This window comes from Sorex araneus, chromosome 5, assembly GCF_027595985.1.
Source record: "Sorex araneus isolate mSorAra2 chromosome 5, mSorAra2.pri, whole genome shotgun sequence".
In the NCBI taxonomy this organism is placed as follows: Eukaryota; Metazoa; Chordata; class Mammalia; order Eulipotyphla; family Soricidae; genus Sorex; species Sorex araneus.
In genome coordinates, this window is record NC_073306.1 from 44025262 (window position 1) to 44097350 (window position 72089).

The 72089-nt window shown below is 43.7% G+C and overlaps 1 protein-coding gene across 1 annotated transcript; it reads left to right on the forward strand.

Moving 5' to 3' along the window:
• Positions 1-4978: 4978 nt before the first annotated feature.
• Positions 4979-44034, forward strand: PTP4A2 (protein tyrosine phosphatase 4A2). Its single transcript, XM_055138983.1, has 6 exons — positions 4979-5397; positions 28654-29345; positions 31184-31276; positions 37291-37421; positions 40397-40471; positions 41612-44034. Exons 2-6 carry the CDS (start codon positions 29250-29252, stop codon positions 41718-41720), a joined length of 504 nt encoding a protein of 167 aa, XP_054994958.1. The 5' UTR covers positions 4979-5397; positions 28654-29249; the 3' UTR covers positions 41721-44034.
• The last annotated feature ends 28055 nt before the right edge of the window (positions 44035-72089 follow it).

Sequence of the window (72089 nt, forward strand, 5' to 3'; positions counted from 1 at the left end):
GTGTTAGGTAGACAATTTATAAAACACTCTCAGGATATTTATTCCCTTTGAGCCATTTATCCCATTTCATAGAGGACTGAAATTCATCCATGAAGTGAAAGTATTTATCCAAGGTCACAAAGCAGGTAGTAATTAGCAGAGCCTATACTTTGAAAGAAATGAAAGAACCAGTAAAAGCTTATTCCATTTATTCCATTATTCTGGGACTGGAGAGATAGTACAGTGGATAGGGCACTTGCCTTGCATACAGCCAACCCGGATTCAATCCCCAGCATCCCATATGGTCCTGGGTCCAATGCTCAGAATAATTCCTGAGCATTGCTGGGTGTAGCCCCCAAACAAAAAACAAAACAACAGAAAAAAAATTTATTCTATGCCCAGGACATCCTGAGATACTAATACTAATCTCATGATACTTTGTGTCCAGTTCTGTGCTATTTGTGTTATATACACTACTGCTGGGCTGGAGGGATAGCACAGTGGGTAGGGCATTTGCCTTGTATGCAGCTGGACCCGGGTTTCGGAGAGCCCAGCAAGCTACTGAGCATATCCTGCCACGCACGGCAGAGCCTGGCAAGCTACCTGTGGTGTATTCGATATGCCAAAAACAGTAACAACAAGTCTCACAATGGAGACACCCCTGGTGCCCGCTTGAGCAAATTGATGAACAATGGGACGACAGTGCTACAGTGCTACACTAATGCCAGTAGTCTTCCAAACTACCAATTGTGGTAAATACTGTTATCTTTTCTATTACAGATGGAGAGATTGGACTCAGAGGTAACTTCCCAAAGTTACACAGCAATTGAAAATGAAAAGGGTGTCAGATGAATGTCTAAGGCCTGAAAGGTGGGCACCTGGTTGTGTCCCCATCTCTCTCTAAAACCTCTTCTCTGAGGCCTTCCGTTTCTTTGTCACATTGGCGTTACTTCTCTCTCTCTCTCTTCATTTATTTTGTTTTTTTTTGTGTGTGTGTGTCACACCCAGCATTGCACAGGGGTTACTCCTGGTTCTGCACTCAGGCATTACTCCTGGCGGCGCTTAGGGGACAATATGGGATGCTGGGGACCGAACCCAGGTCAGCTGAGTGCAAGGCAAATGCCCTACCCACTATATATTACTGTCACCGTCATCCCGTTGCTCATTGACTTGTTCGAGCGGGCACCAGTAACGTTTCTCATTGAAAGACTTATTGTTACTGTTATTGGCATATCCAATACACATGGGTAGCTTGCCAGGCTCTGCTGCGTGGGCTCAATACTCTCGGTAGCTTGTCAGGCTCTCTGAGAGGGGCAGAGGAATCGAACTCAGGTCGGCCGCATGAAAGGCGAACGCCCAACCACTGTGCTATGGCTCCAGCCCACCCGCTATATATATGCACAGGGGTTACTCCTGGCTTTGCACTCAGGAATTACTCCTGGTGGTGCTCAGGGGACCATATGGGATGCTGGGGATTGAACCTGGGTCGGCCGCGAGCAAGGCAAATGCCCTACCCACTGTGCTATTGCTCCAGCCCCATTGATAATCACTGTCACTGTCATCCCGTTGCTCACTGATTTGCTCGAGCGGGCACCAGTAGCATCTCCAATGTGAGACTTATTGTTACTGTTTTGGGCATATTGAATACACCACAGGTAGCTTGCCAGGCTCTGCCATGCAGGTGAGATACTCTTGGTAGCTTGCCGGGCTTGCTATCTGAGAGAAACGAAGGAATCGAACCTGGGTCGGCTGCGTGCAAGGCAAACGCCCTACCCGCTGTGCTATCGCTCCTATTTATCAAAAATAATTTTTAAGTTAACTCACGAATAGAGTATGAATAATATGTCAAAACTGGGAATGTGAGAAAATCATAGCCTCAAAGTCATGTTCTGAAGATAAAAAGATAAAGACATTCATCATCATCATCATCCCATTGATCGTCGAATTTCTCAAGTGGTCTCAGTAACATCTCCGTTTGTCCTAGCCCTGAGCTTTTAGAAGTTTCTTTTTACTCGTCCTTCCCAACGGTGCTGCATTGGAGGCTTTTTCAGGGTCAAGGGAATGAGACCCATCATTGTTACTGGTTTTGTCATATAAATACGCCACAGCAAGTTTTCGAGGCTCTCCTATGGGGGCAGGAAATTCTCAATGACTTGCCAGGTTCTCCCAGAGGGATAACTAGACTATCAGATGTCATGTTCATGCTTCTGGGAGCTTGGTTTATAGTCTCTGATGTTGGCCATTGGTGGGATTACACAGCGCCAGGGGCAGACCCTGGGTGTGACTGCCTAGCTGCTGGAAAATGGGGAATCTGGGTGGAAGAGGCCCAGTCTCGATCCAAGCAGGCTTGGAGGTCTCAGCCTCGAGTCCCACACACCTGGGTTCCTCTGCTGGTTCCTTCATGCGTGAGGCTCATCTGAATGTGTGGAGAGGGGCCTTGAGCATGGCTGGGTTCCAGAGGTCTTCGGCCACAGGTGCTCTGCTCGGACGGGAAACTGAAACCCACCCCCTCTGGGGGGCCCCGGTGAAGACAGCTAGGTGTGAGGGCAAGAGATAAAGACATTGATTTTATTAGATAAAATTTAGATATATTTTAAAAATATAATGTATTGATCCATAAAAGTCAGGAAAATACATGATAAGTTATAAAATATCAGAAATATTATATCTAAATAAAAATAAGTGAATTGAGAAAAACTACTGAATTCAAAATTATTTTAAGAGTTTGTTGTTGGGGGCTGGGGCGATAGTACAAAGGGTAGGTATGAATTCGTGGCCAACCTGAGTTTGGTTCCTAACATTCCATGTGTATATACTAAAGGGCAACAGCGCTCTACCTCTCTCACCTTCCATGTTCGGTGGTCTCCACTTCCCCCACTCCAGGAAGGCCAATGGCAATGGGCAGGCGAAGGAAGGAATGAGGGCCAGGCTGGTTGGTATCAATTACAGTTTATTCCAATCTCCCCTACATTCTCCTCTGATTCTCCTTCTGCTTTTCTCTCTCTGGAGCCCCCCCACCCCCAGATAATATATATATATATATATTTTTTTTTTGCTTTTTGGGTCACACCCGGCGATGCACAGGGGTTGCTCCTGGCTCTGCACTCAGGAATTACCCCTGGCGGTGCTCAGGGGACCATATGGGATGCTGGGAATCGAACCCAGGTCAGCTGCATGCAAGGCAAACGCCCTACCCGCTGTGCTATCACTCCAGCCCCAGATAATATATTTTAAAATGCAGTGCCTGACTAGATGTTTAATAACTAGTAGCCATTATTGTTATCATTATATTGTTGTTATAGTTTTTACTGACATTTTAGGGTGAGCTAGATGGAAGAAGAGTCATTCATTTATTCAACAAGCTACAAGTGAAGAAATTGTCCCAACAAAGTTATTCCAGAAAGGGAAAAAACCATGACAAAAGGCATTTGGCAGATATGTGTGTGATGAATGCTATAACAGGGCACTGCATGGAATGTTCTGGGACTTTGATGGAAGAATCAATAAGCAGGAGACTCAGCAAGTTTTGCAAAGGAGGTTTTAAGTTTGAAGTTTGTGCTGCGAGGAAGTGGGAAATGCTGCAACCGCAGCTGTGCCTCTGCTCTCACCTAAGGGCCTTGATTCTGATCTGCAGCCCCTCTGGGTTCAAGGCCTCTTGACTTCCACATAGCTCTGTCAACCAGCCTGACCCTGGAATACTCACTCTTGAGCCACCTCCTTAACACCCTGAGTTCTGAGTTGTGGCTCCATGCAGCTGAGTCATAAGACCTTCCTTTTGACTGCTAAGCTCTAATGGGAGCCTTCTGGCCAGAAACAGTGCCCCAGGTTTACCTTGCGGAGAACACCTGGAGAAGATGATTGACTGTTGCAATCAGTACTGCATAAGTGTGATGAATACATGTGGAGGTGATGGTGGGAGGGAGCTATGGGCGGGTGAGACCTAGGGTGGACGGAGATGACATACCTTCCCCACCCCCAACTCCCATGGGGCAGCCTTCTCTCTTCCTTCCCACCAGCTTGCAGTGCCTCTTTCTGACTGCCATCTGGCAGCACACCAGACCATTCAGTCTCCCAGCAGATCAGTGACATTTTCCAATCCTAAGTACACGAGCTAACAAAGAAAGAATATCTGCCCGCTTTCCAAAGGCAAGGGAAAGTACTGCAATTTCAAGGATCATCCCCGTTGTCACAGGGGAGACAGGAAGTAGGGTATCTTGAAATTCAGGGTTTCCCCTTTATCAGGAATTCCTCATACATTATATCATTGATATGTGAAAAGAGCCCCCTGAGGAAGCTGATAACAATTTCCCTTTAATAGTTGAGAATACTCAGAAAGAGGAAATAACTTGCCCAAGATGCTTTGAGCCGGAAGTTTGAGGGTGTATGTATGTGTGTGTGTGTGAGAGAGAGAGGCACGAAGTTAGAGAGAGAGAGTTCGCGAGTTCGCGCCCCTGCACCCTTGTGCTTTCCGGGCGTGTGTGCGTGTGTGGGAGCGTTGGCGCGGAAAAGCCCTTCGCACGGACGCGCACGCCATTTACTTGGGGCCACGAGGCAGGGTGCCCAAGAACTGAATTGCCCCGTTCCCGCTTCGGAGCTGGAACCCGGAGCAAAGGCCTCTCTCGGTGGCCGCCCTGTCCCATCAGGAGCTGGCTCCAGGCTCCCGGCCTGGGATGCAGGAAAGAGCCCGGACTCCCGGCGGGTCACCCAGCGGCCGCTGGCCTCGCCCCAGTCCAGGTGCGGACCGGGCTGGCCGCGGCGTGGGCGAAGGACACCCCATCCGCGTCCACCCCCCCTCCCTGGTCACATGGTCGCGCCTTCCGCAGTTTGGGCGTGCGGAGCGGAACGAACCACGAGGAGCGGCGGGGGAGGCGCCGAGGGCAGTGGGTCAGCGCCCCACGGGGCAGGTGGGCGGGCCCAACCTCCCGCGGGCGGGCCGGCCAGCCAGTGAGCGGGCGCGGGGGGCGGGCCGGAGGGCGCGCGCGCCGCGCCCCGCAGCGCCCCCTGAGGGGCGGCGGCGGGAGCTGGTTCCGGCTGCGCGCGCAGCGGTGGTGGCGGCGGCGCGATCGGCCGGGCTGTAACCGTCGTGCGTCCGGTAGCGGCTGGAGCGGCAGCGGCGGCCGGACACGGCGCGAGGCGACGCCACAGGGCAGCGGCGGCAGCGGGGGCCGAGGCGGCAGCAGGAGACGCAGCGGCGGCCGCAGCAGCAGCAGCAAGACGGACTCGTGGACACGCGCCGTCGCCGCCGCCGCCGCCGCCGGGCCGGGCCGGGTGTCGCGCGCCGAGGCTGGGGGGGAGTCGTCGCCGCCGCCGCCGCCGCCACCGCTGCCGCCGCCGCCGCCGCCGAGGTGACTGAGGAGAGAGGCGCCTCCGCGCTCCCGCCGCCGCCGGACTTCAATGCCCAGTCCCCAGCTCGCCAGCGTGAGTGCGCCGCTCCCGGGGGGCTGCGGGGCCGGGGAGGCGGGCGGCGCCGCAGCCATTAGTGCAGGCCCGAGACACGTCCCCGGAAGGAGCCGAGGGCCCGGCCGGCAGCCGTGGGTGCGGGCGGCGGGGGCCGCGCGCCGGCCGCGGGGACCGGGAAGGGGCGTGCGTGCGGGAGGCGGGAAGCGCCGGAGGGGGAGTGTGGGGACCGGGTGCCGGGGCAGCGCGGGCGAGAGCGGGGCCCCGGGGAGCTCGGAGGCTCACCCCGCCGTGGGGGCGCCGCGCCTCTGAGTCCTTCCAGGAGCGGGACCCTGGGCTTGGCTTGCCCAGGGAAAGGAACAGGAGCCTGTTCCAGCGGCACTTCTGGGGTTTTTGTGTCCCCCCCCGCTACCGCCCTCCGTGTGTGGGCTTATCCCCCCCCTATTTTTTTTGCCTTCTGTAAATCTCCTAGGTCACCCCTCAACCCCTCCGTGACATGGGCTTAAATTATTTCCCGGTTGTCCATCTGTCCTCACCCTCGTCTGGGGCTCCGAGCTAAGTAAAACAAGCTTGTCTAGTAAGGATCGTTAAGTTCTTGCCTTTATGATTTCGAAGTATGAGTCTTTTAAAGTTAAAGTAATATATAAAGTTGTAGAAATGTAAACTATATATTGCAAAGTTCAAGTTTTTTATATATATATTTAGGTTGCAACTTTTTTTTGCGGGGGGGGGGGGCGTTGCACACCCAGCGGTGCTCAGGGGTTCCTTCAGGCTCGGCGCTCAGGAATGACTCGTGACAGTGCTCAGGGGACCTTATGGGATGCCGAGGATCAAACCCCGGTGGGCCGCGTGCAAGGCAAGGGCCCTACCCGATGTACTCTCTCCGGCCTTACTCCCGGTTGCGACTCTTTTTTTTTCATCTGGAGAAATATATATATTTTTTTGCGGGGGCACACAGGGGCACACCCGACCATGCTCTGGGTTTACTTTTAGCTCTGTATTCAGGGATCGATCACTCCTGGCGGGGCTCGGGACTATGGGGTGCTGAGGATCGAACCTGGGTCTGAATGTGTGCAGACATCAGTCCCTGGAGAGTAACTTTTTAGAAAATAATAGCGTAACTGTGATGAAGGAGAACCATAGACCGTTTTATTGTTTCCTATGATTTGTCAAGAAACAGAAAATGTACAGCAGTTCTAGCGTCACTGTAGGGATGCCACAGTGCTTCTGTGCTTGGAGTCGCCAGACTACAGCTACTACTGGATTAGATTATGGTAGTTATTTGTTGATGTGCTCTGTACTACAGAGTAGTTTCAGACAGGAAATGAATGAAGTTAATACCTCCTTCAGTGTGTGCAAAGAAATTAAGGCAAGAACCACCACTAACAAACACTTTTGAAGCACTACATACCACTTTTCTGTTGGTGAGGAAGATGAGAAACTGCCAGTATTCTGATTCTGATACTTGAAGGTTGTGTATAGTAGTGAATGTGCTAATTATTTCCGTGGATTTTCCCCAGATTGTTGAGTGTCAAAATAGGCAGTCTTGATAAAAGTACCTTGGTAATGATTTTACGCCCCAGTGATGGGAAGCCTTTTAGAAGTTGGGAATCCTTAAATATTATAAAGACTAGAATGAGTCTTTGATAGTAGAATTACAAGTAAAAGCATTGATTGATGATTAAAAGTGAGAACTTTTTTTTTTTAGAACATAATTTTCTTAGAGTGTACTTTTTTTGAATCACTCATTGCTCTCTGCTTTCAGAAATAGTAAATGACATTGTTTCTGTTCAGTGGGGAACAGGATTAATCAGTATTAAATGCCTGCAGCTCACCAGGTGCTTTTTATACTGGCATTTAATTCTCACAGCTTCCATAAAGGGGGTAGGTATCCTTATTTGCATCAAAGAGTTTAAGCAACTTGTCCCAGGCCACAGGATAATAAGAATTGGTGCTAGATTGAAAACCCTCTGTTTATTCCAAAGTCCTAGATTTTTTCCATTACACTGTTACTACCCCTGAAATAAGTTGTCTCATTTTGAGGTTTCTGTATAGTGATCTAGCAGCTCTTGCAGGTGAGAACTATTGAAGTCAGTGGGAGAGACTGAAGGACTGGAGGCTGGGGATCATAGGAGACGCTGATTTGAGGCTCTGGGGCCTCAGCTAGGCATTTACGTGGGTGGAGATTCTGCCTTGAAACTCTCTTGGGGCCCCAGGGTGTGTGCTTTGAGACAGTTTTTATGAGACACCTGGGATCGGTCTTGGAGAGGAAAGCCTGATTAAAGAAACCCAACTGCCTTTATGTTTATTTTTTGGGAAAGAGGAAGAGTATGTTTATTGGGGCCAAGAGCTAATCAGTTGTCTCTGTGGTAGTTCTTGTGTTTAACTGTGTGGGATATTTACCTCAGGAAATTATGAAGATCCAGTGAGAATATATATCAGGACGCCTTTAATTTTTTTTTTTTTAAATAATAAGTTGGACTGTATGTGTGATTGAAGAGTTAGTACAGCTGAGAAGGTGCCTGCTTTGCATGTAGCCTACCTGGGCTCAATATCCAGCACCACATATGGTCCTGACTCCACCTGGAATGATCCTTGAGGAGCAGCGTTAGGAGTGCTGGTGTGGGTCCAAAACCAAAAAAAACAGGTTGAGCTATAGACTCAAAAGTTATTAATACTAAGACTTTTACTAAGGCTGTAGCATAATTGTTATAGTTAGAAACTGGAAAAGGCTAGTATGTCAGGACATCTTTACAAATAAAATTGTTTAGGGGCTGGAGTGATAGCACAGCGAGTAGGGCATTTGCCCTGGGTTCGGTTCCCAGCATCCCATATGGTTCCCCGAGCACCGTAAGGGGTAATTCCTGAGTGCAGAGCCAGGAGTGACCCCTGTGCATCGCCGGGTGTGACCCAAAAAGCAAAAAAAAAAACCAAAACAAAAAACAAATAAAATTGTTTAGAACTACTGAACTAGATATATTCGGACTCAGAATAGCAAAAGTGCAAGCACTCCCTTCATGAATCAGTCAAGTAGTATTTAATTTGAACCAACCAACTCCACGGGCAGAAACTATTTACACCACCATTGAATTTTTTTGTAGCACTAGGGAAGACTGAACATTTGAGCCCTTTGCACATAACATAAAAAGTCTAGAAGTTCCGTATCTATATTTACTTGAACAGACATTTTGTGTGAAGAAGATGAATTACGTTTGGAGGTGGGTTGGGCCACACATGGTGATAGTCTCTACTCAGGGCTCACTCCTGGGGGACCTAATGTGCCAGGGGTTGAACCTTGGTCACCACATGGATAGGAAAGCACCTTAAGCCCATACTTTCTGACCCAGAATTAGATTTATTTTAGAATATTTACTTATTTTTGTCTTTAAAAGGTAGTATTTATGTATGAGTAATTAGAAAATATGGTTTTAAGACACAGAGTTGAATTTAGTAGAGATTTGTTTTATAGGAAATGCTTGTACTTTTTTTTTTATTGGAACAGTGAAGCCTCTAGAAAAAGCATTTTAAGTAATATACAAGGGCAGCACTTAAATATTGAGCTGTTGCACTTGAAAGAGGGAAACTCAAGTTAGAGTGAAACCACTGTTGATTTCTTCAGGTGCTGTGCCATCACTTCTTGACAAATTGGGGGAATCTTTGAATTTTTTGAGCAACAGGATTATCGGGATTCAGTTTTAACTTGGTGGATTGAGTTAGTTTATTAAGTAATTTCTTAGGATACTAGTGGAATTCAACATTATGCTTTATGTGTAAACAATTCCTTGAGAACACTGAATGGAACTCTTAATGTTGTAGATAAGGAAATTGATTTATAGTTTATCTTTTGATGCTCAAGTTTTGGAGTACAAGTTAGAGTATCAATAACTAGATGACAGTGGATGATTTCCCTCCCCCCTCTGCCCCCACCTTAAAGTTATTTTTTTTAGCTAAGCCTTTCCCTTCTTCTCCCACCTCACTTAAATCTATTTCACGCAGACTTATGTAGGATGGAGGGTTTAGGTGGGTGTTAAAGAGTTAGCTTTTGTTGCTTGCATTTTGGCTTTTTGGAGCAGGAGGGGGCATACCCTGCAGTGCACAGGCCATACTCCTGATTTTGCTCTCCAAGGATCCCTCCTGGTGGTTTTCAGGAGTCGTATGGGGTGTTGGGGTTCAAACCTGTGTTGGCTGCATACAAGGCTAGCACCCTACCTGCTGTACTGTCGATCAGGGGTTTACTCCTGGCTTTGCACTCAGGAATTACTCTTGGTAGTGCTTAGGGGACCAAATAGAATGCCCCAAATAGAATGCCGGGGGTCAAACCTGGGTTAGCCATGTGCAAGGCAAATGCCCTACCCACTGTACTCTTGCTCTGGTTCCAGTTCTTATTTATTTATTTTTATTTATTTACTTTTTATTTTTTTGCTTTTTGGGTCACACCCAGCGATGCTCAGGGGTTTCTCCTGGCCATGCACACAGGAATCACTCCTGGCGGTGCTCGGGGGACCATATGGGATGCTGAGAATCGAACCCGGGTCAGCCGTGTGCAAGGCAAACGCCCTACCTGCTGTACTATCACCTGCTGTACTATCGCTCCAGCCCCTACAGTTATTTTTAAAAGATAATTTATGTTACATACTTTTATACTTCCCCCTCCTTTTTGTGAAGTGTTACTTTTGTTTGTTTTTACTTGGGTTGTATCAAAACTAATGATTATTTTTGTTTGTTGGTTTTTGTTGTTGTTTTTGGCCACTCCTGGCTCTGTGCTTAGGGATCACTCCTGACAGGGCTCAGGGGACAGACCATATGGAGTGCTGGGGATAGGATCACAAGGGGCTCTGGGGGCCAGACAGACCCAGGTGAGCCCCGTGTAAGGCAAGCACCCTACAGCTGTACTATTATCAGCCCAGATAATTATTTAAGTATAACAAGTTGTTACAGTACAGATAATTAAGTTTATAGAACAAGATGTTACAGTAGATGGATGAACAATAGATGGCTGATAATCATAATTATTTGAGAAATAGTATTTGAGTCTATTAATTTGGATTATTAGAAAGCTTTTTATCCATCTTCAACTTCAGAACTGGTATCTGTGTAGAGGTATTTGGCTTTTTTCAGGTTGATTGACCGAGTCACATTCTGTAGCCCCTTTGACTCTGTGGTGACTCTGGCTGCTCTTCTGGAACCTGAAGCCTTCATGAGATTGCTTGGTGTAGATCTCAAGTGAACTTTCTTTGAAAATATTTTGCCTCTTGGAGTTGTAGTCTAGGTGAGGGCTGCCATTTGTAATCTCAGGCATATAGGTATATAAATAAAGCATTTGGTAGGCTGGTGTGAATGCATTGCATGCAGGAGGCCTTGATTTGATTACACCACTCTTCCCCTCTCCTGAGCCTTGAGTGAAAAACCAAACAGAAAAATACAGATAATAAACGCTAGAGAATCATATTTTAAAAAAAATTTATGCAACCCCACATGAGATTAAGATCCACAGTCCAAGAAACTAGACTGAGCCAGGAATGCATTACTTTTGCCCTCTGACAAAAGAAATTGTGTAGTACTGTATTGTCTGACCACTTTGCTCTGTTACCAAGTGGAGTTTACGCATGTCTCAGGTGCAAAAATGACCCATCTCCATATTTCATTTTTATTTTGGGTCACTCTGTGATGCCCACAGGTACTTATGGCGGTGCTCAGGGATATAGTGGATTATATTGTGGATTATAGTGAGTCTGGGGATTAAACCTGGGTTATCTATGCACAGGCAAGCACCCTCCCTATCTGCTGCACTATGACTTAGTACATAGTAAGCCATCTCCAAATGACCCATCTCCATATTTTAAGTTCACTTTTCCTGTTCTGTCTTATTTAAACAGTATAGATTTACAGGGCACAGAATGTTAACAAATTATACCAACAGGTTTTATGTGGCTTGAATACCATTTTTGTTTGCTTGCACTGATTTCTTTACCCAGAAGTTTTGTAACATTCACTTCAAGTGGCCTAACAATGAAATTTTGTCGTTTGAATATAAATTTACATTGCACAACATTAACTTTTTAAGCTGCTTAGAATTTTAAGATTAGCTTTTTATGTGACTCTGTCTTTGCTAGTTGAGCTTGTTTTGGAAAAATACTTTGACCATTAGGACAGTCTTTACCTTTAGAGAATTGGTGTATTTAATTTCTTTTATAGTATTTTTGGGTTGAAACTTCATTCTTCTCAGAAAATGTTAATTCTTTTGGCATAGAGTGTACACATGATATATTTGCTTTAGCAGATCAGATAAGTTACTTTATATTTTTATATCTGCAGTAGTCAAAATTGTTGGCTCTTAACTAATGTATTGTTTGACAAGAATTCAAATTCACTTGTCAGTTCTATTTTCTTCTAGTTGCCTTTCATTATAGTTGGGGTTTGAACATAACTTTTAATTTTTTTGTGGGTGTTGGGCACATCTGGTGGTGCTCAGATCTTATTTCTGGCTATGTGCTTAGGGATCACTCCTGGTGAGGTTTGGGGGCCGTGTGTTATGTTGGGGATTGAACCTGGCTTAGCTGCCTGCAAGGCAAATACCCTACCTACTGCACTGTCTTTTCAGCCCCAGAACATAACTTTAAGAAAAAGAAAATGAATAAATTCACTAGGTTATACTGCTAAATTATCTCTTAAATTGGAGTTATGTACATATATTGATATTTACTGGTTTAGTAGCAAAATAAATGAATATTTTTTTACTTTCGATGATGGGTGAAAAGCCTATCATGAGTGAATAGTGACGGTTTGGTGCAGAAGGATATGAGTCATCAACACGATTTGTCAGCAAATTAAGAACGATATGATGGAGAAACAATAGAGTCTGGTGACATTACTCTTCATTCCACACGTGGTTACAAACAAGTTTCCTTTTGGTGATTGGTTTAAATTACTCAAATAATTTAGATTTATTTGGGTGAAGAACACTTCAAATTTAAATTATAGATTGCACTAGGTTCTTTTCCTAATAAGATGAAATCACTGGAGGTCAACAAGTAGAATTTAGTTGAGCTCATCATTTATTTTCTAGGAAAAATAATTCAGCTCTCAAGATTTATTAAATTGAGGGTAAATTTTGATGAAACTTCTGGTAATTATGGAGCTGCTCAATAGATCAGAATAGATGCCCGCCAATATGATTATATATTTTTTCTTTTTCTTTTTGCTTTTTGGGTCACTCCCGGTGATGCACAGGGTTACTCCTGGCTCTTCACTCAGGAATTACCCCTGGCGGTGCTCGGGGACCATATGGAATGCTGGGAATCGAACCCATGTCGACCGCGTGCAGGGCAAACGCCCTACCCGCTGTGCTATTGCTCCAGCCCCTGATTATATATTTTTTTCTTCTGTGAACAGAGTTGCTTCTTGATTGCTATTTTTGCTAGCTTCAGTGAGTGCATGAGGAAAGAAGGCGTAGAAGACCAGGACCACTCCCTTCAGTGCTCTAGGCCATGCTGTGCCTGGATTGTCGGGGTTTAACCCACTCCCGGACTCTACTGCTTGATAACTTGTTCTGGCTCTATTCTTCTTCTAAATTTCTAAGAGTTTTTTAATGACTTTTTAATTGGTCTGTAATTCTTAGGATGATTAAGTTATCTAACAGATGTAGCTCCTTTCTTGGGTCAAACTACTTTCGCCCTAAATTGTTTCTACCAGACTTTGTCATAAGTCAGACTACTACCTTCCCTCAGAAATCTTGATCCTGTTTATACTCTTCTTTTCCTGTTGCATCTTCAAAGTTTGTAATGCTAATATGACATTTTGATGCACATCGAAAGATTTTCACCCATATTCTTCAAGGATCTTGACCTTGGGTAGAGGCTTTTGTTTTTGGGTAAAATCCTGCAGTGCAGTGGATTGGAGGCTACTCACTGCCTTATGCTCAGGGTCAAGTGCTAAGATTCAATCCATGGCCTCCTGCATGCATTAAGCATATACTCAGACTGATGAACTGTCTTTCTAGCCTCGTAGGTCGAATTTAAGTGCTGTATGCAGAGTTCCACAAATGCTAGTTCTAAGAATGTGTTGTTTTAAATTTTTAATGTTTTTTTTTTTTGGCCATACCTGGTAGTGTTCAGGGCTTATTCCTGGCTCTGCTCTCAGATCACTCTTAGCCTGCTTTGGAGAGCTAGCTGTATGGGTGCCAAGGATCAAACCAGGGGTTGCAACATGCAACACAAACTTATCTTTCTTACTGTACTATCTCTCTGGCCCCAGAATGTGCTGTTAAGTGTAATTCAAAAGTGGCACATTATCCTTTATGTTATAGTAAGCATTTGGAGGAAAGAGGACAAAAAAGATTGAATTTTTTGGGGGGAGTGGTGGGGGGGTGTGGGGTAGTGCACATTCCACAGTGCTTAGGGCTTTCTCTTAATTCTGTCTCAGGGATCATAGGCAGAGCTTGGGATCAAACCAGGATTGGGGGCTGGAGCGATAGCAGTGTGTAGGGCATTTGCCTTGCACGCGGCTGACCCAGGTTTGATTCCCAGCATCCTATATGGTTCCCTGAGCACCACCAGGGGGTAATTCCTGAGTGCAGAGCCAGGAGTAACCTCTGTGCATCGCTGGGTGTGACCCAAAAAGCAAAAAACCAAAAAAACAGGATTGGCTGTGTACTAGAAAAGTACCGTGCAACTTTTGTACTTTATACGTAGTTAGAGAAGGAAGGCTAAATCTACATCAAAGTATCTGGCAAAGAATAACTCCTTGGCATAGCATTATAGAGATCTTTCTTCATTTATATTCTGCATTTGTATGTAATATAATTGATTTCACTGTATGTTTTTGTTTGAGGGCCATACCTGGAAGGTACTAACTACTCAGTGTCTGGGGTCAAACCTGAACCTTCCACTTTATAGTTTTTAAATATTGTGAATGTTGTACTTTATGAAAATAGAAATCAACCTATATTGGGCTATTAGGTAGACAGTGTATTTTAAGAGGCCACTAGGAACTCCAGTAGAATGATTTTGGTTCTTGGCTATCTTTTATTATAAACTCTGTACACAAAAGGATGATTATGACTTATAATAAAATTTGTAAAAATGCAAGTTTAGGAGAGGAAGTGAATTGTAATTTACCCACTTGTAGGGGAAACTTGAACCAAAATGCCCGACCAGCAGAAAAATTTCTGAGGCTTAAGGGGAAAAAAAAAGAAATTATGCTGACAAGTAAATTTTGGAGTGTTTTTTATTCTGTACACATAGTTTCCTTCTCCCACCCTGCAACCCACTTCTTTTGTGGTGGATAATTGAAAAGGACCTTTACACTTTACATATGTGCAGTACATTTGACAAAATGGGGAAATGAAAGAGTTAAACTGACCCATAAATTGCTCAGCCTGAAACATGGTATATTTTAAATAATGCTAACAATAGCCTGGAAGTTTTTGCTTTGCATGCTGCTTCGATACTGTAGGTTATTTTGAAAGCTGATTCAAATAACCTTTTCCCAAGTATCTATTTTGCAACCTCAGGGAACTCACAGATGTCACAGTCAGTCTAACTGCCCTGATACAGCTCAGGAAACATTTAGAGTACTGTTGAAAGGTTGAATCCGGGTGTCTTTTTGTGTTTTTACAACTAAATCTGTTTTGTTGAAACCGAAATTTAGAGTCTCAAAAATGGGGACTTGGTGGCTTCTCTCCTCTCTGGAGAGGACCATGTTCGCTCTTGAACATATATCTCTCTTTCTCTCCCTTCACATCTCTAAGGGAGGTACTTAACCACAAACCTGCTGTGCACCTTTTCTAGAAGTCTCTTCTCTTTCGGAGCCATGGCTTCCCCATTCCTCTGCTTGATTCTCTTTTTCTCTAGTTTTTTTTACAGGCGTATACCTGGCAGGCACAAACCTAGTTGAGAGAGAAAGGGCGTTGAGGCCTAGACCCAGCTGCCCAGCTGGCCCAGGAGAGTGCAGGGGCAGGTGGGGGTGGGGGCACAGGCGGGAGTGAGGGTACAGGTGGGTGGGGGGGGCACAGTTTTCTTTTTTAATAGAAACTATTTTCCTCAAAAATTAAACAAAATAGGGGCCGGAGCGATAGCACAGCGGGTAGGGCGTTTGCCTTGCACGCGGCCGACCCGGGTTCGATCCCCGGCATCCCATATGGTCCCCCAAGGACCACCAGGAGTAATTCCTGAGTGCAAAGCCAGGAGTAACCCCTGAGCATTGCTGGGTGTGACCCAAAAAGCAAAAAAAAAAAAAAAAAAAAAATTAAACAAAATAAAAAACAGGGACCAGAGAACTAGTACAGGGATTAAGTTGCTTGTCTTACCTGGTTCCATTCCTGACAGCACATATCTGATTGTGCAAGCACCGATCCCTGAGTACAAAACCATGAGTAAGCCCTGCACATTGTGAGGCATGACCCTAAAATAGGAAACAAACCACATAGAATCCCTAAGACATTGAAAAAATTCAATGAATTAGTGGTTTATGAATTAAAATATCTATATACAGTGATTTTGGACTTTGTTTTATTTTGTTTTTGGGTTACATCTGGTGCAGTGTCCAGGAATTACTCCTGGTTCTGCATTCAGGAATTATTTCTGTTGGTGCTCTGGGGATCATTAGGGATACTGAGGATTGAACCTAAGTTGGTTGCGTGCAAGGCAAATGCCCGCATATCGCTCCAATCCCTGATTTTAGACTCAAGTTAAAATAATTAAAATTTTTCTTCAGAAAAATTATTCTTTTGAGTTTAAAGAATGAAAGAAAAGAAGACACACAGGGATTTAATTTTTGGAAATGCAGCTGAGTTTTGATATAATTGTTAATATATTGAAGAAGGTGATTGCAGTTATTTAGGAAAAGAACGTGCTTAATAATATATAGGTTTAGTTTCTTTAAGATGCATATATAGTCTTTAAATATAAAGCTTTTCGAGAGAATAGCTTTGATATATTTTTTTAAAAAATGAAAATGAGGTAACTAGACATAGAAGAATTGTTATATCAAATAGGATCACATATGGGAAGAGCGTATAGCATAAACAGGTGCAAAATTACCTAGTAGCAATGATATGTTGTCCTGGAGTGGAAATATGAACTGATAGAACCATTTTAATGTAAATATTTAACCAAATTTTTAACAGACTCAACTGAAAACATTAAGATTAATTCTGTGTGTTATGACTTGTGCTTTTATCCCAAATTGACTCTTACTGATTTATTTTCTGATCATTCTATTTGCTATTTTTAAAAGTTTTCTTGGAACAAATAATATGAAGCCAATTTGTTATGTGCCTAAGGTAGCAGGTTGGGGATGAGAGGGAAAATGGGGACATTGGTGGAGGGAAGGTTGCACTGGTGGTGTTGGAACAGTAAATGCCTGAAATGACTATATAATGAACAACTTTGTAAGTCATGGTGTTTTTAATTTTAAAAATATATAAAATAATTGTGTTAAGATTTTTTTGTATGTGCTGACATCTAGAACTCAGCATTTTAATTAATTTTGGTTTGTGGGCCACTTCTGACTGTGCTCAGGGCATATTCCTGATTCTGTGCTCAGTGATTAATTTTGGTGGGCTCTTGGGGTCATAGCTGTGTGCAAGGCAAGCTACCTTTTCCTCTGTACCATCTCTTTAGCCCTGGCTCAGGAATTTCAGTATTACTGGTATTAAAAATGTTATAAATTAAGATTGGTCATAATTTTTAAAAACTTTTTAGTTTTATTTAGGAAAGTAAAAAAAACATTTTTGGACGAGAAATTCAGCTGAAAAAAAAATTCGTTTTTTTTTTTTTTTGCCATACATGGGTCAAACTCCTAGCTCAGGGAATCATCCCTGGCTCTGCTCAGGGGACCATGTCAGGTGCCCAGGGGTCGTCAAATCCAGGTTGAATATGTGTATGGCAAGCAAGACCTACTCTGTGTACTATCTTACCAGCCCAAATTGCTAATTTTTGGAGAAACAGTAGAGTACAAATGGAAAAGCAAATATTTTTGAGTGGCATAAAGATGTAGTCTTAGAGTAACATATAGAGGTTAGTAATTATTAGAAAAGGCCAGCTACTTCTAATCACTATGGTACATACAAATTTGGAAACTACTCCCTTTTCATTTGAGTGGGCCCCCAGAACAACTCTAAATAACTCACTCTTCTCGGAAGCAGGTGTGATTACTGGTTAGTTGCTTTCCTTTTTAAGTGGCAGGCTCTGTGTTTCTGTTTGAAATGTTATTTTCCCACCATAAAGGTCATACATTCTTTTTATAGGTCTGATTGTTGAATTCAGTACTGGAACTTGATTCTCTAGTTCCCTCCTTAAATGAGGAAGTGGGAAAGTAGGAATAACCAAGGGAGTAAACTATGAAAATTTTTTATCAGTGAAAAAGCATCTTGCAGTCTGGCCAGAGAGATAGTATGTAGTTAAGGCATTTGCCTTGCATGCAGCCAACACTGGTTCTATTTCATCTCATCTGCTGAATCCCACTGGGAGTGATCTCTGAGCACAGTCAGGAGTAAGCCCTGAGCACTGCTGGGTGTGATCCTCCCCCACCCTTAAAAATATTGAAGTACTTGGCTTATTAAGAGTATTTTCTTTGGAGGGAGGGATCCTGGCTCTGCACTCAAGAATCATTCCTGACAGTGCAGGGAGACCACATAGGCTATCCGGGATTGAACCTGGGTCGGCTATGTGCAAGACAAACGCCTTACACTCTGTATTATCTCTTTGGCCTCCATTACAGTATTTTTAATCCTAATTATTTAATAAATACCCGATGTAGGATTACACCTTTCCTTAGCATGTCTCCAGGACTGTAGTCAGTTGGGAAGAACAGCTTACATTAAATTCTATTGTTGAAACTTCTTAGCGCCAGTCAGATGTATTCAATTTTAGTTTGATAAATGCAGCAATACAGGGATGGTCAAAGATAAAAGTAGCACAGAGAGAGATAGCACACAGACTAGAGCAGTTATTTCTGCAGACCTTTGATGAGCTTGGGAGGAGTCATGAAAGATGAGTAACATTCCAATTTTACTGTTAAAAATATGTTAGCCAGTTTAAATATTTAATTAACAAGATTCTCTTTAGTTTCCAAGTCTTAAGATAATCTTCCCCTGCTCCCTTCCTCCCTCCCGCCTCAGAATGCAGTAGATAGAGTACTTTTCTTTTTTGTTTTGTTTTGGGGCTTATATCCAGCGATGCTCAGGAGTTACTCCTGGCTCTATACTCAGGAATTACTCCCATGGGGTGCTCAGGATATGGTGCTGGAGGATTGAACCTGAGACAGTCACACTGTACTGCACTGTATTACCCTGCCTGCTGTACTATCTCTCTGGCTCTATAGTACTTTTTTGGGGGGCAGCAGGATTTTTGGGAGACACAGTGATGCTCAGGGCTCATTTCTAGCTCTGGAATGGCTAGGATGTTAGGGATCACTCCTGGCAGGCTTGGGCGACTAAATGGGATGCTAGGGATAGAACCTGAGGCCCCGGTGAAGACAGCCAGGCGAGGGGGCAGGAGAGTAGTTAACCTATGCTAGTCACCTATAGTAGTTCTTTATATATAAAAAATTCTGTTTGATTGAGATTTTATGGTCTGTTGTTTGTATTGTCTGGATACTAAGCTAGGCTTCTACAAGTTTCTCAGAGCATTGTTATCTCGAAGACCTCATATCTCAACCGAGGACAAATCCTTTTGGGTTCTGCTTCAGAGTGTATCCTGAAATGGATCCCTTCTTATCCTCTCTATGGCTCCTCTCCTGTATATATAATATTGTGTTTTCTCCTAATTATAGCAGGCTCCTGGGGGAGCTCCCTGTTTCCACTCATACTCTATAATCTGAATTCACATAGCAGCTAGATAGGAAATTTTTCAGTTTAATTTTTTAAATCTTTCCTCCATCCCTCTCTTGCTTTCCCACATCTGGTGGTGCTCAGAGTACTCCTGTCTTTGTACCCAGGGGTCACTCCTGGCAGTTTCTGGGGGCTAAGGACCGTAGGGGATTTCAGAGACGTAGTCTGGATTGGATGATGCAAGGCAAGCACCTAATCCGTTTACTATCTCTCTGACTCAGTTCTTTTTTGCTGCTTTTTATTTTTTTCTTACAGTGGTAGGCAGCGTTGGGGGAAACTTACAACCACCTGGCCACTCCTGGCTCAGAGCTCAGGGTCCACTTCTGGCAGAGCTGGAGAGCTAGTCCAGGCTTCTTGCATGCCAAACAAGAGCCAGTTGAGCTTTCTCTCCAGCGCCTGTTGTTTGTTTAATGAATGGGGATTACAACCTGGTTGCATTGCTTGCTCATACTTGGTTGTAGAATGATGGAGATCACATGCTTTGTTGTGGGACCTGGGGTCCCAAACAGCCCAGCTCTTAGTAATCACACTTGGGTCTTGTAGGTTGGTGCCAGGGATTGAACTTCAGGCTTTACCACCCCCAGAGTTTTAGGCTCTATTGTTGATCTATCCCTGGGTCATTAGATGTGATCTTTTGTTTTGGGGCCACACCTGGTGGTGCTCAGGTCTCACATCTGACTCTGTGCACAGGGCTCATTCCTGGTTGGACTCAAGGACTATATGAGATGCTAGGGATCAAACCTGGGTCTGATGTGTGCAAGGCAGGACCCTTCCTGCTGTACCACCATCTCTCTGGCTCCTTGGATGTGATCCTTTTATTTATCTATTTATTTTTTGACCACACCCAGCAGTACTCAGGACTTAACTCCTGGCTCTGCTCAGGGATCTCTCCTGGTTGTGCTTAGGGGTCCGTATGCAGGGATCCAACCAGGGTCAGCCACATGGAAGAGAAGCACCACCCTTTTACTATCTCTCTGGCCCTTCAAGCATAAGATGTCTCTTAAAATGTGATCTTTCTCTGAATATAAGCCAAATACTTAATACTGACCTATAAAAATCTTTCATTTTTCTGACCCTGTTCATTCCCTTATCCTTTCTGCCCCTGAAGCACTGGCCCCCTTGCTATTCCTAACACTCCAAGTGTGTGTGTGTGTGTGTGTGTGTGTGTGTGTGTGTGTGTGTATTTCATTATAAAGCTAATCCCTCTGCCTAGAGTGCTCCTTTAGATACCTACTTGGTTCATATCTCCAGGTCTTGGGTGAAATGTCACTTTTTCCAGTAAGGCTTTTCCTGATAGTTATATTTAAAATTGGAATTCCCCCTTCCTTCTGGCTGTGCTTCCTCAGCATTGCATTTTTCTCCATCACAGTGGCCTGTTTTGTCTTTTTTTCTGCTTAGTAAAATAGAAGATCCTGTTGAGGGGAATTTTTCTTTTGTTTACTTCCTATACTGCACATATAAAAGTTTGTGGCACATAGTACGTATCCAGCAAGTACTTGAATTGGTAATTATATAGCTAGTCAATTGGCAGAGATATTCTTTATTCATGAGAACTAGTTCTTTACTGTTAACATTCATGTTTTTTGTGAATGTGGGGTGAAGGCACACCTGGCAGTGCTCAAGCTTACTCCTGGTTCTGCACTCTGAGGTCACTCCTGTCCGGATCGGGACCATATATGGTGCCTGGGATCGGACTCTAGTTGGTTGCGCACAAGGCAGACACCCTACCTTCTTTACTATCTCTCTGGCTTTGTTCACATTTTAGGGACTAGTGCAGCTGTCTTCATTGAAATTTAAGAATATATTTTTAGTGGTGTCAGGATTGAACCCAAGCCTCCTGTATGCAAGAGTCACGTACTTTTGGGGCTGGAGCGATAGCACAGCGGGTAGGGCGTTTGCCTTGCACGAAGCCGACCCGGGTTCGAATCCCAGCATCCCATATGGTCCCCTGAGCACCGCCAGGGGTGATTCCTGAGTGCAGAGCCAGGAGTGACCCCTGTGCATCGCCGGGTGTGACCCAAAAAGCAAAAAAAAAAAAAAAAAAAAAAAAAGAGTCACGTACTTTTATCACTGAACCACATTCATGGCTCCTGAAATGAATGTTTTATCAAAGAAAAATGTTGCAAGGTTTTAGTCTTCTATATACATTATTGTGTTTTCGTGTTGCTTGTTTGTAGAAACCACTTACTCAGATTTGCTTGACACTCAATAGAGGTTTTTGGTAAAAGTAACAGTAAATGTATGCTTGCTTCTTTATATCTTTGCCTTTTCATTCTATTTTCTTGGTTCTAGGATTCTTTATTGTGCATTTATATTATAATGTGTTTTAGAATTTGGTGAATACTGGCAGAAACCATCAAATGAAAAGGTTAATTATATCATTTGCTTTAATTTAGGAGTAGAGGTAATTTCTCAGTGGAAAGCCTAGTGAGTGGATTGACAGAATTTTTTTAAAAGGCTGCTCAGTAAATTTGCGTTAGATTCAGTGAAACTGATTTTGTCTTATTTATAATAGCTAAAATTTGGAAGCAGCCAGAGTGCCTGTCAGTAGATGATTGGATAAAGAGGCATATTTATACAAGGAAATACTATTCAGCTTTTTTAAAAAAAGAGGAAAATCATTATTCACTACAAAATGGAAGGGACTTGAGGGAATTAACGTAAAGTGAAGTAAACCAGAAGGAAAAAGACAAGTATTAGATGATTTCACCTATGTATGCAATAGAAGGGTGTTTAATTGGTGAATAAAACAAAGATAAGCCAATAGACATTAATAACAAAGCTGATGTTATCTGAGAGGGGGTTGGGGGGAGGGAAATAAGATGTCAAGAGGAAGGATAATATGAAATTAATAATTAACTTATACATTATTATGTAATAAAAATTAATTAACTTATACATTAATTCACATAATTTACACATCAGTTAATATTAAATATAATAATTTAATATCAGTATTCCTGATACTGGAGTGATAGCAGGGCCGGAGCGATAGCACAGCGGGTTGGGCGTTTGCCTTGCATGAGGCCACCTGGGTTCGATTCCTCTACCCCTCTTGGAGATCCTGGCAAGCTACCGAGAGTATTCTGCCTGCACAGCAGAGCCTGGCAAGCTACCCGTGGTGTATTCGATATGCCAAAAACAGTAACAACAAGTCTCACAATGGAGACGTTACTGGTGCCCACTCGAGCAAATAGATGAGCAACGGGATGACATGACAGTGATCAGTATTCCAGAATATTAATTTACTCTATTAACGTTAACGTTAATAGAGTAAATTAATATTCCAGGAAAAAAATGGCTGATTTTGCAAAAGTCCCTCACACTCTTGAATTCTCCATATTTATATTTTAGTTTAGAATTACAGTTGCCAAAATCAGAATCTGAATTTTACTCAACATTCACTGTCACTGTCATCCTGTTGCTGCTCATCGATTTGTTTGAGTGGGCACCAGTAGCGTCTCTCATTGAGAGACTTATTGTTACTGTTTTTGGCATATCCAATACGCACAGGTAGCTTGCCAGGCTCTGCCGCGAGGGCTTGATGCTCTCTGTAGCTTGCCAGGCTCTCTTGAGAGGGGCGGAGGAATCGAACTCGGGTCAGCCGCGTGAAAGGCGAATGCCCAACCGCTGTGCTATTGCTCCAGCCCTTACTCAACATAGTACCTATTATTTAAATTGTTTTGTTCTTTTTGGTATTACCTGCTGTGTTCAGGACTTACTCCTGGTTCTGTGCTCAGGGAACCAGATGAAGTGCTGGGATTGAACCCTGGTCAGTTGCTGCAAGGCAAGGGGTTGGAGAGATAGTACCTCGAGTAGTGTACTTTCTTGCCTTGCGCATGTCCGACCTAGGTTAGATCCCCACATTCCATGTGGTCCCCTGAGCCTACCAGGAGTGATTCCTGAGTGCAGAACCAGGGTAAATCTCTTGAGCACAGCCCAGTGTAGCCCCCAAACAAAAGCAAAACTGTTGCTGCAAGGCTAGCTCCTTACCTGCTATACTGTTGCTCAGGCCTGTAGTTTAGTATCTTTAGTCAAGAAAACAACTTTTTTTGGAATTGTGTAAGTACAAACCTGCCTGAGACTAGCCTTGTTGAAGCTTTTTGTAATTCTGTGGTTATAGCACTTTTAAGAATGCAGTTAAATTCTTATTCTTATCATTACTATCTGGAGAGATAATACAGCAGGTAGGGCATTTGCCTTGCATGTGACTGACCCAAGTTTGATTCTTGGCATCTCGTGTGGTCTCCGAGCACAGCCAGGAATAATTCCTGAGTGTAGAGCCAGGATTAACCTCTGAGCAATGCCTGGTGTAGCCCCCGCCCAACAAGAAAGAAAAAAAACACAGTTAAATTTTACTTCATTGTAAAGGTTTTTTTTTTTTTAATTATTATTATCACCTCAGAATTAAATCTTAAGGTAATGTATGTACATTGGGCGGGGGGGGGGCGGGGATTCAAACAGTTCAGAGGTATAAATTGTGATGAAGTAGATTATGCTTTACTGGTTTCTAACTTCCAGTACTGCCTACCCTTCAGGTAACTCCTCCTTTTTGGGTCACACCCATCGATGCATGGGGGTTACTCCTGGCTCTGCACTCAGGAATCACTCCTGGCGGTGCGCAGGAGTCTGCACCATGCAAGGCAGACGCCCTACCCACTGTGCTATCGCTCACACCCCTGCCCCTTCCTTTCCTTTGTTAGTTTAAAAAGATCCCTGTCACTATCTTTTCTAATGCCTCTGTGAAGTTTCATTCTGTTAAGAATGGCAATGCTGCTGTCTGAGAGATAGTACAAAAGATAAGGTACTAGCCTGGCATGTGTATGACCAGAGTTTAATCCCTATCACTATGTGGTCCCTTTACCCCTGCCAGGAGTGATCCCTGAGCACAGAGCCAGGAATAAGCCCAGAACACACTGGCTGTGACAATCCTCCACTGTCCAAAATTGAAATTGTTGCTTACAAAATTCAAAAGTTACAAATTCAAGAGTTCTCACCCCAGTCTAACATTTTTTAAAGTAGCTTCTATTAAAGATAAAAGGTGGAGAGAACACTTGTGTATATATTTGAATTTGACTGCTGTTGTATCTCTTGCACCTGATAAAATTTTAAGTAGAGCAGAATTAAGTTGAGAGGGGCTACTTTAGAAGAAAGTTTTCATGGGCTGGAGAGAGAGTACAGGGGCTAAGGTGCTTGCTGTGCACGCAGTCGATGCACCACACAGGGTCCCTCTTAGCACAGAGTCAGCCCTGAGTGAATCTGGTTGTGTTCCCCAAACCCCCCAAAAAATTAGACAAAGAAGAAAATTTTTCTGTATTGTGAACAGGTGCTGGAATTTTGCTTAGATGCAGGGTTCTGTAATTTTTGGGTATTTCTTACTGCAATAGTTTATTTGACTGTTGCTCTGAATTCTTATGTATGTCACAGTAGTTAGCATGGTAGTTTGAATTGGCAGGTGCAGAACTTTCAACTGTTGATGTGGAACTCTTGGGGGAGGGGGCAGAACAGAAATTTTATCTTCCACATGTTAACAGTGGTAGAGCATACTGTTTGATTTGTCAGAAATTCCTTTGCTGGGATCTCAGTTTAGTGTCAAGAATTGAAAATCTAATAATTAATTATCCTTATCCCTAGATGTGTGCTTCTTAAATGATCTTGGAAGAATAAGGTGTGATAAAGTGTATTTATTTGCTGGACAAATAACTGGAGATGATGTAGAAAATAATACTGCAGCTATATAACTTTAAGCCTGTTGTCATAACAGTGCTGCTTTTTCGGTTCCTTTAAACTGAGCTGACACACATTTTAGCTGTGATAACATCATTGAAGACAAGTTAGAATTTCCTTGTATTTTGCTCGCACTGCTTGCAAACCATTGTTCTTTGTATAGTTACTTAGCCAATGTTTTCTCCCTCTTTTACAAACTCAGTGTTGCAGATGAACATTCAAGGTAGCTTACAGAAAAAGTTCCGCTTACCTGAAAAGGGTGACTTTGAAAAAAATAATTTACTTCCTTTAGTACAAAATGAAGGAAAGTTAAGTGGGACCTTAGAAGATTTAGTTTTTGTTCTTATTTCTAATTAATAGTACCATTTTTGTTTGTTTTTTTGTTTTGGGGCCACAACCTGTGATGCTCAGGGCTTACTTCTGGTTCTGAGCACAGGAATAACTCCTGGTAGTGCTTGGAGAACCATATGGGACTCCTGGGATTGAACTCAGTTGACTGTGTGCTAGGCAAATGCCCTACCCACTGTTACCGATCGATCAGCCTTCAACAGTGTTCTCTTTTTTTTTTTTTTCTCCAGCTCACACCTGGTGGTGCTAAGCAGTTACTTGTGGCACTTGGAAATTATTCTTGGTGGTGCTTAAGGGACCATATGGGAAGCCAGGGATCGAACCCAGGTCATTCATGTGCAAAGCAAACACCCTACCCTCTGTTCTATTGCTTTGGCCACAGTGTTAAGTTTTAAGGTGGAGAGAGGGGGCACTGGAAAGGTTTGGCACACTTGGTGGTACTCAGGAACTCCTCCTGGCTCTGTGCTCAGGGATTACTCTTGGTACTCAGATAACAAGGTCTGCTGCAAGATAAGTGCCTAACCCTTTGAATTATCTCTCTGGCCCTGTAGCACTGTAGCACTGTCATCCAGTTGTTCATCAGTTTGCTCGAGTGGGCACCAGTAATGTCTCCAGTGTGAGACTTGTTACTGTTTTTGGCGTATCGAATACGCCACGGGTAGCTTGCCAGGCTCTGCTGTGCTGGCGGGATCCTCTCGGTAGCTTGCCGGGCTCTCCAAGAGGAACCGATGAATTGAACCCAGGTCGGCCGCATGCAAGACAAATGCCCTACCCGCTGTGCTATTGCTTTATTTTCAGAATTAAAAAAAAATTTTTTTTTGGAGGGGGAGGGTGTGTGCCACATCTGACTGTGCTCAAGTTTAACTCCAGGTTCTGTGCTCAGGGATCATTCCTGGTGATCGTTGGTGGGGCTTGTGAGGATCTTATGTGGTATCAGAGATTGAAACTGGGTTGGGCATGTGCAAGGCAAGGATCTTAACCCTATACTCCCGGTCCCTAGTTAGGCTATTTTAGCCTCTAGATCCCAAATATTTTGAAAGGTCAGAAGCTGATCTCTGTGTTTCTCTTAACTTAAAATTCCTTCAGTATAAATGAATACTCTGATATATATAAGTGGCATTTTATGGTTTCAGTTAGAATTGTGAGTGTAGGAGACTGGTGTGTGTGTTTTTTCTTTTGTGTTTTTTGTTCATAGCAATTTTGTATTTTTACTGTAGTGGATAACTGCTGCGGTAAAGCCATTCTTAATTGTTTTGATATATTATATTTTAGTAATGTTTTAGTTTTATGTTTGTGTCCATGGTAATATAACCAAAAGTTTCTAACATATAGTGAAATACGTTAAAAATATCAGTTTACTGAAGGTAGAAGAAAGGGCTGGAAAGCTTGAAGGTCTCTAGATTTTTTTTTTTTGTTTGTTTTTGGGTCACACCTGGCGATGCACAGGGGTTACTCCTGGCTCTGCACTTAGGAATCACCCCCGGCGGTGCTCAGGGGACCATATGGAATGCTGGGATTTGAACCCGGGTCGGCCGCATGCAAGGCAAATGCCCTACCCGCTATGCTATCACTCCAGCCCCAAGGTCTCTAGATTTTTTATGTATTTGTTTCTTTTTGAAAATGGTTCTGTAATTATCTTTCATGCTTTCTATCTAGCCACAGTAACCTTTTTTAGAGATTTCTAAGTCAGCTTTTATCAGTGACTGGGCAAGTGAAAGGACTTAGACCTTGTCCCTGTTTCCAGAGGAATTTATGATTATGTTGATACTCTGAGCTAGCTATAAATATTACTGTTTTAGAACTGCAGGCCTAAAATAATAAATTCTGCCACTTATTCTATCTTGCTTGGCTTTTGGTCAGGAGAATACTGTATGGAATCAGTGATCTTTTAATGAGAAAATGGAGTTTATATATTAGTGACTCGTCAGGCATTATGGTACATTGATAGAAACAAAACTAACAGGCCAGAGCAATAGTACAGTGATTGTCTTGTACACCAGCAAGGGTAAGGTGCTTGTCTTGCTCACAGGTGACCCAGGTTTGACAACTGGCACCCTATATGGTCCCCAAGGCCTTCCAGGAGTATACCTGAGTGCAGAGCCAGAAGTAAACCCTGAGCATCACCAGGTGTGACTCAAAAATTGGTTTTATTTTTATTTTATTGTTGTGGGGGCCACTCAATGGTTGGGGGTTGATCCTGATGGTGTTAGGGTGCATTTGTTACCAAGGACCAACCTAGAACCTCTCATATGTAAGTGATATGGACCATTACTTGAGTCACATCTCTGATCCGTCATTAATTCACTTTAGAAAAGTCATTTCACCTTGTTGATTCTTTATTTTCATTCTTCATAGTAGTAACAGCTAGTCAAAGTCGCAAGGAAAAGATTTGATGCTTTATGGACTGGTGTAATTGGGGATCAGTGTGAATACTTTGGATAGAAAAATTAAATCCTCAATATGGAATTTTGGTATTTAATCACAGATACAGCTTACTTTAAGCAAATGTATATGTGAAGGATTTAATTACAAATTATGAAAATAGGGATATTATTGTGAACTTTATGGAGTTTATGGAGGGAAAGTTTTATTGGGGGGGCGTGTGGGGGGAGGGGTGCACAGCCAGTGGTGCTCAGGGTTTACTCCTGGCTCTGTTCTCAGGGACCTTACCTCCTGGTACTGGCATTTGACCCTGGATCAACTGAGTGTAGCACTTACCTTCTGTACTCTATAGCTTCAAAATGATTTTTTTTTTTTTGGAGGTGGGGGAGGTCACACCCTGTATTGATCAGGGTTTACTTCTGGCTTTGCACTCAGGGAATCACTCCTGGTGAAGCTCAGGGAATGAACCTGGGTTGGCAGGCCATGTGCAAGGCAAGCACTCTACCTGCTTAATCATCGCTTTCACCCCAGGGATGGTTTCTTTTAAGTGTCTTTCCAGTCATTTTGTTATTATTAGTTTTTTTAATTGGGGATTTTTGAGCTGAGAAGCTGTTTCTGGCATTAGTTGGGGCGGATTGTGTGGTGTCAAATATCAGTGGTGTCAAGCCTCCCGCATTTGAGACTGGCCCCCTTTGAGCTATTTTTCTGGCTCCTAGTCATTTAAAAAGTGATATATTGTGAATGTAAAAATTGAGCAATTAACAAATGACTTGTTAGATGCAATCTTAACTAGCATAGAAAGACTTTGCTTTGGAATAACTTAAAAGTTTACTCTTGTTATACACTTTTATCCTAGTTGGCAGCAATTTATAAGTGCTGATATTTTAGATAACTTAGGACTAAAAAAATGTAATTTTGACTTGAGTGTTATACTTATTATACTGCCAACTTCTAGTTTGCTTTACTTATGCTTTTTTTTTCTCCCCCAGGTTTTTCGTTGGAATAAACGTTGCACATTTATGGCGATTCTGAGCGTGAGGGCAGACTTCTGCCAGGCTCAGCACAGCGTTTTCGCTGACAAGTGAACTTGAGTTGAGGGTCCTATGTGCCATAGTTAACATTGCCTTGAAGACTCTGGACACCGAGACTGGCCTCAGAAACAGTTGGCTTTTTTTTTTTTTTTAATTGCAAAGCATATTTTCTTTTAATGACTCCAGTAAAATTAAGCATCAAGTAAATAAAAGTGAAACACGACCTACACTTTTAACTTGTCTCACTAGTGCCTAAATGTAGTAAAGGCTGCATAAGTTTTATATGTAGTAGGACTTTTTTTTTTGGAGTCTGAAGGTATTCATCTGCAGACATTGAGGCCCACGTTGAATTTGGATTCAAGTGCTTATATTGAAGAACGAAGCTTCTTAAGGAATAAGCAAGTTGAATAGAATAAAACACTGATTGATACTAGGCATTTTTAGTGGTCTTTTTAATGCTTTCTGCTGTGAAACATTTCAAGATTTATTAATTTTTATTTTTCATTTTCCCCATCACACTCACACACGCACGCTCACACTTTTTATTTGCCATAATGAACCGTCCGGCCCCTGTGGAGATCTCCTATGAGAACATGCGTTTTCTGATAACTCACAATCCTACCAATGCTACCCTCAACAAGTTCACAGAGGTAAGATTGTATCATGATCTAGATTTGGGATTGATTTTTTTTCCGTAGAGGTAGAATACCATAAAATTAATGCCATTAAAAAGAAATGTCTGCTTACAAAACCATTTATTTATTTTTTTGATTTGTATAGGGATGATCATCTTAACCATTCTTTGATTAAATTAGCAACAATAGAATTTTAAAAGCACATTTATGGAATTCGAGGAGACCATGTAGATTAGAACTGTTCTAATACTAGGTTTTTTGTCATATTTCTCATAAAGTGAACTAGTATTTATTGAGCATTTTAGTACCCAGCATTACAATAAAGTTTTATGCTTTATATCATTTATTCCTCACAAGCATCTCGATGAAGTATAGGTACCATATTTACTTACAGATGAGGAAAAGGAATTTTAGAGCTATTTAATAATTTGCTTGATCATACGTAATACATGTTAGAACTGTCTCTGACATTAAAACCTTATCTCCTTCAAATATTCTAAGTTTTTGATGAAAAGATACTTGAACTGTTAGCAGTAGTAATCACCTAAAACATATCCATTAAGAAAAGGATTATATGTATTATCTTTTTTGTTTGTTTTGGGACCACATCTGGTGGTGTTCAAGGCTTACTCCTGGTTCTACACTCAGGTATCACTCCTGGTGGGCTTGGAGGATGCTTACAGGATGCTAGGGATCAAACCTGGCTTGGCTGCATGCAAGGCACACACTCTACCTGCTATATGATCTCCCTCTCTTTTTCTTTCTGTTTTTGCTTTTGGGCCATAGTGGCTGTGTTGGAGGGTGAGGGAAAGACTGTGGTGCTGGCTATTAAACCCAAACTTCACACATACAAAGAATGTTTGACATTTTGTGTTGTCTCCCCAGTCCTGTTGGTAGTATTTTCATGTCAGAGCCTTCCTTTTCTCTTATTTGTACTGGTAGAGAAACTATGTCATTCAACAAACATGAATAAACATAAGCTCTTTATTTGGAGGGTGATACTCTCTCCCACACATTCCTACACATTGCTCGGGTGCCCAGGGTCATTTCCAGTGATGACTTGGGCCAACTGGGCTGAGTTGTCCAATTCTAGGATGCTCCTCATCCTCCACTAGGGCCATTCTAGTTTGGAATGTTTGGAAGCTACTGAGGTAGTGCCTCTGGGATTATATATACCAAGTGTGCTTGGGGAGCCATGTGGTGCCAGCATTTGAACATGCACTCCTGACTGCTGAACTGTCTCCTTGTCCACCGAATGGAAACTCCCCCCACCCCCCCCCCTCCTGTTTTTGGGCCACAGCCAGTGATACTCGGGGCTTACTTCCTGCTCTGTGCTGAGGGTTTACTTCCTGCTCTGTTTTCAGAGATCAGTCTTGGCGAGGGCTCAGGGCTTTCTATGACTCCTGGTTCAAGCCATTAATGTTTCAGCTACTCACCATTCTGACAGTCTGTGCTGAGATTGTGTATATTTATATCTTTGTGTCTATAATTTTGCTAACGTAAATTCCCAGGAGTAGAATTTCAAGAAAAAATGTGTGTGTGCTCTTAAAAGTTTTTTTACGCTATCAGATTACCCATTATAAAAGGAGAATCTTACTCATACTACCCTCTGAGAGTATAGGAACAATTATTATATAAAATGCCATAATGAGAATGATTTTGAGTTTTGATATGAGTGATCACTTAATTATTCATTCCATTTTTACTGTTTTTGTGATGCTAAGGATCAAACCCTGAACAGACATATGTACAGTATGCATTCTACCACTGACCAACATCTCAACTCTATATAGTACATTCTTAAAGCTTTGGATACAGATTCTAAAAGCAAATTTCTTTGATTTTCTTTAAAGGAACTTAAGAAGTATGGAGTGACAACTTTGGTTCGAGTTTGTGATGCTACATATGATAAAGCTCCAGTGGAAAAGGAAGGAATCCATGTCCTAGTGAGTGTGTTGTGTTTCTAATTTTCACTAGCAACACCAATGTTGCATCAGAAACAGATCTTTATTACTATGGGCCACTCTTTGCTTCTGAAGCTTGTAAACATTGTATAGATACAGTGTTTATGGTAATCTTTTAAGATTCCTTTGGGTTGGCAATTTGTGACCTTTAAGTCAGAGCATTTTCAACAAATAGAGAGCAAACCATAAGGCATTTACTTCAAGAAAATGGTAATTTGCATTTTGTTTGTTTAGAAAATTAATCACTGTCACTGTCATTCCATTGTTCATCGATTTTGCTCAAGCAGGCACCAGTAAAGTCTCCATTGTGAGACTTGTTGTTACTGTTTTTGGCATATCGAATATGCCACGGATAGCTTGCCAGGCTCTGCTGTGCGGGCGGGATATTCTCGGTAGCTTGCCGGGCTCTCCGAGAGGAATTGAACCCCAGTTGGTTGCGTGCAAGGCAAACGCCCTACCTGCTGTGTTATCGCTCCAGTCCATTTTTAATAAAATATTTATCTTTTGTTTTTAGGCTACTAGCTTGAATATAACTAATTTCCTCCTTACACCATGAATTCATAGGGAGTGGGTTCTAGCAGCTTCAACTCTTTTCCATTGGTTTTCATTGAGCTTTTCTGGGTGGAGCAAACTGATACTTTAGTTGAACCCAAGTACTTTTTTTTTTTTTTAAACTTTTTGGGTCACACCTAGCTATGTTCAGAGCTTACTCTTGGCTCTGCACTCAGGAATTACTCTTGGTGTTCGGGGGACCATATGGGATGCTGAGAATCGAACCCGGGTCAGCCTCGTGCAAGGCAAATGCCCTACCCGCTGTACTATTGCTCCAGCCCCTGAATCCAAGTACTGTTACTGACTTTTCCCCCTCTCCGTTCTTTCACACATTTCAGGAAGTTATTTCACAAAGTGCTTAATGGACTTTAATGCAAACATTAATTTTCTTGCCAGAATCTTACCCTGGTTTATTTACAGTAATGCCAGTAGCATACAGGAAATTTTTGTAGACGGTTTAGTTTTGCCATGGTAGCATTTGTTGGCTCTTCCCATTATTTCTTTCTTATTCCCCCCATTTATTTATTTATTTTTTAATGTATTGCCGTGAGGTATAGTTACAGACTTACAAACTTTTGTGCTTATGTTTCAGTCATACAATGATTGAGTACCCATCCCTCTACCAGTGCCCATTTTTCACTACCAGTGTTCCCAGTATCACCCCCCGACCCCCCCTACACACACCCACACACCCACCCACCACCACCACCACCACCACCATCACCATCACCATCACCATCACCATCACCATCACCATCACCATCACCGTGGCAGGCACATTCCCTTTTGCTCTCTCTCTCTCTCCTTTTGGGTGTTGTGGTTTGCAACACAGGTTACAGGTATTAAGTGGCCATCATGTTCAGTCTATAATCTACATTCAGCGTACATCTCCCACCCCGAGCAGACTCTCCAAGCATCCTCATTCCCATTATTTCCACAATAATCAACTTTCTTTCTTTCTTTGGAGGCGGGAGTGGTGGGTTTGGGCCACACCTGGTGATGCTCAGGGGATTTCCTCCTGGTGGTGCTCAGACCATATATGATGTCAGGGATTGAGCCGACATGGCTGTGTGCAAGGCCAGCACCTTACCTGCTATACTATCTCTCTGCCCATCCCCCTACCCCTCATGAATAGACTTAAATTCAGTTTGAGCATAAAGTATTGGAATTAAGCTAAATTTCCTTCTTAATCCCTAAATCTGCTATTTCATTATTAGATATATGATCCTCAGGTTAGGTAAAATTTTATATTTTCTTTTCTGAATAGTTGGATAAGTCACAAAGTATATAATGAAATGACTTAGTTATTTGATGTGATTGTGGTAAGACTGTATAATAGGAAAACTGCACTGCACTGTAGCACTGTCATCCCGTTGTTCATTGATTTGCTCGAGCAGGCACCAGTAACATCTCCATTGTGAGACTTGTTACTGTTTTTGGCATGTCAAATACACCACGGGTAGCTTGCCAGGCTCTGCTATGCAGGCAGGATACTCTCAGTACCTTGCCAGGCTCTCTGAGAGGGACGAAGGACTCGAACCCGGGTCGGCCGTGTGCAAGGCAAACGCCCTAGCGGTAATAGGAAAATAACTGGTTTAAAATTTTTTTTCACCCTTTGTTGTGATTATTCTCTTATGGTGACTGGGGTGGGTAGTGGGTGGTTCGGCTGTAGTACTTGCTGGAAATTGCACATTTAGTTGTGGTGGTTGCACACTCTTTTTTTTGTGGTATGGTGGAGATCACACACTTTGTTGTGGCACTGGAAGTGTCCAAACAGCAGATCTGCTGGGATTACATGTGGATATGTGCCATAGATCAGTATCACGGCATCACTGGCCTCAGGCTTGGAAAGCTTGCAAAGCAGACAATATACTGCTAGTCATTGGTCCTCTATTTTTTTTTTTTTTTAAGTAATTTTGTGGGGCTGGAGCGATAGCACAGTGGTTGGGCGTTTGCCTTTCACACGGCCGACCTGTGTTCAATTCCTCTGCCCCTCTTGGAGAGCCTGGCAAGCTACTGACAGTATGGAGCCTGCGCGGCAGAGCCTGGCAAGCTACCCGTGCATATTGGATATGCCAAAAACAGTTACAATAAGTCTCACATTGAGAGATCTTACTGGTGCCCGCTCAAACAAACCGATGAACAACGGGATGACAGTGACAGTGACATTACTTTCCTCATACAAAATTACTTCTGTCACTGTCACTGTCATCCCGTTGCTCATCGATTTGCTCAAGCAGGCACCAGTAAGATCTCTCATTGAGAGACTTATTGTTACTGTTTTTGGCATATCCAATATGCACGGGTAGCTTGCCAGGCCCTGCTATGTGGGCACGATACTCTAGGTAGCTTGCCGGGCTCTCCAAGAGGGGCAGAGGAATCAAACACAGGTCAGCTGCGTGAAAGGCGAACGCCCTACTGCTGTGCTATCGCTCCAGCCGAGAAAGTAATAGTGAAGGTAATGGTATAAGGATATTTTCCTCCTTCCTATTAGGAGGAAATTCCATAATCTTTATTGCTTTGGTCAGTAGTTAAGAGATGGCATTTCGTGCAAGAAAATAAATATACTGGGCCAGACAGATTGTGCAGAAGGTAAGGTGCTTATCTTACACATGGGTGACCTGGGTTTGATCCCTCCCTGGCATGCATCCACGTGGTTCTCTAAGCTTGCCTGCACTCAGGGAAGTGCATAGCCAGGAGTAAGCCCTTAGCATTGCCAGCTTTGACCCCAAAACCAAAAGAAAAATGCCCTGTTGGTAAGAGTTGTCTCATACAATCCAAATTTTTTTCTTCTATTTTAGTGAAAACATAAAAAACTAAATCAAAAACATTTTGAAAATGTTTTTTATAGTATATTATAATAGTTTGCATTTCCATTTGTAAGTAACTTTTCAAGTCTTTTGGCTGGAGATCTCTGGAAATAGGTATAGAATGTCTAAAATGTAGGCATATATTTATAAAAAAAGGCAAAAATTTAATTTTGGAAAGTAGGCTGAATACATCCTCTGTATTGTGAATGTTTTTTAGTGTGTAGATGAGAAGTCAGTTTGTTTTGACATATACCAGAGTGAGAAAATGAACTGGATTGACCAAGTTTGTAACCGTATTGTTGGTAAACATGTTCACAAAATAGAAAGGAATTAGATTTGAACTAGTTGTCAAAGATAATAGTAGGTTTGGGATTTATTGCATGTCTTTAAACCTAGGGTTTTGTTAATTTTATTTTGTTTTAAACAGCTGTGATGAGGGGCCAGAGCAGTAGTATAATGGTAGGGTGCTTGTCTTGCACGCGGCCAGCCTGTGTTTGATACCTGACGCCTCATATGGTCCCCTGAGCACTACCAGGAGTGATCCCTGAGAGAACAGGAGTAAGCCCTGAGCACAACTGGGTGTCGCCCCAAATTACAAAATTAAGTAGCTTAGTTCAGATAAAGGTCTAATTTAAGCCTGAAAAAACAACATACGGCTGAGGGATGTGGCTCAATAGCAAAGAAGATAGATGCTTTGAATGTGGGAAACCTAGGTTCAGTCTCAGGCACCGTAAAAAGAATGGAAAGGACATTTAGAATTAGGCTTAGGATTTCTCTCTCCTTTCCTCTCCTCTTCTCTTCCTCCACCCTCGAATGTGCAAGGCAAGCGCCTTACTGTACTCTCTGGCCCAAGCTTAGGATTTCTTTTTTTTGCTTTTTGGGTCACACCGGCGATCCACAGGGGTTACTCCTGGCTCTGCACTCAGGAATTACTCCTGGCACTCAGGACCATATGGGACGCTGGGATTCGAACCTAGGTTCGCCTTATGCAAGGCAGACGAACTACCCGCTGTGCCATCACTCCAGCCCTTCAAGCTTGGGATTTCTTTTCAGAGAGGGCAATTTATTTATTTATTTATTTATTTATTTATTTATTTATTTATTTATTTATGCTTTTTGGGTCACACCCAGTGATGCTCAGGGGTTACTCCTGGCTTTGCACTCAGGAATTTCTCCTGGCGGTGCTTGGGGGACCATATGGGATGCCGGGGATCGAACCCGGGTTGGCCTCGTGCAAGGCAAACGCCCTACCCACTGTGCTATCGCTCCGGCCCCAGAGAGGGCAATTTTTTTTATTTTTCTGGCTACACTGGTGGTGTTCAGGGCTCACTCCATATGGGATCCTGGAGATTGAACCCAGGTCAGCCACTTGGAAAGCAAGTTGCCCTGCTTGCTCTACTGCTATATATATTGTTCCAGCCCCCAGCGATTTTAATATATGGATGTTAATTTACTAAGTGGGTTTGGAACACTTTATAAGCAGTTATCCCTGGGGCTGGAGCGATAGCACAGCGGGTAGGGCGTTTGCCTTGCACGAGGCCGACCCGGGTTCAAATCCCAGCATCCCATATGGTCCCCTGAGCACCACCAGGAGTAATTCCTGAGTGCAGAGCCAGGAGTAACCCCTGTGCATTGCCAGGTGTGACCCAAAAAGCAAAAAAAAAAAAAAAAAAAAAGCAGTTATCCCCTAAGTAAGACCTTTTAATCTTTGAAACGGTGCTTTTGCAAGGCACATTAGAAAAGGATAAGTAAATTCAATCAGCTAGGTCAGATTGAAGTTTAATTCAGTGAGTTTTGATAGAAAATGCTTGATGAAGGACTGGAGAGAGTACAGTGCAGAGACAGGAGTAAGCCCTGAGCAACGCCAGGTATGGCCCCAAACCAAAAACAGAAAAACCCCAGTGAATAAGTGAAATATATGTTTTATATTTCTTAACTAGGTACATTTCAGGGAATACTAGGTGAAGTAAGCACTTGACAAGGATACCTTGATTTTACTGCTGTTTATTTATTTTTGACCATTTGAAACAAAGCAATTAATATTCGGACTTCAATTTTATGGTGTGCAGCATAACCATTCTTAATATTTTAATTACACTTATTTTGTTCATATTTTTATTTTTAAAATTTCAAATTTTTAAAATTTTTTGGCTTTTTTGGGTCACACTTGGCAATGCTCAGGGATTACTCCTTGTTCTGCACTCAGGAATTACTCCTGGCTTTGTTTGGGGGACCAAATGAGATGTCGGGGATCAAACCCAGGTCAGCTGCATGCAAGGCAAACGCCCTACCCACTGTACTATTGCTCTGGCCCATTTTAATTCTTTTTTAATATATATTTTTATTTTTAATTAAGACACCATGATTGTCCTCTATTAGATTAAGTAAGATTAAAAGCATATAGCAGCTGTTTTCGTAAAATAAAACTAGACACAGCACTGATTATGCTTCATTGAGATGGCCAAGTCATCTTGGATCATTTTTCAACAATATCAGAATTGTGCTATTATAAATAAATTACATATAATATGTTTAGTTCAGCTGCGCCTGTCCTGTGTACTTACTATGCAGCTGTTTGCATTAAAATGTTAATTATGGAGAAAGTTATCAGTTTAAAATATCTTGCCTTTTCAGGATTGGCCTTTTGATGATGGAGCACCACCCCCTAATCAGATAGTTGATGATTGGCTAAACCTATTAAAAACCAAATTTCGTGAAGAGCCAGGTTGCTGTGTTGCAGTGCATTGTGTTGCAGGATTGGGAAGGTAAGTTCCTACCTTTTGTCTTAAGTAAGCGAGTTGAAATTTTACTTTGGTAGAAATTTACATTATTTCAGTAAATATTGTCAGAAAGGGAAGAAATGAGAGCATAACTGGTTACTGATTTCTCAGTGGTTTCTTAGGGTCATTGGTTGTTTAGATCTGAGACTATACTAGCCTCAGTGGATGATCATTCAGAAGTTGTTTTGAAGTTGATTTAATGTAATTTGTCTTTGAGCTAAAAATAGTCTTATTTCAGTTTATTTTCTTGTTCTCTCCATTTCAAGTAATCGCAGATTCAAGCCCTTGAAATAGGTATCAAAATTAAAATTAAAATATTTAAAATTTTAAGAATCTCTACATGGTTAATTTTGACTTGCAATGAGTGGGAAGTTAATAGATGGAGAGCAGATGGCTGAAAGGATATCCATGAAGAATGAAAATTGACTTTGATTTTATTCCTCAAGTATTACTTGGAATGGTGTAGCAGTCGTCATCAGAAGACTAAACGCCAATTTATAATATGCATTTCACTCAACATCATACATACAGGCTGCTTTCAGAGCCTTGTGCTAGTGACTCAAGACGGTTAACATCTGTTCATGCCTTTGGGGACTAGTTTTCTCTTTTGCACTTTAGGGTAGTTCCTCTTAGACCGCAAAGGGATCAAACACCTTTATCCCTGTACTACCTTTCTGTCCACAACTTATTCTGTCCCCAAATTACTCTAATTTGATCTGGTGCAGTTTTATAACTAGTAATTGTTAGATAGTTCGAAGTTGGTGTCCTGTAATGAACTTGATCTTGGGGCTAGAAGGCCTCCCATTCCTGCACACTTTGCCAAGCAGGCTATATTGTTAAGTGCTCAGACACTAGGGTTACACCTGGAACCACATATGGGGACCATGAGGTGTACTGGGGGTTGAACCTGGAGCCTCAGCATTTTCAGGCATATACTCTAGCACTTTGAGCTATCTCCCTGCCCCAAGGTAACAAACTTTTCTGTTTCACACCTTTGTGTGTGGGGTCTACTCCTGATTCAATGCTCAGGGGACCGTGTAGTGTCAGGGATTGAACTCTGTAAAATAGGTACTCTATTCCATTGAACTATCTCTTTAGCCCCAACATGTAATGTAATTTAAAAAGTTATTTTGGGCCTGGAGAGATAGTTACAGCGTGTAGGGCACTTGCTTTGCATGCAGCTGACCCAGGTTCTATCCAGAACAGCACACATGGTCCTTGAACCCTGCCAAAAGTGATCCCTGAGCACCAGGAGAAAGCTCCAAACACTGCCAGATGTGACTCTAAACAAAAACATGTTTTCTTTGTTAGATGAAAAAAAAAATTGTAATTAGATAACTGTTCCTAAATATCAGTTCTCCTAGCTTAGGAAAATGATTTTGTTGAATTATTTTAGAATTCACCTGTTTTAGAATTTATGAAATGTGGTATTAAAATCAGTTTGAAGTAAAAATTCTAAGGCACTCAAAGTAATACATTTAGGTCATTAATTTTATTGTAATAATGGTTAAAGACTTATGAAAATATCTTTTCTTTTTAAATATCTCTCCATAGCATTAATTTTTCCCCTTTCCTTCCCTTTTGTTGTGACTGTTATATAGTACTCACAGTTTTTTGGGGGGGAAAGGTGGGGAGGGGCCACCCAGCAATGCTTGGGGCTTACTCCTTGGTCTGCACTCTTGAATCACTCCTGGTGGGCAGGGTTGAGGAACTACATGGGATGACAGGGATTGAACCTGGGTTTGGCTCCGTGCAAGGCCTTCCCCACTGCAGTGGCTGCAGTCTCTTGCTGGGGGTGACATACTTTGTTGCAATGCTTGCTGGGGCTTGCACCTGTTTAGCTCCAGTGTTCTGTACATTGCTCACTTAATTGTGGCTGAAGATGCCAAAGGGCAGTACTGCTGGAGGCATATTAGGGATGATGCTGGGTATTGAATTTGGGACCACATGTTTGAAAGGCAGGTGCTTTGACACCTATTTCCTGGGCCCCAGCGAAGAATTCTGGTGTAAAAATTTGATAGTGTAAAGATGTTTCAAAGAGTAAAGCTTTCTTAATAAAGGTTTAAAATTGGAGAACAGGGGCTGGAGCGATAGCATAGCGGGTAGGGCGTTTGCCTTGCACGCGGCCAACCCGGGTTCGAATCCCAGCATCCCATATGGTCCCCTGAGCACCGCCAGGAGTAATTCCTGAGTGCAAAGCCAGGAGTAACCCCTGTGCATTGCCGGGTGTGACCCCAAAAAGCAAAAATAAATAAGTAAGTAAATAAATAAATAAATAAAATTGGAGAACAGAGGGATAGTAGTGAGTAAGGAGCTTGCCTTGCACATGGCCAACCAGAGTTCAATTCTTAGCACCCCATATGGTCATTTAAGCCCACCAAGAGTCAGGAGTAAAACTTGAGCACTGGCGTGAGTGGCCAAAAAAATGCTTAAGGTTTAGTGTGCTAGGTAGATAATAAGTTATACTGTTGTTTCTTTGGGCACTTTACCCAGCAGTGCTTGGGGCTCCTACTGATGTGGCGCTCAGGGGATCTGCCGTGCTGGGGACTAAACTCACGGCTCCTGTAAGCTTTGTGTGTGCTCCAGACCTCAGAGCCATCTCCACTGACTGTTTTGTTCTTGTTTTTTAAATAAATTGTAATCAGTAGTACTGAAGAAACTATAATGGTCAGTCTTTTTACTTTATAGAAAAATATTAGATATTTTATCTTGCACAAGAAGAAACACTTAAACATTGTTTTGTTTTGGTAATAAGTAATTTGGAATTAAAAATTTTTGTTTTTGGTGTCCAAGAGAGAGCCCTCTGGTTACCTTGCATGCTACTTGACCCCTATTCTGGGCACAGGACATGGTCCCCTGAGCACCATTAAGAGTGGTTCCTGAGCACCTTGGGTGTGGTCCCCAAACAAATTAATCCCAGAGTCTTGCAAATAATTTAATGAGTGAGTTTTTCTATGCAGGGCACCTGTGCTTGTTGCACTTGCTTTAATTGAATGTGGAATGAAGTATGAAGATGCAGTTCAATTTATAAGACAGTGAGTATAAAGTTTTATTTTCAGAAACATATAAAAGACAGTATTATATTAAGAGGAGGTGGGATGGGGAGAGGGATAGAACCTTGGGTCATGGTGAAAGAACACTGACAGTGGTCATGGGTTTGGAGTTAGAACATTGAATGCCCGGAACTATCAAGAGATTTGTAAATTACCGAGAATAATCTAAAAATAAATAACAAAATACCTCCAAGACTTTATGAAGAAAAAAATCCCTTTATAGAATGAAATATATGCTTAATTTGGCTTAAAGCATTGTTTATAAAAAGAGCATATGATAGAGAGACTTATACTACTGGCTCCCAAATAGAAAGATTTTCTAACTTAGATAGCAAATTGGAACATTGTTGAGTATCTAGGAACATTTTAAGTGAATAGCTAGACTGTAGAGTCTTTTTGATGTAGTGTCTCTTTTAGTGAATGTCTAAAATACCTTCTAAATGCAACTTTATGACCAGAAGGTAAGAAAGAATCTAGTGGAGCAGTGAATCACCTGGGTCTGTTAAGTAACAGGCACAAAATCAAGATGGTATTGTCTTGACAGAAAGTTGGCATGGTTTGGAAGGATGGGAAGGTGACGTATTTTAAGGAGGGCTGCCTATGCCTGCTGCTCCATTTAAATACGTGGTCATTCATTGTAAATGGGTACCAAATCTGGTCTGAAGAATATATGAACCAAAGTGGGAAGTCAGATATTTCTGGACAAATCATTCTGATCTTTATTAGATGATTAATAATAAGAATTAATAAAGAAAATTTCTTCTAGGAAGTCATAAAAATTAATTTCAACTCAGTCCTTCCATTAAGTAACTCTGGGGACTGGAGCGATTGTACAGTAAGTAGCGCATTTCCCTTGCATGTGGCCGACCTGGTTTCGATTCCTGGCATCCCATATGGACCCCTAAGCACTGCCAGGAGTAATTCCTAAGGGCAGAGCCAGGAGTGACTCCTGAGCATTGCTGGGTGTGACCAAAATGAAACAAAATTAAAAAGAAATAGCTCTGTATAGGAAATATGCTAGTTTTCAGTTGTTTGGTGACAGAGAAACAATACTATAAGTAATGCACTTTAGTAAATCACATACTCTTTTTACATGATAGTTTGTCATTTTTGTATTTTCAGAAAAAGAAGGGGAGCATTCAATTCCAAACAGCTGCTTTACCTGGAGAAATACAGACCTAAGATGCGATTGCGCTTCAGAGATACCAATGGGCATTGCTGTGTTCAGTAGAAAGAATATAAACGAAGGCTGACTTGATTGTGGCATTTAGAGGGAACTCTTGGTACCTGGAAATGTGAATCTGGAATCTTAACTGTGTCATCTAAGTAGTGATGGATTCAATACTCCTCAACCACTTTACTAATGATTGGATAAAAGCAAACAAAAAAATCCTTGAATAACATGAATAAAATGTTTAAGAAAAGAAAAAGAGAAAGAAAAAAAAGGGATTAATTTAGTGAAGGATCATTTTCTCCTAGAATTGGGAGTGTGAAGTTTTGCCAGATTGAATTATTTCAAAGTCTCCTGTTATGTTAGACTTTTTCAAAATAGGTCTCCAAGGAAAACCAGCAGAACATTAGCCTGTGCAGAGCCATCTGTTTGGGGGAGCACACTCTTCCATTATGCCTGGCACATAGGTCTCCCTGTTGGGGGATTTCCTTTTTTTTTTTTTTTTTTGAGGGGGGAGGGTACATATTTTTATCATTTTCCTGACTCCCCCTCCCCCCCAGTCCCAGTTGTAGGTGGAATAGGAGGCACCCTTGTTGCTGGAATAAATAGGTCTAGGGGAAGCCCTTGTTGCTGTAGATGAGAGGACAGTCTGGCAGCCTTAAGCCCGTGTGGGCACTTTAAGGGTAGGGGTGGAGGGGGGGGACTCTCAAAAAGCTGTGGCATATATATCATCCAGGTCGTTTTTTTAGACTTTACTGATGATGGAATTGTCATGTTAGTTTTTAGTAAACATTAGGCGAAGTAGCCAAGAGCCTTTTGTTTTGGTAAATTAGTGAGGGAAATAGCATTTTCAGAGGAGTCTCTTTTCTCATTGAACTTAGCGGGGAGTTGAGTTCTTCTCTTTTCCAACCAATGAAGTTAAGTGGATATCCCAGAAACATTTTCCCAGACCAGGGTGGGGGCCATACCAGCTCATCACTAAAGATGCGTCTAGGCAGAACATTAGTACACTTTCTATACCTTGTAGAATTGTGTGCTGTAGCATTACTCTGATTTTCTAATAATGTAAGAGAATGCTGGTAGTTAAAATTTTTTGTTAGGTCTTATATTTTGAATTTTCAGTAGCTTTCAGAGGTGTAGCAGCAAAGACTATTTTGGACTTGAGAAATGCCTGTGATGGGTATTTTCCAAACTGCCCCTATATGTACAGTTCAGTTTAACCACTGATTGCCTTGTTATTTTCATACTAGGTTCTATATGAGATTTTAAAAAGAAAATCACTGGTTCAAAACCAACAATGCCTAGTGAGTATGTGTCCACAGGCCATTACAGGGTAGAGCGAATCAGAGCAACCTGGCTAGCAGAGGGACTGCCTTTGTATGAAGTGGTATAATATCCTTGCAGATATTCTTTGCTGGGGTCAATCTTGAAAAGCTGTTTTTCTTGCTCCTTGGTGGATGGCAGTTGTGAATAGGTTGTATTGACTAAGCAAGTTAAATGATGTCATCAGGGGCTCTTGCATTCTTCATTTACCTATTACAGAGTGCTCTGATTTGAATAAAGGCTTGTCCTGCTGGATTTAGTATGCAGAGCCATAAACTTTCCATTTTGTTAGGATCAGGTAGGCTAGTAAGAATTGGACCAGGACCTTGTCTCACACTGATGATACCTCAGACATTGGCTGGCTTTGTGAACTGCCTATTTCCTATGCTGGAGTAGTTTTGATTTTTAACTAAATAATACCTGTAGATTCTCTTCTCCCTCATCCCAGAAAACAAAATAATGCTTTTTGAAATTGTTTCTAGGTTTTAAAGTAAAAAATGATGGTACTATCCAAAGTTCTTTATTTTAGAACATGACAATAGATTCCATTAACATAGACGCAAAGATTAAAACAGCACATCTTCTAAGATCAGTTAGACCATTGACTCCAAGGGTTTTGATCAGTTCCATAACAGACCTTTTCCTTGACAAACTCTGATTATTGTTGTTCACTGGGAGGGAATGAGAGTGTGTGTCTGCGTGTGTTTGTGTCTTGTGTGTTTGCATCTGCACATAGCATCCACCAATATCAGTGCCTGCCTGAGTTAGGGAAATTACATTCCTGGTTCTGTATGAGAAGGTTGTATAAAGCAACACAAACCATTAGCCCTCGTTTTGTTTTAAATTGCAGACTGATGTTAATAATTATTCTTAGAACTGGATTTTTTCCTCAAAATTAAAGTTTTTTTCTTTTGGATATAATGAAGTATTGCTAGCTGAAGCCAGTTTGACATGGGGAGAGGTGTCAGACTGATGAAAGGTGTGCAGCCTGATTGAAAACCAAACCCCAGACCCTTTTAAGGAACAATAAAACATATTTTACATGCTCTTAGTCATGCATTTATTCTTTATTAACTTGAGTTTGTCTTAAAAAATTTACACTATTTTTTGTGGGGGAGTATTTGCACCTTGTGCTCAGGAGCTGCTACTCCTGGGGATCTTCAGGGGACTGTGTGATGCTGGGTCTAACCTGGGCCTCCTGCATGCTCCAAGCTCTGCTTGGAGATCTCTCTCTACTCTGAAAACTGTTGTTCTTAAGGCCTGATTTATGTCCTGCTAATTACTTCAAGAAAAGAAAATAGAAGTTGGGAAGTGGGAAGACTTCTTGCCACCCAGGTGTCCAATGAGGGTAAGTTTAACTGTAGTTTGGATAAATTTAGTATGTTTTCTAGTCATGCTCTTGGGCATAGCTCTACAGGAATTTAGCATTTTGTCCAACTGCAGAGGATTTTATTTATTAAAAACATTTTAAAAATTGAATTACAGTGAGATACACAGTTACAGGTTGTTCATGATTTGGTTTCAGTTATTCAGTGTTTCAGTACCCATCCCTTTGCCAGTGTACATTTTCCATACCACCACCAATCAAATGTTCCTACTTTCCTTCCTGTCTCCTCCACCCCCCTTTCATGGCAGGCCAGTTCTCTCTCCCTCTTTCTCTCTCCCTACTCTCCCTCTCTCCCCCACCATCATGCCCCCTCCCCCCCATTATGGTTTGCAGTTCAGATACTGAAAGATAAAGTTATGTGTATCCTTTTACTTGTTTCAACACTCAGTTCTTGTCCAGAGTGATCATTTCTAATTCTTATTGTCGTACTGGTCTCTTGGCCCCTATTTTACCTGGCCTTGGATATTAGATACTATTTTTTTTTTTATATCCCACACATGAGTGTAGTCATTGTCATTCTGTCTCTGTCACTCTCCTGACTGATTTCACTGCAGAGGGTTTTAGACTGTAGGTTTTGATGAAGCGTTGCAACTTTTTTATTGAGCCCCTGAAGAACAGTGGGAGGAATGTAGGGGGATTACATATAGGAAGTTGAATAGAGATTTCTCAAGCCATGGTAAGCATGCATTCATTCAGATGACAAACTTACGTGCATTAGATACTATGAAGAAAACTTCCACTTCAGAGGATCTCAGTATAGAAAGAGGAGTTAGGTATGTGGACATAGAAACTGGTTACAGTTGTGTGTGACCTAGAATTCATTGATCCTTTCATTTGTCTTGGTTTTCCCACCTGTTCGCTTCATAACCCAGTTCTTAGCTTCTGAGCCTGTTTTAGTCTCTCCTGGCTACACCATAAATTGCTATTGACTTACCCTATTTCTTGCTTCATTATATTTGCCTGACAAAACACCACATTTGGTTAAGTTCACTGGTATCTACTCCATACTCACGCAACTGAGCATGGCCATGACTTGGCTTCTGCTTAAAATCATCACCTCAAGTAGACCTATTACCATCAGATTAGATGTTCACATTTTTCTGTCTCTCCTTGAAAACTCTTAATTGTAAATTTAAAACATTCTCATCATCTCAGCTTATGACTCTTCTTAAAAAAAAAGGAAACAGGCCGGATCTATAGTACATCAGACAGGGAGCTTGCCTTGCACACATCCAACCTGATTTAGGTCCCTGGCACCCCTGTGTGATCCCAGGAATGCAGAAGCAGGAGTAAGCCTGAGCATTTCTTGCTGTGGCCCAAAAAAACAAAAACATCCACTCCCCCTACCCCCCAACACACAAGTTCCAGAGGCTGTTCATAGCTCATCTATGTAACTGATTCTCTGTCTGAAGTAGCATCGTGGCAAGTACTTCTGCCTGTGTACTAGATTCTATCCCTTGCATACTGAAGGGACCCCGTTTTAGCCACTCCTGGCCTGTATTTTTTCCCTCGTCTGGATCATGCCCATAAGCTTACAAATTTGCTATTCCATATTATATTTTTTTTTTTGGTGGGAGGGCTTTGCATACCCAGCAATGCTCAAAGGTAACTCTTGGCTTTGTACTGAGGCATCATTCCTGGTGTGATGCTCAGGGGACCATATGGGATGCTGGGAATTGAACCCCAGATTGGCCGTGTACAATGTTAACACCCTACCTGCTGTACTATTTCCAGTCTTACTATTCAGTGTTTTTAAAAAATACCTGCTTTAGCTATCATCCCTTTCTTGTTTAAAAAATACTTTTTTTCAGAGAAAGGAAGGGGTAGGGGCCACACCTGACAGTGCTCTACGCTCAGGAATTACTCTTAGTGGGGCTCCCGTGACATATGGGATGCTTCAGATCAAGGCTGGCTTGGCCACGTGCGACGTAAATGCCCTACCAGCTGTACTATTGCTCTGGCCTGTGCTTTTTTTTTTTTTTTTTTTCAGCAAAACTCAAAATATTTACCTTCACTCATTTCTCTTTTGAGTCTTTTCCAATGAGAATTTTGACTCCACTGAATCTGTAAAAAAACCCACCAGAATCTCTTAGGTGTCTGGGAAGATTGGGGTCATAACTGCAGAGTGGGTATTATGTATCTAAGGTGAGGCTTTCTGGAATAAATATCAAACTTGATAACATGGCTTAAAAATGTCCGTGTCCAGGGCCCAAGAGAAAGTATAGTGGGTAGGGTGTTTGCCTTGCACATGGCCAACCTGCGTTTGTTCCCCGGCACCCTGTATGGTCTCCTGAGCCTGCTAACGTATGAACCCTGAGTGCGGAACTAGGTGTAATATTCACACCGGATGTGGCCCAAAATAAGCAAAAAAACAGCTCATGTCCTGGCACCATCCTTATCACTTCAAGCTGATAATTGGTGCAAGGGGAAACATACTTGGTAAATACATAGTAGTTACATAGATCTGTTCAAGTAGGTTATTCAAGAAGTTCCTTTAGCTAGAGTCTACACCTGTTAAAGCAAACACTACTATAAATGCAGTATCAGTTGACTTGATGATTTGGAAAGTAGCTGAGAGATTGTTTATGGATGGTGGCTTGATGGTTGTTCACAGACATTTGATTATATACATATTGAACAGTAGAGGACCTGGGTAGAAGACAAAATGACCAGTATTATCTGCATTTTTATTTCAAGGAATTTACATCAAGTAGGATGTGGTCATGGGAAAAATTTACGAAGCTGTTCTTTTCTGACTTTTTTTTGGCCACATCTGGCAGTCCTGAGGGGTTACTCCTGGCTTTGCACTCAGAAATTACTCCTGGTGGGGCTCAGGGGACATAAGGGGTCCCAGCGAACCCACCTGTGTCGGCTGCACACAAGACAGGTGCCCTACCCGCTATACTATCAGGCCCTTCACCTCTGATTTTCTTAGTAGATCATTTATGCAAATAAAAGCAATTGTAGTACCTTATTTGGAACTGCAACCCTATGAGTCTGAGGTCTTTAAAGACTACAATACAAAAACCAGTTCCTTTTTTTTTTCCTTTGTGATTTTGGGTCCGGGCAGTCATCAGTGTGGAGGGTCGAGGGGAGAAGGGCCAGCATCTGGTAAGTATGGGTATGCTCAGAATATGATCAGAGGCTAGCTCATTGCTAACCCCATCTTACTGTGTCATTTATTGCTGGCATTTGCTTTCCTTTACATTGAAGTTGAGTCCTGGAATACATCACTAACATGGAAGTCCTAAACTATATAATTTTTTTTCTTTTTCTTTTTTTGGCATTTTGGGTCACACACGGCAATGCTCAGGGATTACTCCTGGCTCTGCTCTCAGAAATCACTCCTGATAGTGCTTGGAACCATGTGGGATGCCGGGAATTGAACCCAGGTCGGCCATATGCAAGGCAAATGCCCTCCCCTCTGTGCTGTTGCTCTGGCCCCTATCATCTGTGTTTTCTTTCCCTTTTTTTTTGGGGGGGGGTACACTCATCGGTGTTCAGAGCTTATTTCTGGCTCTGCTCAGGGATCACTCCTGGTGGGGTTTGGGGACCACATGTGCTGCTGGGGGGTTGAATTTTGGTCTGCTGCATGCGAGGCAAGCACCCTACCTGCTGTACTCTCTCTCCCCTCCCCCCACCACCCCCCTGTATTTTCTATAGTACCATGGGAAGATGTTTATATTCAGAATATTTGTATGTGTATACATGCCAGTTATATTCAGGATGTTACCTTGTACATATATGTGTATGTACTTACATGTACCAGTTAAGAGACCAGGATATTTGAGCAGAGTGGTTTTTAGTTTATAATTGGCTTTCTATTACTCTTGGCTGGTTCTCCTCCACATAGAATATTACTCCAGGATTGGTATTTGATTTAAAAACTTTTCAAATTGATTTTATCTCCAGTGCATTAATGTGTGGCCTAAATTCCTGCAGAGGCCTTAGAGAACCAGTCTGGACATGCTTTAGCTATCGTAACTGGATCTAAGCTGCCTGTGCTTTAGCTTTTAGTCAGCAAAGATAAATCACTTTTCTGAAAACAGTTTTCTACCTCTGTCCTGTAACTTATTTTAAGATACCTAAAGGATAGGCTCCATGAAAATGGAATATATTCCTCCAAGTCATGCGAAAGCACACAAGTGGGAATTTGTTAATATAAGTTGGTTTAACCTCTATCTTCCTGTTGGAACAAAACACGGTCTGTAAGGATTGGGGTGTAAATCAGTCTAATTTGGGGGAATGCACAATTGTAATGCATTTTAAAATCAGGAAGTATGAAATGTGATCCCAGTAATAAAAATGTTATGCATATTGCTGACTATACAGAAAACGAGGCTGTTCCACAATTTTGTGGGATTAGCATAGGGAATTGTTTTTAATGAAAATTTTTTTTCCAGCTCTAGAACTGCAGAATAGATTACAGTTGCATGAAAATACAAATTAATTATCTAATGCTTTTATGCAAATAATTATGCTTAGGTTTAGAGTTGCCATGAACACCTGGAGCCCTAAGGTTGATAACAGGTAAAACTTTAATGAATACATAAAAGTTGGAATCCCATTCAAATTTATAGCACTCATTCATTTTTACAAGTCTGTCTGAAATCTAAAAATCATAGAATGAGGTAGAAAATAAGAGAAAAGACAATCTTTGAACTGTAATTTTACTATTGGGTCTTGGGACCACACCAAGCAATACTTGGGGGCTATTCCTGGATCTTGGGGGACTGTATGGTTCAGGGGGATTGAACTGGGTCAGCCGCATGCAAGGCAAGCACTTTAAGTCCTGTGCTATCTCTGGCTCCAGACTAACAATTTGGTGGGGGAGTAGGTGCAGAATTTGGGACCACACCCAACTGTGTAAGGGCTTACTCCTGCCACTCTGCTCAGGAACCACTCTGGGTGGTGGGACCCCAGTGAGCACTGCAACCGGGAAAATGACTGAACACCATGGCCAGGAGTGCAACCCTGGCAAGCAAGGGTGTGAGCGTGGTGGCCATAAACTTGGGAGTCTCAATCACGAGGGGCATGAAACCCGGCGAGCAAGCCTCCATGCACCACAAGGAGAGCAAGCCTCATGAGCACTGCAGCCTCATGAGCACTGCACCGAGTGCCACAGCTTAAGGTGTGTAGGGATCACAGGTATGTGTGCTGCCACTGATGGTCACAGCAACATGGACAAGAACCAACGGGGCCAGAGAGTGGGAATGGTGCTTGGCAAACCTGGGTTTGATCTCTGGCACCCCATAGGGTTTCCTGAGCCCCGCCAGGAGTGATCCCTGAGCATAGAGCCAAGAGTCAGACCTGGGCACCTCCAGGTGTGGCTCAAGACCAAACACCAGGGGCTGGAATGATAGCACAGCGGAGAGGGCGTTTGCCTTGCACACAGCCAACCTGGATTTGATCCCCAGCATCCCATATGGTCCCCTGAGCACCGCCAGGAGTAATCCCTGAGCAGCTCTGGGTGTGACCCAAAAAGCAAAAACAAAACAAAATGCCAAACGGAACAACAAATAAAAGTGGGAGCAGGAAGGGAGAGAAACTAAGTAAGGAAGTCAAACAAGCCAAATAAATAATGGAGTGTGGTCCCCCGCAAGCTCACAGCCAAGGATTCGAGCACAGCAGTTGTATCTGCGACCCCTGGTGAACACCAAGCATGTCTGGTTGTTATAATATAATATTCACAGGGAAGGGGTCAAAAGAAAATTACACTTCGAACAAGGTGAATACGCCAAATGACCCAGAAATTCTACTTTAAGGCAGAGTCCAAAGAACTGAAAATGGGTGTTAAGTGAGCACTTTGCACGTGATGCCCAGAGCAGAGCTCTTCACAAGTGCACAAAGTGAGAATGAGCCAATATCCAGTAGCAGATCAAATCATAGCCAGAAATTGGGATTGGTGCATTAGTCAGCTACAAAAGGGTACACATACTACACGGTGGGAAAACCTGCAGTGAAAAAAAAAAAATCAGACACCCAAAGTCACCAGTGTTGACCCCATGGATAGGAGATAGCCAGAACAGATGCGCCATGGAGACAGAGGCAGATGGGTATCTGCCAGGGCAGGGCAGACACAGCGGGTGTTTAGTGGATGAGGATTTGATGTGGAGACGATGACCTGCCTGGGAATTACAGTGGTAGCTGCACAGGGTGGTGAATGTACTAAGTGTGGCTGAATTGTACACTTGAAAATGCTTCGCTCCATATTATCTGAACTTTGTCTCAATAAGAAAATCAAATAAAAAGAGGAATGAAGTACTAATACCTGTCACAACATCGGGAACCTAGTATCTGAGTGAAAGCTCGCATGTTGTTTGATTGTATTTCTAGAAACTATGCAGCAGAGACAAATCACAGAGGGAGCAGATTAGGGGGCCCCAGCAGGATCACGATATGAACACATGGGTTTTGGGGAACAATGAACTGTCCTAAAACTAAAGGGTAGTGAAGGATTTATTACAAAGTGAATCTAATAAATGTAATAAATGTAAAGGACGGGGACTGGAGTGATAGTAGAGAGGGGAGGGCATTTGCCTTGCATGCTGCTGATCCATCCCCGACATCCCATATGGTCCCCTGAGCAACACCAGGAGCGATTCCTGAGTGCAGAGCCAGGAGGAAGCCCTGAGTAGGGCCAGGTGTGTTCCCCAAACCCTCATCCCTCCAAAATACCCTCCCCCAAAATAAATGTAATGAATGTAATAAATGATGTGCACAGTGAAAATGGTTAAAACGGTAAATCATAAACTTATTCATATTTCACCAGAGTTGAAATATGTTTTCCCAGGAAAGATGTTCTGAAGTGAAGTCAGAGTCCCCTGATATGGGCAATCACTGGATAAGTTTGAGAGTCTGTGTTGTGTTTTTACTAGACTTGGCTTTGGAAGTGAAAAACAACCACAAAAAAATTTTCCTAATTTGACACAGTACTTCTTCTCTTTGGGGATGTTTCTTATGCATTCCTTTCATCCTAAGGTTGACTGGAATGAGAAGTGCAGGGTGAGAAGTGGCCAGAGAAAAGAGAATTTAGGACTGGGAGAATTTAGGACCAAGAGTGCACCAAAGCAGTGAGTCTCATCCAATATGAACAACACTCAGTAACAGTCTCACTGTCTTGGAGGGATAGACAGTGACGAGGAACCTATAGAAAAAAATGTAGATCTTCAGATAATATGGAGATTGGAGTGATCTGAGTGCAAGGCAAGTGCCCTACACATTGTACTATCTCTCCAGCCCCCAGAGGCAGAATTCTGACCTGAACTGCCTGCCAGAGACCGTGATCATGTCCCTGGTCTACATTCCCCTTGCATTCAGTAATTGGGAACATTTTAAAGAACATAAACTATAGAAAAAATGTAGATCTTCAGATAACATGAAGATTGGAGTGATTGCCCTGGGTGTGAATTCCTGTTCTGCTTTGTACCTATGTGAACTGGATACCACTCTGCGCCTCAGTTTTTTCATCACTAAAATGGGGCCAATGGCAATGTTCTATGGCATAGACTTTAAAAAAATTTTTTTTTATTAGTGAATCACTGTAAGGTACAGTTACAAACTTATGAGCTTTGGTGTTTGCATTTCAGTCATACAGTGATCGTTTACCCATCCCTCCACCAGTGCCTATCCACCAATGTTCCCAGAATCCATCCCCCCACCCCCACCCTATCCTTCACCACTCCACCCTGCCTCTGCGACAGGGCATTCTCTTTTGTTCTCTTTCCTTTTGGGTGTTGTAGTTTGCAATACAGGTATTGAGTGGCCATCATGCTCGGTCTATAGTATACTTTTGGCACACATCTTTCAACCTGAATGGGTCTTTCCAACATCCTCTACTTGGTGTTCCCTTCTCTATCTCAGCTTTTCCCCCAGCATGTGAGGCCAGTTTCTAAGCTGTGGGGCAGACCTCCTGGTCCTTATCTCTACTACTCTTGGGTGTAAGTCTCCCATTCTGTTACTTTATATTCCACATATGAGTGTGATCTTTCTATGTCTGTCTCTCTCTTTCAGACTCATTTTACTTAAATGATACGTTCCATATTGATCCACTTATATGCAAATTTCATGACTTCATCTTTTCTAACAGCTGCATAGTAGTCCATTGTGTAGATGTACCAAAGTTTCTTTAACCAGTCATCTGTTTTTGGGCACTCCGTTTTTTTCCAGATTTTGGTTATTGTGAACAGTGCTGCAATGAATATACAAATGCAGATGTCATTTCTACTATACCTTTTTGCTTCTCCCAGATATATTCCCAGGAGTGGTATTGCTGGGTCAAATGGGAGCTCAATTTCTAATTTTTTGAGAATCGTCCATATTGTTTTCCAAAAGGGCTGAACCAGTAGGCATTCCCACCAGCAGTGTAGAAGGGTCCCTTTCTCCCCACATCCTCTCCAACAGTGGTTGCTTTTGTTCTTTTGGATATGGGCCAGTCTCTGTGATGTGAAATGATATCTCATTGTTGTTTTAATCTGCAATAGACTTGTTTTGAGGATTAAATGAGTTTATATTTGTGAACTGTAGGATTATAATCTCAACTGGAGGGAAAAAGAAATAAAAGTAATTTACAATATATACATTTGAAATATAGAAATATTAGGGGTGCTGAGATGTGGCTCACATGATAAAGCACTGGTGTCATATGTGTAAGACCCTAGATTTGGTCCCCATTACCACAAGTTCCTATGCCTAGTATTGCCAGGTGTGGTCCTGGTGGCCCTGAACGCTGCCTGAACATTCACCATCAAATTTATAAATTAGGAATTCTAACTCCTAGGGATGATTACACAAGAAGAAACCGAAATAGATATTTATACCAATGCATAGAATTACCCCAGATGCTGCAGCTAGAAATAAAGACTAATAAGGGGTTGTTGTTCTCAACAATGCTGAGCTGTTATTAGTGATGTGTTTTTCCCAAATCAATTTTTTGGCAACTCTCAAAACATCAAATCGGGGAGCAGAGTGACAGTACATCGGGTAAGGAGCTTGCCTTGCATGCAGCTAACCTGTGTTCATTCCCCAACATCCTGTATAGTCCCTTGAGCACCACTAGGAATGATTCCTGAGCACAGAGCCAGGAGTAACCCCTGAGCATTGCTGGGTGTGGTCCCCAAACTGACAACCAAACAAAAACAGATCAAATCATTTATCATTTCAATGTCCTCTCTAAGACATATATTTTATTTTACTTTTTTTGGGGGGGGGTCACACCTGGCAATGCTCAAGGGTTACTCCTGGCTCTGCACTCAGGAATTATGCCTGGAGATGCTCAGGGGACCATATGGGATGCTGAGCATAGAACCCAGTTCAGATGCATGCAAGGCAAATGCCCTACCACTGTACTATTTCTCCAGCCCCCAAGAAATAAACATTTCAAAGCCATGTTTGTATATAAAATGGAGTTTGAGGCTGGAGGTGTTTGCCTTGCATGCAGCTGACCCGAGTTTGATCCTTGGCTCCCCACATGGTGCTCTGAGCACTGCTAGGAGTGATCCCTAAATGCAGAGCCAGGAGTAAGCCCTGCGCATCACCAAGTGTGCTCCCCACCCACCCCCGCAATAAAATAACCTAAAATAGAGTATGTTCCAGGCTCAGAAAATTTTACAGGCTTTTTACCTCCTGTTGTGCAGCGGGGACTTTGGACGCGGTCCCCGCCCTCCTTTACTGCGTGGATGGCCTGTCTGCTTCTGACGTCTAGAATCCCTGCCCCTCTCCTGAACATCAGCGTTTTGTCCTGGGGGTTCATACCCTCTGAGTCCATCTCCTTTTCCAGACCAGGTGGCTGGGGCTCAGGGGGATCGTCCCCTGCTTGTGCACCGCAACCCGTCTTTGCCTGCCTGACCGTGGAGTCGCCACAGTGAGTGAGCAACCTGTCCCAGTCTCACCCAGTGGACCCCTGCTTCTGCCCTGACACGGTCCACTCTCTCCTCTCCTCTCCTCTCCTCTCCTCTCCTCTCCTCTCCTCTCCTCTCCTCTCCTCTCCTCTCCTCTCCTCTCCTCTCCTCTCCTCTCCTCTCCTCTCCTCTCCTCTCCTCTCCTCTCCTCTCCTCTCCTCTCCTCTCCTCTCCTCTCCTCTCCTCTCCTCTCCTCTCCTCTCCTCTCCTCTCCTCTCCTCTCCCCTCCCCTCCTCTCCCCTCCCCTCCCCTCCCCTCCCCTCCCCTCCCCTCCCCTCCCCTCCCCTCCCCTCCCCTCCCCTCCCCTCCCCTCCCCTCCCCTCCCCTCCCCTCCCCTCCCCTCCCCTCCCCTCCCCTCCCCTGGTAAGTTGGCAGAACCTTCAACACGGGCCACTGTTGGGGCGTCCTGGGTGCCTGCTCCCTGCTCTGTCCCTCTTCACCCTGTTCCAAGTGAATCCAAAGGACGTTTGTATTGGAGGGTGGGTATGGGGTGGGGGTCGGTGTCTCCCAAGAGGAGCTCAGGAGAGCTGCCGCCCTTCCAGACAACCATTGGTCCAGCGTGAGATCCGGAGTCTATGGCGCTGGGTGCCAGGGGTACCCAGCCTTAGGGGCTGCACCCCACGATGCTGCTTGGGGGGCCATGTGGTTCCAGAGATTGAACTGGGGTCAGTTGCATGCGCCTTAACCCCTGTGCTCCTTCTCTCTCTTGCCCACAGGAGTTGTTTTGTTTGCTTTTTAATGCCCTTTCAAGCTAGTCCTCCTCATCAGTACCAGCGGCTTCCCAAGACACTGGGAACAATGTGCGCAGTCCCCTTGCTGTCCTTCCCTGCCACACGCTGCCTCCTCTCCGCCTCTGTGTGCTGAGTCACGCAGGCCTCACGCCCGCCCTCCTGCTGCCCGGACCGCCTTCCCCTCATTAGCCCGTGTCTGGAGAGCTGGACCTGACCTTCATGCATATTCAAGTGGAGCTGGCCAGCTTCTTTAAAACAGCCCCTGCCCGCCCACTCTCTATCCCTTCACTCTAGTTTTTCTGCTTTACAATAGTCGCCGCTATTTGGAATGGGGATTTGTCTGCTCCATCACTGTTCCTCACTTGGCTGTAAACTGCATCAGGACGGACGCGGCACTGGTCTCATTCTCCACCAGGGCCGACAGTGCACAGAGGGCCTGCAAATGCTGCGCACGGTCCTTCTCCCTCCTCTCTCTCCCTGTCTCTCTCTCTCTCTCTCTCTTTTTTTCTCCAGCTGTGCTCAGGGAATACACCTGGTGGGGCTGGGAGGACATTTGTGGTGCCAGGGATCGAACCTGGGCTAGCTGCCCACAAGAAAATGTCCTCCCTGCTGTGCTATCGTTCCTTCCCTCTCTCGTTTGATTGATGGTGGTGCCAGTGATCAAACTCAGTCTCTCCTCCTCCTCCTCCTCCTCCTTCTTCTTTTATAAATTTGAAATAATTTTTATGAATCACCATGAGATACACAGTTACAAAGTTGTTTATGATTGGGTTTCAGTCAGAATGTTCCAACACCTGTCCCTTCACCAGTGTACATTTGCCACCACCAATGTCCCCAGTTTCCCTCCCCCTTCCCAGCCTGCCTCTATGATAGGCACTTTCTCTCTCTCTCTCTCTCTCTCTCTCTCTCTCTCTCTCTCTCTCTCTCTCTCTCTCTCTCTCTCTCTCTCTCTTTCCCTCCTTCTGGGCATTATGGTTTGCAATGCAGGTGCTGATAGGTTATCATGTATCTCCCTTTATCTACTCAGCACTTCATCCTTGGGAAGCATGTGTTAGACTCTGAGTGACATCTCAGGTCCCTGGTCAGTATTTATTGAATATGTGAATAGAAGTCCACCAGACACCCCCAAACAAATCAATCCAGATCCTTTATGAATATTACAACCTGACTCAGAGAGAAGTTCCTTCCCCCACCCCCTACCCCGCCTTTAGGGTTTCTTTTGTTTTGTTTCCAGTCACACCCTTTAATTTCAGGGTTTACTTCTGGCTCTGCATTCAGGATTTACTCCTGGTGGTGCTCTGGGGGCAGTATGGGATGCAATATAAGCACCTTACCCACTGTACTGTACTACTGCTCCAGTGTCTGAGAAGTTCCTTTCTTGAGGGGAGGTGGGGCTGTAGTGTTAACACACAAAACTCAGGGGACTGGAGAGATAGTATAGCGGGTAGGGCACTTGCCTTGCACTTGGCCGACCCGGGTTAGATTCCCAGCATCCCATATGGTCCCCTGAGCACCGCCAGGAGTAATTCCTGAGTGTAAAGCCAGGACTAACCCCTGTGCATCGCTGGGTGTGACCCAAAAAGCCAAAAACAAAAACAAAACACACACACACACACACACACACACACACACACATGCGAAGCTCAGATAGTAGAGGCAACTGGGTGCTGGAACGATAGTACAGCAGGTAGAGTATTTGGGGGTGGGTAGGTTCTGGGGGAGGTATCTCCCAAGAGGAGTTCAGGAGAGCTTAGCTTTGCACCCAGGGTTGATCCCTGGCTTCCTGTATGGTCCCCTGAGTCAGCCAGGAATGATACCTGAGCACGAAGTCAGGAGTAAGCTCTGAGCACCGCTGGGTGTGGCTCTCCCCAAAAGTAGAGGCAGCTAAGCATTCAGCCTTTTGGGCCAGAGTCTCTGAGGGCGGGTCTCCAGGGAAGGAGACAGGGAGAGAGAGGAAGAACATCTGCAGAGCTGCACGTTCCCAGGATCCAGCTGCCAGCCTGCTCCCTGCGAGTGTATGTGTCCCCAGGAACTGGTCCCGTTTGTTAAAAATCAGTTCCATTGAGGCATAACTTAAAGCAACAAAAGTCACTGATTTCAAGTGTGCAGTCTAGTAAGCTTATCAAACATGTTAAACTGTCCAACCAAAACAGACATATGTTTTTCCTCCACATGCAAACACAGAGCCTGTGTCTATCAGGGCCACACAATGCTCCGGGACTTTGGGGAGGTGGAAACAGTTTTTTTGGGGCGGGTCTAACATAGAAGTAACTCTGTGTTCGGGGCCTCGTGTGTACTCATGAAACCATGGCCACCACTGAGATGCCCCCAGAAGGTTCCTCCTGACCCTTGGGAGTCCGTTCTGCCTGTTCCCATTCCTGGGAAACCACTAATCCACTTTGTGTAACTACGGATGAACCTACATGTTCTAGAGATTTGACAAGTGGAGTCAAACAGTGAGTATCCTGGTTTTAGGTTTGGGGGGCTTGTTTTTCCCACTTGGTCTATTTATTTGATCTTGTAGGGATCCAGTCCGCTTGTGTTTTGGGCTGGGTCATGCTCTGCTGGGTGGATATATACCATTCTTTGTCTATTCTCTTTTGATGGACGTGTGGTTGTTTGGGCTGTGGGCCGTTTCCAGCTTTGGGATTATTACAAATAAAGCTGCTGTGAACATTCTTGAAGAAGCCTCGGTCGAGGCATAATATTTCTTTTTCTCCTAGGTAAATAGTTAGGAGAGGAACGGCCGGGTCGTATGTCCTCCTTATGTTATTCTTAATCATCTGCTTTTCCTTTCTGCGGAAGCTAATCGATGTGGTCCGTGTCCCTCTGCAGGACTGAGCGTCACGTCCCTCTCTTCTGGCGCCCTGGGTGCTGCCTCTGGTGCTGTGCAAATGTCGCGGCTGTGGGAGGCCGCCAGGCCCCTCTCCCACCCCTTCCGAGCATGGCCCCTCGGAGCATCAGGGCCTGCTTACATAAGCATCCTGACCTCTTGCTTCTTGCCAAAGTCTCAAACCTGGAATCCTTCGCAAGTGTGCCTCTGCTTCTCTGCACCAGAATGTTAAGTGCCGGTGGAGTTGTCTGACTTAACAGTCTGATCAAAATAAGCTGTGGACAGACAAGGTCAGTGATTGACTCCGTGGCAGGAGAGTCTTAGATAAAAAGACAGCCCAAGGAAGGGGGCACCACGGGGAAGAGCCGAGAAAGAGGCCAGTGCTTTCAGACAAGCTCTCCCCAGCAGTGTGCTCTTATATTTGGGCTTGATTTATTTCTGGGAAAAAGAAAAGTGAATTCAGATGGCTCAAAATTCAAGAACTGGGTTGGGTATACAGGGCTTGAAAATTATTCCCTTTACCTGTGCTCTGAGTCACCAACTTCCTCTCCCCACACACAACAATAGTTCCCCACTCCCATTCCTTGTATATTCTTTTTTTTTTTTTTGGTTTTTGGGTCACACCCAGCAATGCACAGGGGTTACTCCTGGCTCATGCACTCAGGAATTACACCTGGCGGTGCTCGGGGGATCATATGGGATGCCGGGAATCGAACCTGGGTCGGCCGTGTGCAAGGCAAACGCCCTACCTGCCATTCTATTGCTCCAGCCCCTCCTTGTATATTCTTGCAGACATTTACATATGCCAAGATCTGCACAGATGCATATAGCTTTCTCTCTCTATCTGTATGTGTGTATTTGTGTGTGTGTGTGTGTGTGTGTGTGTGAATAGTGCTTTTTACATAAGTACTAACAGACTGAACACAATTTCTGGACACCTGAACTTTTCCACTTTCCATGTCTTAGCACTCAGTGCAGAATGAAAGACTCTGCTCGTTCTTTTATTTTAAAACTCAATGTTGACATAACCATGCTGCCAAACCCTGCGCAAGGGTATCTCACTCAGGGTGCCTCAGAGAGGGGCCGGTGAGACCCCTCCCCTCCCCAAGGGACCCAGCCCTGGCAGCCAGAAACTTCCAGAACTCAACCACCTCCATGCTCACGGCTGCTCTCCATGTGCTCAGGTCGAGCCTCACGCATGAGTGAACCTTTTTCTGGCCACGCAACGCTTCATAGGACACACCCTACCCATCCTCCAAGAGTACTGAACCACATTTGATGGGATTCAAAGTAGGAGGCAACCAACCTTTGAGGGAAATATTTTGTTATTTTGGTTCTGCTTGGGGACAGGAATTGGAGTTCGGGATGGAAACACCCGAAATCTGGTGGTGGGAAGGTGTAATGGTGGTGGGATTGGTGTTTGAATGTTAAATGTAATCAAATATTGTGAAAAGAAAATCTTCATGTTTCACGATGTGTATTTAACCAGCTGGGTAGGCTGTGCCACTGGTGTTGGCAGGACACTGAGATGGCAGGTTGAATAACTGTCTCTTGCACAGTAAATCAGGACAAAGTTACAGGTGGATTTTCTCGGCCCATCCACCTGTTAATAGGAGCTTGGTGAATTAGGCTGGAGGAAGGTAATATTTCTCAGTACCAGATATGCCAAAGGGCTCAATATTACCAGGAAGGGGGCTGAGTCATGAGCACTTTACATGGAGTAGCCCTCAAACATGATTAGGTATTGCTCAAATACAAAACTGAAATGATTTTCCCCACTGAATACTCTCTAGAAATTCCTGGAGGCCCTGGGGTATGACACAGAGGGAGGGTGCAGACCCTGAGTGTGTGAAGCCCTGAGTGTGAGCCCCAGCAGTGAAAAAGAGGGAATTGTGCAGGAGCTAATTAGGAGTGAGGCTAAGCAGGCGCTTCAGCCTTACCCTAGACACTGTGATTCACGGATTCCTTGGAACTTCACTCCCTGGACTAAGCTTTGAGGGAAAAAGAGCTCCCCAGTGAGGAAACTATTGTTCATAACTCAAGTGAGTAAAATCATTTCACAGGTGCCCGAGAGATAGTACTGCAGGTAAGGCTCTCCCTGTCTTGCAGATGATCGACCTGGGTTTGAGCCTTAGCACCCGGTGAGGTTCCCCAGGCACACCAGGAGTGATTCCTGAGTTCAGAGCCAGGAGTGAACTCTGAGCACACACCCATGAAAGAAAAAAACCCAGGTTCATTTCTCCAGTTTTGAACAAATGATTTTGACCAACTGTTTGGAAGCCCGTGCAACTCCGCAACCCATACCCTTGGAGATTTCTCTCTAGGCTGTTTCTTGCCAGTCATTATTCTGGTGGCAATGACCTTATCACTTGGTAGGAAGCCCCCCGTGAAGGAGTTACACGGTGGTGGGGGGAGCAGTGAGCACTGATTTGGCAGTCTGGATATCAGCAACTGGGAATTAGCAAGTATTAGCAAGTCACTCTATCCCCAGCACCCAAGCTCAGGATTCTCTACGTGTTATCCCACTTTACAAAGAGGAATCGAAAGAGCTATGCTAGGGATATCACATCTCACTCAAGTGAGAGAAGGAATCCAGAGTTCCAACCTCCATCGACGGTCAAGAATCAGGGACACTGTCTCATTTGCCAAGACATCAAAAATCAGATGGGCCGGACACGTAATGCGATTCAGAGATGACCGCTGGACTAGAGCTGTTACCGACTGGATTCCACAGGATGTCAAAAGACCGTATGGCCGCCCACCAACGAGATGGTCAGACTTCTTCATCAAAACCCTGAATGAACAGTTTGAGGCTCTTCCTGTTCCTGGAGCGAGCGGATATCATTGGGCTACACTAGCATGTGACAGGGACAAATGGAGATGTTACTGGTGCCCGATCAAGCAAATCGAAGATCAACGGGAAGACAAGTGATACAAATGAACTTTACAAAAGCCCATTTTATTATAGGAAAACTGAGTTGGGAGGCCTGAAGAATTTGCTGGCGGTGTGGAGGAGGCCACCCAGCTGAGGAGAATGAGGATTCTGAACTCACGTCTGAAGCCATTGCTCTTGAACACCATGTTTGATGTATAGGCCCCTGGCCACGGGACAATTCTGAGAAAAGCTCTTAACCATTCTCATAGCACTTTCTGGAACTCCCTCATTTATATTCTTCCTGCCCGATCTGAGCCCCGTGAGGACAGGCCCGTGTCTGCTCCTTGAGCCACCGGGGCCGTGGCTGCTACCCGGTGCCCAAGCCTGACTCCCGCATGGCGCCTGGCCTGAAAATCCCAGAGAGATGGATTCCTGTGTGGCGGCCTCACAGCTACAGATTTTTAAAGATTGTTTAAAAAAGATTTTTGTCTGTTTAGGGGCCATGGTTGGCAGTGCCTGGGGGCTTCTCCCAGCTTGGTGCAGGGGGCTTGCGCGGTGCAAGGGATCAAACCTGCTCTCTGCATGAAAAGCATATGCACGAGCCCTTTGAGCCATCTCTCTGCAACCTTGATTGCTTTAATTTTTAATAAAATTTTCTTAATTATATATTGATACATGCTGGTGCAGATCAGAAAAATCACTGAAAAAATGAAATATTTATAATTCACCAGAAAAAGAATACTTTTGATCTTTCTGTGATCTTGTCTGCCCGTATTTCATATATAATGACACACATACATGTATATACATACCTAAAATAACATTTATAAAATATGTATTTATACACATATAAGATAGCACATGTGATATATAACATACCTATATCATATATGTTTCTATAAAATATAGGCAGGCAGAGGGGCCAGGGAGTCCAGGAGGAAGTAAGATGTTTGCCTTGCATGCAGCTAACTTGGGCTCAATCCTCTGCACCCTATATGGTCCTCTGAGCCCTGCCAGGTGACCTGAGTGTAGAGCCAGTAGTGAGCCCTGAGCAGGGCTGAGTAAGGCTTGAAAACTGAACCTATATTTGTATATACATATGCAAGCAAAGTCATTATATATAAATATTTATATGATTATACATATGCAATTCACAAATGTATAGATAGAACCTGAGTGTATATGTATAAAGTGTGTAAATATAGCTGTAAGGATGGATGAATCGATGGATGAACATTCTCCCTGCTGACCTTCCTCCCTTTTCCCTCTGTGAAACAGGCTGGGCAATGCAAGGCCATCCTGATTTTTGTCAGTGACGTGCCCAGCACACACCAACTTGCCTTTTCTACATGACAGGAGTTGGTGGGGCCCAGTCCTTCCACTTCCGGATTCCAGATATACCCAGAGCCTTGTGATTGCAGGGTCCCTCAAGAGACCTCTCTGGGAGAGACACAAAAGCCTCTAAGTCCCCAAAGGTCCAAATTTGTTTGGTTTGGGGGTCATTGCTGGGGAGTGGGAGGATTATTCCTGAATTGGTTCTTAGAGGACAGCTCTGGGTGTGATCAAAGCCATAAGGTGCTGGAAATTGAACCAGGGGCACCCACATGCAATCATAAGCTCAGTCATTCCCTTTGAGCAATTTCTCTTGCCCCATTTTTCTGAAGTTAATTCATACAAAGTATATTCTCTGGTCATAATGGAATTAAACTATAATTCTATAACATGAAAATACCACACAATTTTCTGACTACTTCTTAATGAAATAATATACTTTTGTTTGTTTGTTTGTTTGTTTTTTGGGGGAAGCCACATCTGGTGATGCCCAGGGCTTACTCCTGGCCGGACTCGGGGGACCATATGGGGTGCTGAAGATCAAACCCGGGTTGATTACATGCAAGGCAAACGCCCTACGTGTTGTACTATTGCTCTGGCCCAAGACAGAATACACTTATATCCCATGGGCAGAAGAAGGAAAAAGTTCATTAAGTTGTCAGGGATGTAACTCAATAGCACAATGAATGAGGCCTGGGTTTAATCGCTTAATTCAGGGATGGGGCTTAAAGGGATTAAAGTATAGAGGAATATACAAACCCAGATATTATTACTTTTATTGTGATGGTATTAAATATTTGTATTGTCACTTCACTTGTATCACTTGTCATCCCGTTGATCTTCAATTTGCTCAAGCGGGTGCCAGTAACGTCTCCATTTGTCCCTGTCGCGTGCTAGTGTAGTCCAGTGATATCTGCGTGCTCCAGGAACACGAAGACCCTCAAACCGTTCATTCAGGGTTTTGATGAAGAAGTCTGACCAACTCGTAGGTGGGTGGCCACGAGGTCTTTTGATGTCCCATGGAATCCAGTCAGTAACAGCTCTAGTCCAGTGCTTGTCTCTAAATCGCATTACGTGTCTGTCCCATCTGATTTTCGACTTGTTGGCAAACAAGACAGCATCCCTGATTCTTTTTTTTAATTTATTTGTTTTTAATTAGTGAATCATCGTGAGGGTACAGTTACAGATTTATACATTTTTGTGCTCATGTTTCCCTCATACAAAGTTCGAGAACCCATCCCTTCACCAGAGCCCATTCTCCACCACCAGTAAATCCAGTATCCCTCCTACCCTCCCCAATCCCATATCCCCCCACCCCACCCTGCCACTGTGGCAGGGTATTCCCTTTTGCTCTCTCTCTCTAATTAGGTGTGGTTTGCAATAAAGGTGTTGAGTGGCCATTGTGTTCAGTCTTTAGTCTACATTTGGCACACATCACCCTTCCCCCGCATGGCCTCCAACCACATTTTACTTGGTGTTCCCTTCTCTGAGTTGCCCTCTCCCCAGAATGTGAGGCCAGCCTCCAAGCCATGGAGTCAACCTCCTGGTACTTATTTCTACTATTCTTGGGTGTTAGTCTCCTACTCTGTTATTCTATATTCCACAGATGAGTGCAATCTTTCTATGTCTGTCTCTCTCTTTCTGACTCATTTCACTTAGCATGATACTTTCCTTGCTGACCCACTTATATGCAAAATTCATGACCTCCTTTGTTCTAACAGCTGCATAGTATTCCATTGTATAGATGTACCAGAGTTTCTTCAACCAGTCATCTGTTCTAGGGCACTCGGGTCTTTTCCAAATTCTGGCTATTGTAAACAGTGCTGCGGTGAACATATAAGTGCAGATGTCATTTCGACTATACTTTTTTGCTTCTCTGGGATATATTCCCAGCAGTGGTATTGCTGGGTCAAATGGGAGCTCAATTTCTAATTTTTTGAGAATCGTCCATATTGTTTTCCAAAAGGGCTGAACCAGTCGGCATTCCCACCAGCAGTGCAGAAGGGTCCCTTTCTCCCCACATCCTCTCCAACAGTGGTTGCTTTTATTCTTTTGGATGTGTGCTAGTCTCTGTGGTGTGAGGTGGTATCTCATGGTTGTTTTGATCTGCATCTCCCTAGCATCCCTGATTCTTGATCACGAGACAGCACCCCTGATTCTTGATCATCGATGGAGGTTGGAACATTGGATTCCTTGTCTCATTTGATTGAAAAGTGATATTCCAAGCAGAGCTCTTTCCATTCCTCTTTGGGATACCCGAATAGCATTCTCGTCCTATTTTCGTAGGGCCCAGGTCTCTGAGGTGTATGTTAGTGCAGGAAGAATGGTGGAGTCGAAAAGATGTGCCCAGCTTTTCTGCTGCTGCATGAGCATGATCCCAGAGGCCAACTGAACTATTTTGGACACAAGCAGCTCGCAGAAATGCCTCCAGACTGTGAACTGAGCCACTGCCCCATGCAGCACCAGCGGGAAAGGGTTTCTCTTTCTCAACCCTTCCTTCCTGGGCACAGCATGGTGATTGCTGCTTTTTGAGCACAAAATGAAGGTACCAGCCCGGCTGCAGCGGGACACGTGGGAGATCCCAGGGGGCGGAGGGGGGGTACCAGCCCCGCCCTCTGCCGATATTTAAGCGCAGCAGCCACACGTGGATGGCCTTTCCGCTGCTGCATGAGCACGATCCCGGAGGCTAAGTGAACTACTTTGGACATGAGCAGCTCGCAGAAATGCCTCCAGACTGTGAACTGAGCCACTGCCCCATGCGGCACCAGCGGGGAAGGGTTTCTCTCTCCAGGCTTCTCATCTTATAAGCACCACAAAAGGGAAGTAAAAGCTTGCAGGGATGCAATTTCTGGCAGAATTTTCCCTGGACTTTATACAGAAATACAAAATCGTGCAGCCACGACCTAATATCTCTTAATTGTCAGCAATGTGAAACGGTTCCTTTTTAGCAGGTCTGACTTCGGGGGGAAACTCCAAACAATAATAGTGAGATTTTTGTTGAAATATTGAAGGTAATCAAAGTAGCAGCCATTTCTCTAGACTGTGAACTAAGCCATAACCCCACTCCAGTCGAGGAGAGGAAATATCCTTCTTTCTCAGTTCTTTTCCCTTTTAGGGGAGAAACGCGGCATGGCGTCCACCATATTATGAGGTCTATTAAGCAGGCACGAACTTGGTGGCGCGGGAAGGGGAAAAAAGAAATTTATGTACTTGGAACAGCGGGACGCTTGGGCAGTCTCGAGCCGGGGCCGATACCAACACAGGCTCCGCTGAGATTCGACGCGGGTGGCCACACTTTTGTGCGCCCGCTTTGCTGCTGATCGACCAGGATCCAAAGGCCAACTAGACTACTTTTGGTTCCAGAAACTGCTTGCAGCCATGTCTCTAGACTGTGAATTAAGTCATAGCCCCACGCTGGCCGAGGACAGGAAATATCCTTCTTTCTCGTTTTTTTTCCCTTGTTGGGTGCGTGGCATCAGCCATATTATGAGGACTATTAAGCAGGCATGAACTTGGTGGCACAGGAAGGAGGAAAAAAAAAGAGTTATGTACTTGGAACAGCAGGACTTCATATCTCTTCATTCTCAGCAATGGAAAACTAATTATCAAATGCTTCCTTGGCAGTAGGGCTGTCTTTTTTGGGGGGGAACTCCAACAACAATAGTGAGTTTTGTGTTGAAATATGGAATGTAGTCAAGGTAAAGAGAAAATGAAGTGAAATTTATCAGTTACACAGGCGGGGGGGCGGGGGGTGGGAGGTATACTGGGGTTTTTGGTGGTGGAATATGGGCACTGGTGAAGGGATGGGTGTTTGAGTATTGTATAACTGAGACATAAGCCTGAGAACTTTGTAACCTTCCACATGGTGATTCAATAAAATAAATTAAAAAAAAAAAGAAAAGATGTGCCTAGAGCCGGAGATTCTTCATCCTCTTAACAACTTCTTCAACACTTTTGAAGGCGTTCCATGTTGCTCTCTTCCTCCTGCGCAGTTCTGGTGCCAAGTTGTTCCTCATGTTGAGTTCTCAAGCCAGGTACACATAGCTGCTGCATTCGGAGATGTTCATTTCATTGAGAGTAAATGGAACGTTAGGGATTAGTTAGTTTTTCATGAACATTGTCTTGGTGAGATTCAGCTGTAGTCCGACCTTTCCACACTTGTGGTCAAAGTCGGCCAGCATTTGTGCCACTGGGCTAATGTTTGGTGTTATTAGAATGATGTCATCAGCGAAGCGGAAGTGGTGTAGTTGCCGGCTGTCTATCTTCACTCCCATTCTGTCCTATTCCAGATGTTGCATGACGTTCTCGAGGGTGGCACTGAAGAGTTTTGTTGAAATGGTATCACCCTGCTGAACCCCTCTCTTTAAATCAATGATCACTTCCTTGTAGAATGGTGAGATCCTGGTGGTGAATCTGTAATACAGATCGCAGAGGATTTTTTTTCCCCAAGAGGATCTTGATGTATTGAGTTTGAACGTCCTGTTTGGCTAGGGCTTCGATGACTGCTTCAGTCTCAACAGAATCAAAAGTCTTCTTTAAATCGATGAATGTTAGACACAGCGGCATCTTGAACTCTCACAAAACTTCAGTGAGCTTGGTCACTGTGTGGATATGGTCGATCATGCTGAATCCTTTTTGGAACCTGGCTTGCTCGCATGGTTGTCCTTTGTCTAGTGTTCTGCCTTTTCTATTCAGGATGACCTGAGTGAACAACTTGTAGATGACGGACAACAGGCAGATTGGGCGATAGTTGCCGATGTCATAGATGTCTCCCTTCTTGTACAACAGAACGGTCCTGCTGGTTTTCCATTGGGACGGAACTTTCATTCGGACAGGTAGCATGTGAAGAGCTGAGCCAGTGTATTGATGAGTACTGGTGGCAGATTCTTCAGGTGTTTGGGTCTGACCTTGTCTGGACCAGGCACTGTACATGTCTTTACCAATGAAATGGCGTGTTGGATTTTGAAAGGGAGGACACTGGGAATGACATATCCATCCTGTGGAATTTGGTATGTGGGCAGGTGGATGTGGCTATCGAAGAGATTTGAGTAGAAGTCGTGAATAGTCCTCTCCATTGCCCTTCTGGAAGATGTGATAGATCCATCAGGACGTCAGAGGGCAGTCATCTTGGTCTTGTGATTGGCGAAGGACAGGTGAGTTTTGCAAATACTTGTCCTGGTTTCTGCCGCATCAGCCAACACTGCTGCTCTTCTCTCTTTGAGGTCTTCCTTTATCACTTCTCTGCACAGTTTTGCGAGCTCAGATGTTAGCTTGTGATTGCCTGAGGCTCGCAAACCACGTTGGTGAATGAGCTCGAGAGTTTCCGAAGACAGGCGTCTGTTTGTGGCTTTCCCACTCTTAGCATTCCTTGCGCAGTCATGGAGGTGCTGAACCAGTCGATCATATTCCTCGTTGATGTTGTCAACAACAGCATCTTCCCACGTTGCCGCAATAGTACCAAAGAGCTCCCAGAAGGTGGTCATTCTGGGAGTTCTCTTCTTAAACTTAAACTTTGCAGTCATTTCTCCCTGCTCTATGAAGGAGAATTTTGCACGAAGGAGATGGTGGTCTGATCTCGTTTGGAATTTTTGGACAACAGCGACATTGGTCAGGCAAAACCGTCAATTGAATATGATGTGGTCAATTTCATTGTGGAACTGTCCACCGGCAGACTCCCATGTCCAGCGCTTAGATTCGGCCTTCTGGAACTGTGAGTTATCATGGATGGTCTTGGTCAACATGATGAACTCAGATAATCTCTCACCCTGCTTGTTCCTTTCTAGGCCATGGGTCCCAATGTAGAGTTCTTTGTGCGACCTTCTTGGCCCTATCTTGGCATTGAAATCACTGACAATGACCTTGTAGTAGTTATGGTCTTCTTTATAGAGCTTCTCAAGCTCCATGTAGAATTTCTCAATTTCTTTTTCATCGCAGTTGGATGTTGGTGCGTAAATGACAAAGATAGAAACTGCCTAACAGTTTCTATCAGTGAGCCACATCTATTCAAGTGTAATCATCCAATTTGGGTTGTTAGGCATTTGAATGAATCAGTGTTCATGGCTAAGTTCGTGTTAACAAGGACACCAACACCAGCAATACCTCTATTGTCGCATGTTCCGAGGAACAGTTCTTCTCCAGTGTTGAAAATGGGGTGATGTGATCGATGTCTTCTCGTCTTGGCCAGACCAATGATGTCGTACTTGATCTTCTGTGCTTGTACCATCAGGTCCTCTATGGATGCTTCCGATGCCAGTGTATGTGCGTTGAAAGTATAGACAATCATTTTAGTCCTTCATTTTGGCAGTCTTGTTCATCCCTGAGATTTTATCAGCCTCTCCTTGCTCATCCTTCTTAACGCTGCCATATTGGGGGCTCTTTCAGAGTCAGGGGAATGAGGCCCACTATTGTTACTGTTTTTGGCATATCAGATACACCATGGGTAGCTTGCCAGGCTCTGCCGTGCGGGCAGGGTACTCTTGGTAGCTTGCCGGGCTCTCCAAGAGGGATGGAGGCTTTTAGGGTGGCCTATAATTGCCCTTACAGGTGTCCCCATGCCCTTACATGTCCCCCCTAGATGTGGCTCACTGATAGAAACTGTTAGGCAGTTTCTATCTTTGTCATTTACGCACCAACATCCAACTGCGATGAAAAAGAAATTGAGAAATTCTACATGGAGCTTGAGAAGCTCTATAAAGAAGACCATAACTACTACAAGGTCATTGTCAGTGATTTCAATGCCAAGATAGGGCCAAGAAGGTCGCACAAAGAACTCTACATTGGGACCCATGGCCTTTGATGAGGTTCAAATATGGTGCGGTAATTATGGGAAGTGGGTATTAAGTGCCTTATGATGTGCCCGGAAAACGGCCTGAAGTATGGCAGTGCCTGGATAGTGGAGGTAGTGGAGTGTAGGATATCATTGGTTTGTCCTTTCTCCCTTGCCATAGAGTTTAGGTTTATCTGGTAATAATCTCTAAACTAATTTTAAGACAACATTGGTATGTCCTGTTCTCCTTGCCACAAGGAGCTTTGGTATATCGGGTCACACCCATCAAAGTGCTCTGGAGTCACTCCCATTCCTTTGTCTATCTGTAACCACTTCTCTGTGCTCTCTTCCCTAACCAGTTAATCAGCTTTTCCCCTAATCAGACTCTGTTAATTTGTAAGGTCAGACCTTGCTAGGACAGTGAACTTGTATTGTAAGTTAATACTGCCTTTCTCCTCTCCTTATGTCTTTTGAATAGTTTACTTTAAAGCAATATCCTTTTTGTATGGACAAAGAAAGACAGTTGTTAATATGCTTTTGTAACATGGGATTTAATTGGCTTCGAATATTATTCACTCCCGGACATCTGCTTTCTCGACTTAAGCCTCAGCTGCCCTTACTTCCTAGCACCCCCAAAAGCAGGGTCCTGACGAGGGACTGGATGGACCCAGGGCAAGTGGTGAGTTATGTGCTACCCTGGCATCAAGATGGGCCTGGCCAAAGTGCCTGATGCTTAACTATAATTAAGAGCTTGGCCATGGACAAATGCTGTCATGATCCAAAAGCAATGATGAGACTAGGACCCTGCTAGGGATAGGAAAGACTAATCTGGCCTGAGCACTGTAGTCTGAGATAGAGATGACCCCAGGAGAGCAATTCTATAAGCTTAATGCATCTCTTGCTGTGTCCATACAAAATGATTAATTTTATGAATACTTATATGTTAGTTGGACAAGGAGAAGAGAAACATACCCATGGGATTCCGCTCTTGGGTGGGTGTCCTGCTGAAAGAGAATCTGTCCTAGAAGAAGCATCCCCTGAGGGAAAGAACTTTACCCCTATTGATTGTGACCATTCCTATGTGTACGCCCTAACCCCCTCATGCATGGGGATTTAACTAGGCTGTAAGAATGGGCTGGGAGCGAGTCCCAGTGCCAGATCTGGAGAAGCCAGATCAAGATCCAGATCCAGAGGAGAAGGAGAATGAAGTAGCACGGGGAAAGAAGAAGCAGGAGGAGAATCATAGGAGAATGGAGATGGGAATGGAATAAACTGCAACTGAGACCAACCAGCCTGGCTCTCGTTCCTTCCTTTGCCTGCCTCGTCATCGCCATCAACCTCCCCAGGGTGGGAGAAGTGACTGGAGACTACCGAACGCGGGCTGAGGGAGAGATAGAGCACCGCTGCCCTGTGCCCGGTGTGGTGCCCTCTCCTCTTTTTTGTGTGTTTACACAGTGGAGGTCAGCCGATGAGGTATTTATCTGGTGCCAATAGGGTGGGGTCCTCTGGGTATGATCCCTGGGGTGCCAGGGATTGGGGGAAGCAGGCAGAGGATCTCTGTTTCCCAGTCCCGTTGAGCCTGGAGTCCAAGGTCACAAAGTTCTGCTTTACCTGGTTCTGTGGGGCTTCATTCGTGTGTGAGGCTCAGCCCGAGTGTCCAGAAAGCGGCCTGGACCGTGGCGGTGGCTGGGTAGTGGGATTTTTGTATTAAAAATTTAAATATTAAAGATTTGTCTTTTGTTTTGTGTCACTCATGGCAGTGCTCAGGGGACCATGCAGTGCTGGGAATTGCACCAGGTCTTTTGCACACAAAATATGTGTTCCAGCACTTCGAGCTCTCTCCCCAAGTCCATAATTTTTTTTTTCTTTTTGGGTCACACCTGGTGATGCACAGGGGTTACTCCTGGCTTTGCACTCAGGAATTACTCCTGGTGGTGCTCAGGGGACCATATGGGATGCTGAGAATCGAACCCAGGTTAACTGCGTGCAAGGCAAATACCCTACCTGTTGTGCTATCGCTCCAGCCCCAAACATTTTTATTTTTTAAGAAAAGAATATTCTTGGTACACTCCTTTCTGGAGTTGCCCACATCCTAGCTTGAGGATGCACAATTTCTCTTCTTTTACTTTGAGGAACATACTATTTGTGTTTCTACACTCATGTTTCCTAAATAAAATAAATATGAAAATGAAAAGCACAATAAGCTCCACTGCAGCAGAATCATGAAGTGGGACATGTAGGAGCAAAACCCTACAACACTGAGAACAGCAAAACAATAACAAGATCAATGAAAACAAAATTTCTGAAGGTCAATAAACTTGATAAATCTCTAACTGAAAACTGAACTCATGCTGAAAAAGGGAAAAAGAGAGATGAGACAAAAGATCAGAATAAGAAGTAAAATGGGAGACTCTTACTATAGGACTCCACCCCTGCCATATTAGATGGATCAAGAGGAAGCACCAAGGACATCATTTAAAATCTTGGACAAGGTAAACCTATTCCTTGAAATCTCCTAACTACCAGAACTTACCCAAGATAAAATAGAATAGAAGAGTCCTAATTTTTTTCAACTAGAGAAATAAGAACAATTAAAAAAACATTATAAATTTTAAAGTTTAAAATACAGTAATCTGGTATTTAAAATCTCTAAGATTCACTTTTTTTTGAAAGTCTCTAAAATGGTGTCCAGGGGGCCCAGGGTCCCTCCCAGCAATTCTCAGACATACAGATGGGTGGTTCAAAGGCTGGGCCTGAGACTGTGGTGCTACTTGGGGCTTACAGTCACCCCATGGTGCTCAGGAACCACCAGGGCACACCCAGTCGTGCTGGGGGCCTCCCAGGCTACACCTGGTGCTGCCCAGATGTCTGTGATGCGGGGCGGGGTCCTGTGGTTAAGGCAGTGGCTGCTGTCGCTGCTTTCGCACCATCGCCTTAACCCCTGTTTTAGGGGCCAGCTGTGAATTGTTATCTTCTTCTTTTTTTAATTTATTTTTGATTTTTGGGTCACACCCAGAGATGCTCAGGGGTTTCTCCTGGCTCTGCACTCAGAAATCACTCCTGGTGGTGCATGGGGACCATATAGGATGCCAGGGATTGAATCCAGGTTGGCTGCATGCAAGGCAAACGCCCTACCCGCTGTGCTATCACTCCAGCCCCCATTATCTTCTCTTTTGCTCTCTACCTTGAGTCTAGGAGTAGGCTTAAGTAGGTTCAGCCTGGAGGTGAACCTATAGTGACTACAAAACATGTTCCTCACTGGAGAAAAAAATAGTTTCTGAGA

Excerpts from the sequence above, each read along its gene's own strand:
- PTP4A2 (XM_055138983.1), top strand. The coding sequence starts at position 29,250 with ATGAACCGTCCGGCCCCTGTGGAGATCTCCTATGAGAACATGCGTTTT. Across the intron at positions 29,346-31,183 it reads CCCTCAACAAGTTCACAGAG|GAACTTAAGAAGTATGGAGT; the intron begins GTAAGATTGTAT and ends TTTTCTTTAAAG. Across the intron at positions 40,472-41,611 it reads GCAGTTCAATTTATAAGACA|AAAAAGAAGGGGAGCATTCA; the intron begins GTGAGTATAAAG and ends TTGTATTTTCAG.